A 58,385-nucleotide genomic window follows, 5' to 3' on the forward strand; every position below is an offset into this window, starting at 1 on the left:
CTAAAGAGCAATATTTGTGAGTTTTTTTTCTTCAAATCTGCGCTCCATTTTGCTATGTTCAATAATCCTTTCCCTTTGCCCTCCCCAGTGGTTCTGTAGTGCTGGGCCTCTGACCTGGTCAGGGCAGAGGTTTTGACTTAGCTGTGTGTTGATGTAACTGCCAGCTCTGTCATGAACTGGACAAATGAGTTAAAAAAGTTGTTTCCCCATGTCTACCAATCCCCTCATCTGTAAAAGTACACTGATGACAGCAACTTTCCAGCACTGTGCAGAGAATAAGTGAGAAACTGAAGGGGTTGCACACAATGGCAGGCAGTGTTTTAAATGTCACATACACGTCCATCACAGCTCTTTCCCCTGCAGACCATCCCCTTCCTTTCAGGTGGACTAGTCCACTTATCTCACTGCGCCAGTTCCCCCGCTGTAAATGGAAACAGCAGTAATGCGATGGTTATGTTGTCAATTAGATGAGTTTTTAAACACCTAGGAGACACATCTCTGGGCATGCATTTGAGGGCATTTCCAGACAATTTTTATTGGAGAAAACACTATAAGTGAATGGTTCAGTAGTCCCATGGGCTGGATCCGAAATGGAATAAAGCAGAGTCAAGCTGTTAGCAGTCTCTTGTGCTCCGGCCACCACATGTCCAGCAACTCTTGCTGCTGTGAGTCACGATGGACCCTTCACCCTGAAGTTACTTCCTGTCAGTTATGTCTCTCATAGCAATGAGACAGTAACTAACAGGATGCTATCGACCCGGAGCTGAGTATGTAGCACGTGGACATAGTAAGTGCTAAATACTGGAGAATGAATAGAAGTTACTTCTTAGGCCAGTGTAAGGGTTGGATGATAGACATCCTGTACTCTAAATTCATAGTTTATTTTTTTGGAAAAAAAATCTGACATGTTAGTTGCATTAGTCAAAAATATAGCTATCCAGGCTGGAGAGATTTCTCAGTGGTTAAGAGTATGTGTTGCTCTTGCAGAGGATCCAAGTTCAGTTCCCAGAACCCACATGGTTGTTTACAAACATCCATCAGTTGGGATCTGATGCTTTCTTCTGACCTACTTGGGCATCAGGAATGTGTATATATATATATATTTCAAGCAAAGCACTCATATATACATTTTTATAACAATAATATGAAGGGGAAAAATCTGGGCATAGTGGCTACCACCTTCAGTATGAGGGCCTTGGAAGCAGAAATGGGATGATAAAGCAGACTAGAACATTCAAGAACCATGGGAAAACATCAAAATATGCTACATAAAAGTTGTGGATTCCAAGAAAGAAGGGGAGGAGGAGAAGAGGAAATCCATTTCTGAAATCCCTGTTAAGATTAGATTGGTTTTAGAGGCAAGTTTTCTGTAGCCTGGCCTGGACTCAAGCCTGCAAACTTCTTGTCCTAGCCTGTGGATTGCTGCCCCCATGCCTGGCTTTCCAGTTGAGTTCTTGAGCCCCACTGAATGTGCCTCAAGGCACTGACATAATTCGGGGACAGCACCAGGATGACGAGCAGCATGAGTGCCCATTAAACATTAATATCATCCTCTGGACAGGACAGAAATTATGTGCATTGAAATTTCCCTTGTTGAACAACAATCAGGAGATGTTTCAGCTATTTTTCTTTCTACTTTATTTCCTCAGTTAGTTGATTACTAAATGTAACATCTTTTTAAAATCCTACTTGAAGTAAACACTGAATGATAGCTATTGTCCCATGAAGCTTGAATAAGGTTTGGCTGATTTATTTGCTTGTCATTTATGGTATATTTTATAAAATATAAATGGCATAAAACAGTTGGACTGGATGTGATAGGGTTATTTGTGAGTGTAAAATGTAGATGACATGGGTCAAAGTACACTAATATTTATGCCTGAACATGTGATAGTACAAGGTAACCTTGGGACAATTGATTTTGTTGTCCACTTTAGCCCCCTGAAAGAATGAAGTGAAAGTGTATATAAGCCAGAAAACTATTCTGCTCTTAGCAAGATCAAGTGTTTAATGTTATTTTCATCTAATAAAAAACAAGTCTTGTGATTTCATCATCAAAAGTGTGGAGAAAGGTTCTGTAGAGAGCTATCTAGAAGAATAATAAAGCCACTTCTCAGCCTCATAGATATGTACCCTGTTCTATGTGGGAAGCAGCTGTTTCAAGGATGGACTTCCCTTAAGAATACAGTGACATCAGCAGGCGTGGTGGTTTGAAAGAGTGTGGCCCCCATAGGCTCATATATTTGCATGCTTAGTCCTCAGGGAGTGGAACTGTTTGGGAAGAATTAGGAAGTGTGCACTTGTTGGAGTGGGTGTGGCCTTGTTGGAGGAGGTGTGTCACCAGGGGTGGGTGTTGAGGTTTCAAAAACCCACACCAGTCTTAGTGTCTCTGCCTGCTGCCTGTGGATCAGGGTGTAAAGCTCTCATCTACTGCCCCAGCACCATTCCAGTTGCTTCTCTTCCTGCCAGAATGATCATGGACCAACTCCCTGAAACTGTAAGAAGTCCCTAATTAAATGCCTTCTTTGATAAGGGTTGCCTTGGCCTTGGTCATTTCACAGCAATAGAATAGTGACTGAGATGCAGGCATAACCAAGTATTTCTCTTTGGTAGTTCTACATGAAGAACTTCACTGTTCTCTGGAGAAAATTTTCCTCACAAACCCACAAATACAAGCCAACTCTCATAAGTAATGCTCAGTGACTGGCAGTCCTTAATGTCCTGATAGGATCTCTTTAGGTTAAATCATCAGTTCCCCAAACAATAGCACCCCCCATTTTACAAAGGAAAAATCCAGCATAAGAGGTATTAGAAAATAAATCTCAAGTCCTAAAAGTGATGCATGATCCATACTCAATTCAAATAGTACTATTTTAGAAGTTGTCAGCACTTCGTGTCAGTTCAGTGGCAGATATCTGCATTTACAGACACTTCCATGGTACAGCGTGGATAAGGCTCTGCACAAAATTCAGATGGGAAGATCCTAGGTATTTTCATTTTAAGGCCTTTCTCCTTCAACACAGTGTTCTTTTTGCCATTTTGGCAGAAGTATGCCTTGAGGTATTATCTGTTGACTTTTTTGTGTGTGTATGCTCGGAGATAACACTTTTGGTGTTAGGAACCAACCTCAGACAAGACAAAAGCCTGTTCTGTCTGTCAACAATGTATCATGTAGGAATCTTGTCTAGAAATGGCACGCATGATGACCAGAAAGAACTGCTGGCTCATCTAAGCACACAGGGAGAAGGGTGGAGGACAGGCTCATCAAGAGCACAAAGCCCACCAGAGTTCTGGTTTGCATCACCACCCTCTGCGTCCCGGCTCCCACTTCCTGGTTCCTCCATATATAGTTCAAGACAGGCAGCCTGCAGCACCTAGTGGAGGAAGAAAGCACTCAGACTGGCTTGGCTTACCTGACAGGCTTGGGGTCTCTACGAGGTGTAGGGTTTGTGAGTGACAGGAAACACTTGGAAAGACCAGTTCCCAAGGTGTGTCATCATGGGGAAAAGCAGGGTACCAGGCAGTCAGAACAAATGTCAGAACTGGCACTTTAGTTTCGTGTTGAACAGGTGACTTAGATGGTTTGGGCTGTCCTAAGGTGAAGGATCAGTGAGCTGGAGACTTAGTTCAACTACGGTGCTGGCACTGAAAAGCAATGTGGTCATTATGAAAAAGGTTAATGATTGACAGCATACCAAAGAAATAAGAGTTTATACATTCAGCTGTTGGATGTTCAAGCTGGTGTGGCCGTAGCATTCTTAGTCCCTGGAAAGTTTTAGAGGCTGCTTGTTTCTCTTTGTCTCTTCTTACTAATCACCGTTTACCTTCCCGTACAGTGAAGATAGATCTGAAAACCGGAAAGGGTCAACAGCCCACAATGCAGTTGAGTCCCTATTTGTTATCTCTAGCAAGTTGATAGGTTTTAAAGTTATTTTACCCCAAGTTTCTTCCTACAGTTGAGGGAGCTGTGACTCAGGGAAGGCAATAAACTTCGTTCACAAGTCTTTTGATTAAATGGTTGATCTGTTCAAGGCAACTAAAGGAAATAAGAGTTTATTTATAATGTGGAAAAGCTCACAAACACACAAAGTCAGAAATCAAAGTTCAGCCTTCAGGGTGTGAAGGAAGCAAGGGCCTCTGTCTTAAGCCGTGAAGTGTTTGCATCATACATGTTTCCTGAAGATTCACATGCTAAAGGCTTGGTTGCGCTACTACTGGGAGGTATGGACACTTTGGAGCATGCAATTGTCACTTTTCACCTTTGAGGAGTCTTGGAAGGGGCACCCCACCCCCGACACACACCCAGCTTCCTGCTCAAATACACTTTTGTGCTATTACGGTCTGTTTCTCTTCTGAAACCATGAACCAAAACAAGTTTTTCCTTCATTTAAGTTGATTTCACAGATACATTGCTTATTCAGTTCCTATTACCCATAAATATGTCCAGATTTCAACCCGAACCATAAAAATCCTGAAAGGCAAGAGAAAACCAGTGTGAGTAGACATGGTTAGAGCAGACAGACACAATTCCGGCAGACACCATGCAGAACAGTTACGGTGTGTGCAGACAAAGTAACCATCAGAACTGGATTCAGACATGACATGGATCAGAATGATCAAAGGGGGGAATTTAAAAGAGTTGTGACTAATATGCTAAAGAATCTAGAGGAGAAAAATAAATCCGGCATAAGCAGAGGACTCCAGGAAGCCCTTAAGGGGATATGCTACAATAGAATAAACACTAGCGAAAGCTGACTGCCTTCAGTGTACCCACCCACAGACCAGCATGCTCAAGAACCGGGACCCAGGAGCTTGAAAAGCAGTCCCTTGGAAAATTTATAAATTAAAATGATACCCAAAAGGTTGATAAGACAGGATAGAATATTCAAGAACCATGGGAAAATAACAAAATATGCTACATACAAGTTGTGAATTCACAGAAGAAGAGAAAATAAAATAAAATATTAAAAATAAGATTGCTTTGGAATGAGCCAAGTTAATGATGCCAAACCACAAGATCCAGGAGCACCAGAGAACACTAAACAAGATAGAAATCCAATAAACAAAACCAAAGCCAACAAAGAAATCCCGACGTGTAGCCATACCACATACCACAACCACAGTCATGGTTTCTCTCTCTCCCTTTTTTTTCTGTACAATCTTAGACTTGGCTCAGTCATAATTGACTTTCACATGAACATCAAAGACCCAGCTAGCTGCAATTTAATACTTTAGATTTTTGGTTCCAGATTTTGAATTCTTCCTCCTTTGTTTTTGGAGGCAATAGAGGTCCCAGAGGAAGAGATTAAATAGAGATTGTTCAGAATCAAGAGCTCACCTCAGTCCAAGTCAGGTGTGGAGATGTGAATGAGGCATGAATGTGGGTCCAGCTTCATCAGCAGCAGTTTGCAAGGTCTGTGGGTGGACCAGGCAGTTCTTCTCCGCCTCCTCCTTCTTGCAACCTTTCCATTGGATGGTGGTATTTGAATATGAAAGTGGGTCTTATATGTTTGAACACTTGATCCCCAGCTGATGGCACTATCTAGGAAGGTTATGGAATGTTTAGGCAGGTAGAGTCTTGGTTAGGGCGGGACTTGAGGGTTATAACTGGTCCAACTTGCTGTGCTCTCTGCTTTCTGTGTGGGATGCACTGTGATGAGCTAGCTTCTTGCCCCCATGGTTTCCCTGGCTGTTTCCATGTCTGTGCCCCCCCCCCCGATGTGTTGAGGGATATTTGTACACTGTGTGAAAATGTATTGCTCTGATTGGTGTAATAAAAACCTCAACAGCCAATGGCTAAGCAGGAGGTTTAGGCAAGACTTCCAGGCAGAGAGAGAGAGAAAGAGAGAGAGAGAGAGAGAGAGAGAGAGAGAACTCTGCGGAGAAGGGGCGGAGTCACCAGCCAGACAGGGAGGGAACAGGAGGTGCAAGATGGGAAAGAGGTAACACCAGGTGATAGAGTACTATAAATGGGTTAATTTAAGTTGTAAGAGCTTGTTAGGAGCAAGTCTAAGCTATAGGCTGAACTTTCTTAATTAATAAGAAATCTCCATGTCATTATTTGGGAGCTGGCTGGCAGGACAGAGAACTTATCTTTCCACAAACTCAAAGAATTCTTGTAAGTTCCAGGAAGTTGACTTGGAGTCACCGTAAATAGCATCTTGTCAAGTCCAAGGGTCTCACAGTTCCACAGAGCCAGGACACAGCAGTGAAACAATCAGTTACCCCAGGACATGGCTAGTCCCCAGTTTTCTCAGATTGCGTAAGAGTCTGATGCTCTGGGTCAGCTGTAAGCAGTTTGAAGAACTCTGAGCTCTCATCCCTGTCCCACAAGTAGTTTTTCCAGTAGCCTGTACCCACCGCTAAGCCAGCCCCAATTAACACACACAGACTCTGTATTTGATATATTGCTGTTGGCCAGTTACTTGTTTCTTATTGACTAGCTCTGTCTTAATTATTAATCAATTTCTATTAATTTAAGTATTTCCACGTGGTCTTATCTTACCAGAGAGAGAGGCTGCCAGCGTTCTGCTCTCTCCGTCTCTCCATGTTGACTCCTTCCTACTACTTCTTTCCTCCCTGTCTCCTAGTCCCTCCTATCTTGCTTTCCTATTGGCCAACAGTGCTTTATTCATTAACCAATAAGAGAAACATATTTACAGAATGACATCTCCCATCATCTCTTTTCTGTCTAAATAAAAAGAAGGGTTTTAACCTTAACATAGCAAAATATATCACACAACAGTTATCAAATAAGAATCACAGTTAACAATATTTAGTCCATTAACATTTAGTAAGATTTAAGAAAATATTCCATCATCTATTCTATCTTTGTGAGTCTAAAGTCCCATATGTAACTATCTTTAATCCTAACTAAGGAAGACTATAACCATAACTATCTGTCTTCAACTCCTTCAAAGACCACAGAAAGATAATATATAAACTCTAGAAATGACAGAGACAACTCACTGCCTGGTTAGTCACCCGAAGTTCTTCTGCAATCTTCCATCTTCAGCCCATAGGCCATAGTGTGTCTGGCAGACTCTTCAGCAAAGCAGAAAAGTTTAAACTGTCCACCTGTATTGGCAGTTTGTCAGTCACTTTTCTCTGTGTCCTGCAGACTGTCTGGCAGACTCTTCAATGAAGCAGGAACCCTGTAGCAATGTCCACTTGTATCAGCAGTCACTTTCCTGCATGCCCAGTTTATACAGTATAAAGTCAAACAGTCCAGACAAGATCAGTATCTTGTCCAAATGGCTACTCTTGCCATATAGAAAGCAAACTACATAACCAGTTTCTTCGATGTCCATCTTCCTTTCTGATGCAGGTGGTATTGCCAGGAGCAGTTATGTCTCACTGTCAAGAAAAACCCTAAACCATTTAAAATGCCATATTCTGTAGGTCTTTGAAAGGTTTGAAGAATGCCTATCTATCTCAAATACATGTCTGTATATCTAGAAAACTTAACTAACTTAACTATAAGATCTGACTATCATAGGTACTATCTATAATCTGTATTGAATTATACATTACATTTCCAAATGAGCTATATAAACACAATACCTAAACAAAAGGAGAAATATACATATCACAAAATTGACCTTAAATTGTATCAATAAATGAAAATCCATTCCAAAACAAAGTACTCATATCTATACCATAAGCCTCTTTTTACCTTTAAAAAGAGATTGATTTTGATCATTAATTATTTATAACCAAGCCCATTTAAATGAAAACAAACATTTATAAACAATATTTGGGAATTTGGACGTCGTTCTTTCTAAACGCCTTTCTAAACCCCTGCTGGTAGGGGGCGCTGTCATGGGGGATCCTAAGAAGATGCAGAAATCCTGGCTGTAGTCTTCAAGGCTTCTATGCCCCAACTGTTTTGAATGTTGGATCACCTGCGACTCTGTTTCAGGGGGTCCGGCTTGATCAAACCACATTAGTCTGGAAGGAATCCATAGCTTTTCATTTTCTGTGGAAACAAAATTAGAAATCCTTTTCCCCAGTAACTTGTCCTTGAACTTAAATTTTGAAGTCAAAGCATTTTTAAAATATATAAATTGAATTAATCTAGCAGCATTTCTTTTATCAGTTGTTATTTCCTCAGCAGTCAAACAATTTAAAGACAACAGAATAGCATATAGTATCCACAGTTTCCCTGTGTTTTCCACCTTTACGTGGCTTTTTTATTACTCTGTTTTTTCTACTTCTATTTTTTCATTTTTTGAGACAGGGTTTCTCTGTATAAATTTTATCTGTCCTGGAATTAACCCTGTATAAGAGGTTTACTTTGCAATCACAGAGATCTGCTTGCCTCTGTCTCCCAAGTGCTGGGATTAAAGGCGTGTGCTACCACACCCAGCTCCTCGCTGTCTTTTTAAAACCATTTTATCTCTTTTCTCTCCCAAGCCTACATATATTTTAGAACACACTGTAAACCTTTAGTGCTTTTTCTTAATGTGAATCTGTCTTTACTGTAAATCTTTATCTTTTTTCTGGCCATGAGTTTTTCTTCTGGTAAACAACATTGCTAAAATGAAAGTCATAGTTGTTTCTGCCGCGGTTTATCAAAGATGGCGGTGGGTACCTTTACTGCCAGCACTGAGAGCTGTGCTCACCACCTTGGTCTACGCTGCACCCAGCAACATGTTGCCAGCTTGGAGATGTGGTCACTGCCATTGCCAGCTCTCATACACACCAATGAATTGTTAGCAGAGCTCTTTAAAAGCCTGAGTTTTTTTTTTTTTTTTTTTTTTTTTTTTGCAGCTTATGCTGAGTCAGGAAACTTCCCTTAAAGGAGCCGCACAAATCTCTGCTTGAATCTAGCAAAAGAGTCCAACTCAGAAAAATGCTGCTACCAAAAAGCCTTGCTTTTGACTTTTGTCTTTTTTTCTTTTTCCTTTTTTTTTGTTTCTAAAACCCCTTTTTTTAAGCTTTTGTTAAGTTTTAAATGGAAGTTCTTATTAGCCACGTTGCGGCGCCATATTGTTACGAGTAGTTTTTTTCCTCCCGCTGCTAGTCTTGTCCCGCTGCTGCGCCAGCCCTAATTAACACACTCAGAGATGCTGTATTAGATATAATGCTGTTGGCCAGTTACTTGTTTCTTATCGACTAGCTCTCTCTTAAATATTAACCCATTTCTATTAATCTAAGTTATTTCCACATGGTCTCATCTTACCAGGGAGTGGGACCGACATCTGGTCTCCCCAGTCTCTCCATGCTGACTCCTCTTCACTACTTCCTCAAATCCTCCTTGTCTTCTAGTCCCACCTATCTTGCTTTCCTATTGGCCAACAGTGCTCTATTCATTAACCATTATGAGAAACATATTTACAGACTGACATCTCCCATCACTGTCTCCTTTAACTCCTCACCTTTTTATAATAAGCAAAAAGGTAGGAATGTTGGAATTCTGGCATAATGCTGGCCCACCCCCTGTCTGCTGACAGAATGCATTCAGACAAATACTTAGTCAGCTCAGGGGCTCTATGGTGGTAAGTCACTGTGTCATGCACTGCGTGGCTGTATCTTGTGCTGCATGGCTGTGTATAAGACTCTGTATACATACACAAAGAGTCCTTTTAAGCAAGCTCTGCCTGCTCCTAGCTCTCTCTTCACCAATCCCCATTCTCTGGTCTACCATCATGGCCCCTCTTCTCACTTCCTATCAATACACTTCCATGTTTGTTGTATTCAATGATTTGTTCTCACTGCCACCTCTAAACTACAACAGGGTCCCCTAGAAATGGAGTTACAGATAGCTGTGATCTGCCACGTGGGTGCTGGGAATTGAACCTGGGTCCTCTGGAAAAGCAGTCAATGCTCTTAAATCCTTAGCCATCTCTCCAGCTCCAGGATTTATACTATTAACAGAGTCACCCAAACATCTACAATAGGCAAGGTACACAACCAGCACACAAGGGGTGCACACAAACACACAAATCTTCTTTCACTTGTGGGATTTAGGGGTGAAAAACAGATGAAGTAAAAGGGGGCCTATTAGGGAACAGGAAAGAGCTAGTAGGTAGGAGATAAGGTAGTGAGTGAGTGGATATGATTATGACCCAAGTACATTATATGTATGTATGAAATTGTTACAACAAGCCCATTAATATGTGGTAATAAAAATTTGAACTGATAGCAATGACACTGAATCCATATGTGTCAACTCTGGCTCGGGTGGAACTGTGGATTAGTGAGCCTGCTGCTAAATGTTGAAGGGCTCTGCTAAAGTGAACTCACCATCAACATAGTTCCTGTGAGATCACTCTCCACACACAAACAGCACTGAAGGGTTGATCCCAGCTCTGCAATGCTTAATAAAAGAATGAATGAATGAATGAATGAATGAATGAATGAATGGGTAGAATTGAATGTTTTAATCTGTGTGCTTAATCTTTAAGACTCCTAAGAAACCCCATGCTCATTCTTTGCTTATATTTTTATCCATAGTCTTGGACACTGGCATCTGGCATTGATTTGCATTATTGAATTCAAGAGTTTTCACCAGCACCTTGCTTTTAGGACTAGTGATGTGGCTTGGTGCCGGCCATGCAAGCCTGATGACCTGAGTTCCATTCCCTAAACGCATTTAATACAAAGCCCACTTTCTAACCAAGTATCTTAAAACCCGAGGGTCTGTTGAATGTTCAGTGGGAACTTCTCACTATGCTAATGTTTGAAACTTATGAGGCAAACTGTCCCGCATCATCGGCAAGGAGAAGTCAAGTGTTTTAAGTTGTCAGCCTGTGAGGGTTCTGGTTATTACACGAATAGTTTCCTTAGAAAAGGATCAGTTTGACTCTTACTAGTATTCTACCACCCTTTCCTCTGCCCTCTCTTGTTTATTCTCTGTCATGGAATGATGCACAAGAAATTCTTTTCCACATGACCTTTTCTCTTGTGACCTTTGACTCCCTGGCCTCCAAAATTCCAAACCAATACATTTATGCTCATTATAAATCACCCAGCTTAAGGTTTCCTGTTACAACAGCCAAAGCACTCTAAGTTACCCACTAACTCTCTTCTCCTCCTAGTCCCTGGCAACCACAACTCAACTGTCTGTCTCCCCTTGTGGAAGCGGAATGAAATGTACCGGTTTCCCTCTGTGTTAGCATGTTTCATTTAAGATACTGTCTCTGAGGTCCCACCATGCTGTGTACATGACAGTTCCCCTCTTTGTCAGATTGAGTAGTGTTTCCTTACATGTGTATCATTCATCTGTCAATACTTCTGTAAAATCTTATTTTCAGTTGTTTTGGCTATATTCCCAGAAGTAGGATTGGTGATTGTGTGACAGTTTAATTTTTTTTTTTTTGAGAAACCTCTATGCTGTATTGTAATGAGTCTTTTTTTCTGTCCAGCCAGCTCCTAAATAATGGCATGGAGACTTCTTATTAATTACGAAAGCGAAGCCTATTGCTTAGGTTTGCTTTTAACTAGCTCTTGTAACTTAAACTAACCCATTTCTGTTAATCTATGTGCTGCCATGTACCCTCCATTCTGCTTTCTCCATGTCTCCTCACACCTCCATTCCTCATCCTCTTCCTTTCTCTCCTCGGGAAATCCCGCCCACATCTCCTGCCTAGCTATTGGCTGTTCAGCCTTTTATTCCAGCAATCACAGCAAATACATCCTCACACCATGTACAAATATCCCATAACACTGTCTTATGTAGCAAGCACACAATTTCACTCTCACTAACAGAACCCTCAGCCTCCAACTTCCTTGTTGTAAACATCCCATTACATTGTTTTCAGGATGGCTATTCTATGAGGAATAAGGTGCTACCTCACTATAGGTTGTTTTTGTTTGCTTGCTTGCTTGTTTGTTTTTTCAGACATGGTCTCTCTATATAGCCCAGGCTGTCCTGGAATTCACTACAGAGACAAGGCTGGCCTTAAACTCATAAAGACTGCCTGCCTCTGCCTTCCAAATGCTGGGTTTAAAGACCAGAGCCACCATTTCCTGAAAATTAGTGATTAAGCATATTCTCACATGCTCATCACCATTCAAGTATCTTTAGAGATGCATTTATTCAAGTCCTAATCATAGGGTTATTTTCTTGTTGAAGAGTTAGTTGTACATGTTCTTTATATATCCCAGGTACTAACTCTTATTGACAGACAGGTAGCACAGGAATTTGCAGACTGTTGATAGTCTTTTTCGTAAAGTTATTAGTCTATCATTCTAGAAATGGTATTGTTGGCAGAAAACATATGACATCTTTATTTTACATCAAGGACCTGAAAAATCACACTATCTTTTAAAAAAACATTTATTAGGGCTGGAGAGATGTGGTTAAAAATATCTGCTGCTCTTGCAGAAGGCCTGGATTTGGTACCATGCCCTCATTTCAAGAGGCTTCCAACCACCTATTACTCCAGCTTCAGGGGGATCCAACACCTTTCCTGACCTCCACAGGCACCCACATACCTGTACACAGCACATGCAAGCACACACACACACGTACACATGTACACACACACACACACACACACACACACAGTTACACCCACCTGGAGGCCAGAGATGGATGTCAGATATCTTCCTCAGGCATTGTCCACCTTCTGAAACAGTCTGACTGACCTGGGCTGCTCAGTTTAGCTGGGCCGGCTGGCCAGCACACGCCAGGATCCTCCTGTCTCTGCCTCCTAGTGCTGGGACCACGGTATGTGCTGGGACCACGGTATGTGCTGGCACAAGTAGCTGTTTATGTGGGAGCTGGCAATCTGAACTCAGGCCTTCATGCTTGCATGGCAAGCATTCTGTCAAAGAAACCAGCTCTTCAGCTCTTAATCCTTGAAGAAAAGAATGTAAATATAAAAATCATGTGTCTCCCATACAAAACAAGTAGTAACCTTATATCTAGCCTTCTGCCTTTCCCCCTAAACATAAATATACACACACATATATTTTTACTTACACAATGTAATCATACTTTACATAGCATGTGTAATCCATTTTGGTTTTCAAGCAGTAAACATAACTAAAAATAAGGTTCAGTAAAGCAAAGCAAAAAAGAAAGAAAAACGTCTCCCTTCCCTGTTTCTCATCAACTTTTTCGATTTGCTGTTTTTTCTTTTCCTGTTCTTTTGCCGTCCACCCTCCTTTATTTCCATCATACTCCTGGGCACACAGCTTTGTGTTTCCCACAACTAGCTACCTCACAAGCATCAAAAGCCACTGAAAAGAAAATGTCCAAGGCACACAGTTTGTAGGCATGAAGACATTAGTCCAAAAATCAAGAGCTTTGTTATTATGACTGAAATACAGTTACTGTGACAATATGTGTGCTGGTTTATATATGAGCCACACTAAGGCAGATGTAAGGTTCGGGCTCTTCCTGGGCAAGAGAGAGATCAGGCATAAGATGGAAGTCGTACCTTCATGTAGGATCCACCATCCCAGAAAATTTAGTCATCCTGGTCTTCTTTACATGAGCTTTCCCTGGTCTCATCTTCCAACAACATCAGTGAGTTTCTGCCTTCAGAGAACACAGCTTGACACATCCCGTCTGTGGTGACAGATGCAAATGGTGACTAACAGGTAACATGGGGAGCAGGGCATACACTGTTTTTGGGGGAAGGGCCTGCAGAATACTGGGTTTGGGCACAGATCCATGGGTGCTGTACTGCTTACTGTTATGGCTCTTTTTTTTTTTTTTTTTTTTTTTTTATGGCTCCTTGGTCCACCAGGCTTAGGCTAGTTGTTCTACTCGAGCATCTGAGGTTAGTAATCATCTCAATTATAGACTCCTTCAGTCTCTTCAATTCCTGACCATTTTGGTCCAGCCGGTCCAGGGGATGTCTTGTCATGAAAGGAAGCTTGCAGTCAAGCCAGCTAATGTAAGACTACATAATCTTGTAGTATGATTGAGCATCCTTTGGGTATATGCCCAAGAGTGATATTGCTGGGTCTTGGGGTAGATTGATTCCCAGTTTTCTGATAAACCGCCATACTGATTTCCAGAAGGACTGTACAAGTTTGTACACCCATCGGCAGTAGAGGAATGTTCCCCTGACTTCACACCATCTCCAGCATCAGTTGTCAGTATTTTTTATCTTAGCCACTCTGAAAGATGTAAGATGGTGTCTCAGAGTCATTTTGATTTGCACTTCCCTAATGATTAAGAATGTTAATCAATTCTTTAAATGTCTTTTGGCCATTTAAGATTCTTCTGGTGAGAATTCTGTTTAACTCTGTACCCTATTTTTTATTAATTTATTTTTTACATTCCAATCCCAGGTCCTCCTTCTTCATCTCCTCCTGCTCCCCCTAATTCCCCTCACCCCACCTCCCATCTGCTCCTGGGAGAGGGTAAGGCCTCCCCTAGAAAGTCTACTAAGTCTGTTCCATCATCTCATTGACGTAGGACCAAGTCACCTCCCCACCCCCACACCCCTGTGTCTGGGCTGGGCAAGGTATCTCTCCATATAGAATGGGCCCCACTAAGTCAGTTTGTGCATTAGTGTTAGATCTTGGACCCACTGCCAGTGGCCTCACATATTGTCCCAGTCACACCATTGTCACCTATATTAAGGGAGTCTAGTTTGGTCTTATGTAGGTTCCCCATTTGTCAAACTTGAGTCAGTGATCTCTCATTAGCTCTGGTCAGTTGATTCTGTGGATTTCCCCATCATGATCTTTACCCCTTTTTCCATATTATTGCTCCTCCATCACTTTGATTGTACTCCAGGAGCTTGGCCCAATGATTAGTTGTGGATTTCTGCATCTGCTTCCATCTTTTTCTAGAAGAGGGTTCTAGCTTCTCATGGGTTATGGATTTTAGACTGGGTGCCTTTTGCTTTATGACTCATATCCACCTTATAAGTGAGTACATACTATATTTGTCTTCTTGGTCTGGGTTACCTACTCAGGATGGTTTTTACTAGTTCTGCCCATTTGTCTGTGAATTTTAGGATGTCATTGTTTCTTACTTCCAAGTAGTACACCATTGTGTAAATGTACTGCATTTTCTTTATCCATTCTTTGGTTGAGGGGCATCTAGGTTGTTTCCTAGATCTGGCTATTAAGAATAATGTTGCTGTGAATAAAGTTGAGCAAATGTGCTTATGGTGTAAATGTGCCTCCTTTGGGTACATACCCAAAAGTGGTAATGCACAGTCTTGAGGTGGGTTGATTCCTAGTTTTCTGAGAAATCATCATACTGATTTCCACAGCAGCTGAACAAGTTTGCACTCCCACCAGCAATGGAGATATATTCCTCTTTCTCCACATCCTCTCCAGCATAAGCTGTCATTGGTGTTTTTTTATCTTAGCCATTCTGATTGGTCTAAGATGGGATCTCAGAGTGGTTTTGATTTGCCTTTCCTGATGACTAAGGATGCTGAGCATTTCTTTGTCTTTCTGCCATTTGAGATTGTTTTGTTGAGAATTCCCTGCTTAGATATGTACCCCACTTTTATTTGGTGTCTTGGTGACTAGCTTCTTGAATTCTTTGTGTATTTTAGAAATCAGCCCTGTCAGATGTGGGGTTGGTGAAGATATTTTCCCATTCTAAGGAAGTTGTTTTTTCTTGTTGACCATGTTCTTTGCTTTACAGAAGCTTCTCAGTTTCAGGTGGTCCCATTTATTGATTGATGCTCTCGGTGTCTGCGCTACTGGTGTTTTATTTAGGAAGTGGTTTCCTGTACCTACGCATTCAAGGGTATTTCACACTTTCTCTTCTATGAAGTTCAGTGTGGATGAATTTATATTGAGGTTCTCGATCCATTTCTATTTGAGTTTTGTACATGGCAATAGATATGAATCTATTTGCATTCTACATGTCGACAGCCATTTGTTGAATATGCTTTCTTTTTTCCATTTTATATTTTTAGGTTTTTTGTCAAACATTAGGTGTTCATAGGTATGTGGATTGATATCAGGGTCTTTAATTCAATTGCATTGGTCCACCTGTATGTTTTTATGCCAATACCAAGCTGTTTTCATTACTATAGCTCTATAGTAGAGCTTGAAGTCAGGGATGGTGATACCCCCAGATGATCTTTTATTGTACAGGGTTGTTTTGGCTATCTTGGGTTTTTTATTTTTCCACATGAAGTTGAGTACTGTTCTTTTAAGTTCTGTAAAGAAGTGTGCTGGGATTTTAATGGGGATTGCATTGAATCTGTAGATTACTTTTGGTAAGATTGCCATTTTTACTATGTTGATCCTACCTATCCAACAGCATGGTAGATCTTTCCATTTTTTTGGCATCTTCTTTAATTTCTATCTTTAAAGACTTGACGTTCTTGTCATACACATCTTTCACTTGTTGGGTTGAGTTAACCCAAGATATTTTGTTACTTGTGCCTATTGTATAGGTGTTTCTCAGCCCATTTATCATCTGTATATAGGAGGGCTAGTGATTTTTAATGAGTTAATCTTCCATCCTGATACATTATTGAAGGTGTTTGTCAGTTGTAGGAGTTCTCTGGCAGAATTTTTGGGGTGTCTTACGTAAACTATCATATCATCAGCAAATAGTGAGAGTTTGACTTCTTCTTTTCCAATTTGTATTTCCTTTATCTCCTTTTGTTGTCTTATTGCTATAGCTAGAACTTCAAGTACTATGTTGAAGAGATATGAACAGAGTGGACAGCCTTGTCTTGTTCCTAATTTCAGTGGGATTACTTTGAGTTTCTCTCCATTTAGTTTGATGTTGGCTGTTGGATTACTGTATATTACCTTTATTATGTTTAGGTATGTTCTTGTATCCCTATTCTCTCTAACACCTTTATCATAAAAGGTGTTGAATTTTGTCAAAGGCTTTTTCAGCACCTAATGAGATGATCATGTGTTTTTTCTTTCAGTTTGTTTATATAGTGGATTACATTGATGGATTTTCATATGTTGAACCATCCCTGAATCTCTGGGCCTACTTGGTCATGGTATATTATTTTTTTCTGATGTGATCTTGGATTCAATTTGCCAGTATTTTACTGAGTATTTTTGCCTCTGTTAGTGAGGAAAATTGGTCTATAATTATCTTTCTTAATTGTGTCTTTGGGTGGTTTGGATATCAGGATAACTGTAGCCTTGTAAAAGGAGTTTGGCAGTGTTCCTTCTGTTTCTATTATGTGGGATATTTTGAGGAGTGTTGATATTAGTTCTTCTTTGAACATCTGGTAGAATTCTGCACTGAAACCATCTTGTCCTGGGGTTTTTTGGTGGTGGTGGGGGAGACAATTGATAACTGTTTCTGTTTCATTAGGGGTTATAGGTACACTTAAGTTTTTTTTAATCTGTTCTTGATTCAATTTTGGTATGTGGTACTTATCTAGAAAATTGTCTATCTCCTTAAAGTTTTTCAGTTTTGTGGAGTACAGGGTTTTGACCTGATGATTCTCTGGATTTCCTTTGTGTCTGTTGTTATGTCCCCCTTTTCATTTCTGATTTTGGCCATTTGGATATTCTCTTTCTGTATTTTGATTCATTTGGATAAAGGTTTGTCTATTTTGTTGAAGTTCTCAAAGAACCAACTCTCTGTCTTATTGATTCTTTGTATTGTTTTCTTTGTTTCTATTTTATTGAGTTCAGCCTACAACTTGACTATTTCTTGCAATCTACTCCTTCTGGATGAGTTTGCTTCCTTTTGTTCTAGCACTTACAGTTGTTCTGATAATCCACTAGTGTGTGATTTTTCTAGTTTCTCAATGTAGGCATTTAGTGCTATGAATTTCCCTCTTAGCACTACTTTCATTGTGTCCCGTAAGTTTGGGTATGTTGTGAGGTCATTTTCATTAAATTTTAGGAAGTCTTTAATTTTTTTCTTATTTTTCCTTGACCTAGTGGTGGTTCAGTTGATCATTGTTCAATTTCCATGCGTTTGTGGGTTTTCTGAAGTTAATGTTGCTGTTGAATTCTGACTTTAAGCTGTGGTGATCTGATAGCAAACAGGGGTCTATTCCAATTCCTTTATATCTGTTGAGGTTTGCTTTGTTACGGAATATGTGGTCTATTTTTGAGAAGGTTCCGTGAGGTGCTGAAAAGAAAGTATATTGTTTTGTGTTTAGGTGGAATGTTCTATAGGTGTCAGTTAAGTCCATTTGAATCATAATATCTGTTAGTTCTCTTATTTCTCTGTTAAGCTTCTGTCTAGCAGATCTGTCAAGTGGTGAGAGTGGGCTGTTGAAGTCTTCCACTATTAGTGTGTGGAGCTTGATTTATGATTTAGGCTTTAGTAATGTTTCTTTTACAAATTCAGGAGCCCTTGTGTTTGGAGCATAGATGTCCAGAATTGAGATTTCCTCTTGAAGGATTTTTCCTGTAATGAGTATGAAATGCCCTTCTTTATCTTTTTTTCATTGGTTTTAGTTTGAAGTCTATTTTTTTTAGATATTAGGATAGTTACACCAGCTTGTTTCTTAGGTCCATTTGATTGTAAAAAAAAAATTCCAACCCTTTGCTCTGAGATAGTGTCTGTCTGTGAGGTTGAGGTGTCTCTTTTATGAAGCAGGAGGATGGATTTTGTTTTCATATCCAATCCATTAGTCTATGTTGTCTTTTTTTATGTAGGTGAATTGAGACCATTTATATTAATGACTTTAATGACCAGTGATTGTTAGTACCTGTTATTTTTAGTTTTATTATTGGTGATGGCATTGTGTGTTCAGTTCCCTTCTTTGGGATTTAGTGCTGTAAGCTCTTCTATTGCCTGTGTTCTTGTGGATGTAATTGACTTCCTTGGGTTGACATTTTCTTTCTAGTAGTTTCTGTAGGGCTGGGTTTGAGGACAAGTATTGTTTAAATTTGGTTTTATCATAGAATATCTTGTTTCCTCCATCTATGGCTATAGAAAGCTTTGCTGGGTTTAGTAGTCTGGGCTGGCATCTGTGGTCTCTTAGTGTCTGCATAATATCTGAAAGCCAGGACCATCTGGTTTTCATTGTTTCCATTGAGAAGTCAGGTGTAATTCTAATAGGCCTGCCTTTATATGTTACCTGGCCTTTCTCCTTTGTAGCTCTTAATATTATTTCTTTATTCTGTATGTTCATTGTTTTGATTATTATGTGATGAGGGGATTTTTTTTGGTTCAGTCTATTTGGTGTTCTGTGCATTTCTTGTATTTTCATAGGCATGCCCTTCTTTAGGTTGGGAAAGTTTTCTTCTATGATTTTATTGAATATATTTTCTGTGCCTTTTAATAAGGCTTCTTTTTCTATCCATGTTATTATTAGTCTTTTCATCGTGCCCCAGATATCCTGCATGTTTTGTGTTAAGGATTTGTTGAATTTAAAATTTTCTTTGACTGATGAATTTATTTCCTGTAGTGTATTTTCAATGTCTAAAATTCTCTCTTCCATCTTTTGTGTTCTGTTGGTCATTCTTGCATTTGTGATTCCTGCTTATTTACCCAGATTTTCCATTTCCAGAATTCCCTTGCTTTGTATTTTCTTTTTTGCCTGTATTTTAGATTTCAAGTCTTAAATCATTTCCTTCACTTGTTTGATTGCTTTTTCTTGGTTTTCTTTAAGGTATTTGTCTATGTCTTCCAATTTTTTGTTTGTTTTTCCCCCATTTCTTTAAGGTAATTTTTCATTTCCTCTTTAAGGGCCTCAACCATCCTCATAAAGTTATTTTTTTAAGTCATTTTCTTCTGCTTCATCTGTGTTGGGATGTTCAGGTCTTGCTGTTGTAGCACCATTAGTTTCTAGTGGTGCTGTGCTGCTCTTTATGTTGTTGAGTGTGTTCTTCATTGTTGTCTACACATCTCTTCCTCTTATCAGTACAGATGGAGCTTGTGCTTCAGGGGATTTCTCTTTCTCCAGCTGGTATAGTTGAGGGCTGTTGACATCTCCTTCAGGTGCTAGCAGAGCGGAGCCCCTCTTGGTGGAAGTGGGCCCAAGGCTCCTTTGGTACAGGTGGGACCACAGCTCCAGTGATTGCTCCTGTAGGTGTGGGTAGGGCTGAGTTTCCAGTTGTCACTGTAGCCAACAGAGAAATGGTAATGGACACTGGCTGGAACACAGGCACTTTTAACCCAAGGGAATTCTTGCAATAGTTTCTGGAAGTTACTGCTGGAAATTGCTGCTGTTGTCTCAGCCACAGGTTGTTCCCCTCTCCTGGGCCTATAGCTCCTGGCTCCCCCGATGCTGCTCTCGGGCCTATTTTGATGGGGGATGTCCTTCTGCATATGTGTGTTCTCTTATTGGTTGGTGAATAGAACACTGATTGGCCAACTGACAGACAGGAAGTATAGGTGAGGCTATGGGACAAGGAGAATTCTGTGTAGAGGAGGCAGAAAGAGGCCACCAGGAAGAAATGCCATGTAGAGACTGGGAAGAGAGGACACACCAGGCGTTCTCTGGTAAGATATGACCATGTAGAAGCCCTAGTCATTGGCCAACAGTTTTATAATTAATATAGCATCTGTGTGTTTACTTGGGGCTAATCAGCTGTGGGACCAGGCTGGGAAGAAACTCCAGCAACAAAATGGTGCCACCAACTTGGAGCACATGTTTCCACATAAAACATAACTGCAATGGGCTTCCTAGTCTCATAGTCTCATGCAGGCCATGGTGTAGAGACACTGTGGCAACTGGACTTGAATATAGCATGCTGGGTTCCCACCATGGTACACAGAGATCACATCTCCAAGCTACATAGCATGCTGCATGGCAGATTTAGCTTTTACTCATAGAGACCAAAAGAAAAAAAATAAAGCCACTTGATAGTGGCATGGGCAAGAGTCCAGGTGGTGGCCCCTCCTCCTCCCAGTGCTGGTGGTAAACGTACCCCCACCATGTTGAAAAGCCAGTAGCTAAAACGTCTGCTTTAATTTTAGCAATGCTGTTTAGCAGATAACAGACTGGTGGCCAGAAACGGATAAGAGTTATACAGTAAAGACAGATTCAGAGAGAAAAAGAAAAACCTCTAAATGGTTTATAGTGTTTTTAAAATATACATAGTCTTGGGGGAGAAAAGAAAAAGGATAAAGTCCTTTAAAAGGAAATAGAGTAACTGGATGTGGTGGTACACACCTTTAATTCTAGCACTTGAGAGGCAGAGGCAAGCAGATCTCTGTGATTTCAAGGCCAGCCTGGTACACAGAGGCAAAAGTACACAGAGAAACCCTGTTTCAAAAAACAAAAAAATAAAAGTAAAAGAAATAGAATAATTAAAGAAAAAACATGTAAAGATGAAAAGTACACAGAGAGTCTGGATACTGTATGTTATTGTGTTGTCTTTGAATTATTTGATGGCTGAGGATGTAGCAAAAGCTGCTAACAGACATTTGATTATAAATGCTGCTAGATTAGTCCAACTTACAGATTTTGAAAATTGTTTGAAATATAAGTTTAAGTCTAAGAACAGGTTTCTTTGGAAAAGAGGTTCTGTTTTTATTTCCACAGAAAATGAAAAGCTGTGGATTCTTTCCAGACTAATTTGGTTTGATCAAGCAAGACCTTCTGAAACAGTGGTCCAGGAGATCCAACATCCAAAAATCAGGTGTTCATAGGTGTGTGGATTAATGTCAGGGTCTTCAATTTTATTTCATTGGTGCATGTGCCTATTTTTATGTCAATACCAAGCTGTTTTTATTACTATAGCTCTATAGTAGAGCTTGAAGTCAAGGATGGTGATGCCTCCATAAGTTCCTTTATTGGGCAGTATTATTTTATTGATTCTGGGTTTTTTATTTTTCCATATGAAGTTGAGTATTGTTCTTTCAAGGTCTGTGAAGAATTGTGTTGGGATTTTGATGGGGATTGCATTGAATTTATAGATTGCTTGGTTACTATTTTTATTATGCTGATCTTACATATCCAAGAGCATGGGAGGTCTTTCCATTTTCTTCTTCAATTTCTTTCACTACAGACTTAAATTATTGTCATACAGGTCTTTCAACATTGTTCATAGAAGCATTACTTGTAATAGCCAAAATCTGAAAACAACCTAAATGCCCCTTAACAGAAGAATGGGTAAGGAAAATGTGGTACATTTCCACAATGGAGTATTACTAAGCTGTATAATACAATGACACCATGAAATTTGCAGACAAATGGTAACCCAGATTCAGAAAGACAAACATGGTATGTACTCATTCATAAGTGGATATTAAATGTAAAACAAAGGATAACCAGACTACAATCCACAGCTCCAGAGGAGCTAGCTAACAAGGAGGACCCTAAAAGGGACACATGGGTCACCCAATGAAGGGATATTAGATGAGATGTCCTGGGTAAACTGGGGGTGAGGAGGCAGTAAAGGGGAGGGGATAGGGGATGAAAAAATGACGGAATGGGATGGTCGAGGTGGGGGAGGGATGCAGTGGAAGACCAATGAAAGAGATATCTTAGTAGAGAGAACCACTATGGACTTAGGGAAAAACCTGGTGGTAGGGAAATTCCCAAGAATACATAAGGATGACTCCAGCTAAGACTCCTAGCAATAGTGGAGAGGGTTCCTGAACTGGCCTTCCCCTGTAATCAGATTGGTAAATACCCCAACTGTTACAGAGCCTTCGTCCAGTAATTGATGGAACCAGATGCAGAGGTTCACAATCAAACACCAGGGTAAGCTCCGGGAATCCAGTCGAAGAGAACGTGGAGGGAATATACAAGCAAGTGAGGTCAAGATCATGATGGAGAAATGTACACAGACAGCTGAACCAAGTTCATGGAAACTCATGAACTCTAGACCGACAGCTGAATAGCCTCCAGGGGACTGAACTATCCCTGGTGCATGAGCTAGCTTGTTTGAGCCCATTCCCTATGAGGAGATGGTATGCTTAAACTTAATGCAGGGGGGAAGGGCTTGGCCCTGCCCTAACTTAATGTATCAGACTTTGTTGACTTCCCATGGGAAGACTGGATGGGGGTTGGGCTGGGGGAGTAACAAGAAAGGGGGAAAAGGGGTGGGAAGGAGAACTGTGGTTGGAATGTAAAATGAAATTAAAAAATAAATACATTTTAAAACAAAAGGAAGCCTACATAATCTAGTTCCATTTCAAAGATGCACAATGCACATTGAGCTATCAAAAGTTCTGGGAAGTTCTACAGCCCAATTTGTTCTCAGCTTTACTCACCATGGAACCTTTTTGGTTAATGCCTAAACCACATCTTCAAACTGACCGGTTAGTTCCATTCAGAGGAGCCTGGTCAAAGTTTGCCCTCCAAAGGCTTCCTCACTTCAGATAGTTAGCATGCCCCCTGCTGGCTCATGTGGCAAGGGAATTAAACAAGCTATTTCCATCCTCTAACAAAAACTCCTGTTCATGTCCCTGCAGTTTTGACTAGATTTTCGGTTCCGTTTAATTTGCTGTCGTAGAAAAATCACAGCTCACTGCAGTCTGATTACAAAACCAAAGAGTTTTTCAATTTTCAAAACTTTGTTTAGTGTGTGTGTGTGTGTGTGTGTGTGTGTGTGTGTGTGTGTGTGTTTATGTAGGTACTCACTCCACAGAGTGTGTATAGAAGTTAAAAGACAACTTTGGGGAGTCAGCTCTCATCTTTCACCTTCATGTGGGTTTTGGGAATGGCTAGCTCACAGAGGATGAGTAGTACCTAGCTAAACAAAAAGGCTCCACTCCAAATCCTCCCTCCTTCCAGTGTGAATCTCTATGTCTTCCCGATGCCCTCTGGTGCTCCAGGATTACTTTCTGTTAACTAGTTGCTAACTCAGCGTCTTGACCCAAGGTTAATTTTATTAATGATCAAATATCCTCTCGAAGTTTTACTTCACCTTTTTTTCCACCCCTAAATCCCACAAGTGAGAGAAGATGTGTGTGTTTTTGTTTGTGAGCCTGGCTCCACATGAAGATAAACAGTCCGTCCATTTTCCCCAAAAAAGGATGCTTTTATTTAAGGTTTAGTAAACTTTTCAGCTCATTCTGCCTGTTGTGTACCTTGGCTATTGTAAGCAGTGTATGGATGGCAGGTAATTTAATTCCTTTGGGTAAAGAGTTGGATCAATCATAGGTCTGATCTAGTTTTTTGAGGACCCTCTGTACTGATTTCCATATAGCGCATGCAAATTTACACTCCCACCAACAATGCATTGGGGTTCTTCATTCCTCAACCTCACTAACATGTTTGTTTGCTTATTTTCTTGTTAGTAGCCAAATCAAGTAAGATAGAATTCCAATTTTGCTTAACCTGCATTTCACTAATGTCTAAAAATGCTGAACATTTTTTTATGCTATTTGTATTTCTACATTTGAAAGGAGTTTGTTCAGTTCATTTGTATGTTTATTGTATGTTTGCTCCTCTAGTGTTTTAATTTTGTGAGTTCGCTCTTTGTGTGCTCTGGGTAGCAATTGCCTGTTGGATGAGTAGCTGGCACAGACCCCCCCTGCTTCTGTGGCTGCACTAGGTCTTTAAGTCTTAGTACTATTTCCTCAGCTACCATAACCCTTCTCAAAGTGGCTTCGACCCTGCCTGCATCTTGTAGTGTTTCCAGCATGTTTTCTCAGTTTCAGATTTTGGGTCCTACATTAAAGTCCTTGATCCATTTTGATTAATTTATGTACATGGTGAGATTTTTACACAGAGACCCAGTCTCACTCATGTGCACGCAGACATCTAGTCTCCTAGCATCACTTTGAAGAGGTGGTCCCTTTTCCACTGTGTGTTTCCTCTTCTTTTGTCAAAAGCCAGATGGCTGGAGCTTTAAGAATTTATTTCTGAGCCTCTTGAGCCACATCTCCAGCCCAAGTGTCACCACTTTGGGTGGTTATAATTGTTAAAATGATATCATGATCATTTCTAGGAGGAAAAAAATAGAAACAAAAGGATTATGGAGAACAAGATGGGGAAAATAAAGTACCTTATAGAGTGTTTTATTTGGAAAGACCTTAGTTCATTCCATAGTTTTTATAGACTGCTGTGTAATTTGAGAGGAAAATCTGAAAGTATTTTCTACAAATAGTCTTTCACAATTTGTCTTGTTTACTATCCATTTTAGAACAATGCATATTGCTGGCAGAATTTTCCAACAAAATGGCCATTTTGTTTGAATAAACAAAGGCTCAGTGGCACACACAGCTGCTCCCTGATCCCACATGGGTTGACAAGAGCTGGGCAACCTGCTTCTCTTTTCTGTCTTTCCCTTCTTTTCTCCATTTCATTGTCTCATGAGGATTTCTCCAAGAGGCCTTTACTCCAGAGAAGCAGCAGCCCTGGCTGCAGTCGATGACTCTCCTGGAACAAAGGTCCTGATGTTCCAGATTTCAACATCTTAAGAAAATCCTTGAGATCACATGTTATGAAGCATTTGCCAAGACTCTTGGAGAAACACAGTCAGTGTGGCAGCCTCAGTTCAAACTTTCTAGAATCCAGTCCCCAAAGCCCCATCTCAGTATTCAAAGATGGATCCCTGCCATAATCAATGACAACACTAAAATGCGCAGGCTCTGGAGATGGCTCATTGGTTGAGTACAAACCGCTTAGGAGAGGACCCGTGTTTCCTTCTCAGCATCCTTGTCAGGTCTCACAATTGCTTATCAGGGCCTCCAACACCCTCTTCTGGCCTCCACAGGCAACTGCACAATGCAGCTTACATATATGTGCATACACACAAATAAAAATTAAAAATACATTTTTAATGCAGATTCCTGGGCCTGCCTGGGACTCTGTTTCTGAAGTGAGGAGCTGCAGCTTTTCTTCTGACTTGTGGCTTCTCAGTACCCATGCAGTCACCTGAGGCAGCATCAGCCCTATGAAGCGCTGCGTGCGTGACTTGGTCAAACACTAAGAGCTGAGCGGTGCTACCTCAGGAGTGGCCAAAATAAAGGACAAACAAAAATTCAATTTTGTTTTGATTTGCCAAAGAAGTGTTGGTGGGTCTGAGGAAGTGTGGCAAGGCAAACAGTAACGGTGTTTGCATGCAGGAAGGAATTCTGAGTCAAGGGCTAAACTCTGGGATTTCTCAGCTCCAGAGTTCACCATGACATAGCCATTTCTTTGATTCTTAACCCTGGCAATTCTTTGCAATGCTCAGGACTTGGCTTTTTAACAATATCTCTCTGAGCTGACTATATCAGAACCTGAGGTTGTATCTGGGGCTCCTTGTTATTTTAATAGCCCAGAATGACTGTCCTGTGACCCAACCAGCAGACATACCACTGCTCTGTGACACACAGAAACAGCTGGGCTCTATGAGGCTAGGTCCTTGGGGACCATTCTTTCACCTCTGGTTCTCACCTCCTAAGCAACCATACTTAAGATTTTTATTCATTCATTCATTCATTTATTTCCATACCAACAGGCAAATAATTTTGCCTAGTATTTTCATGCCATAATTATGAAGCAGTTTTTATCTTAGATCAATGGCTAGCAGTTTTATAACTTACAAATTAGTAACAATGCCTGTGTTTGAAATGGAGGTACTATTTGTAGAATTTTGTGACCTGTTGCCTAGTAACTGTACCTAAGATCACTAAGCTGCTCTGTGAGCAGTCAGATTTCAGAATCTCAGTCAGCTCAGGAGATAGCTCCTGCTACTAGAAGGGAATGAGCGTTTTGCTATGCCCAGGGCTTGAAAAGCTGTAACTTAGCAGCCCACCCATAGTCATGTCGCACTTCTTCTACTTGGCTCCAGAAATTCTGCTTCCCTTTAGCCCTCTCACTTCAAAAGAGTTCGAACTGATCAGAAGCAAGGCCCGAGAACTATGGCTGGACGAGACTCGGTGGTCTGCTTCCTCGGTGACAACATACTCTGGCAGTTACCGGAAAAAGCAACTGGATGAGGACGCGTGCAACCGGCTGGCCCAAAGAGCAGGCCAGAGGCAGTTTGAGTACAAACAGTAAGATTCCTTTGTAATGTGTGCCAAGATTTGTTGCTATCAAGAGACAGGTGCTGTTAGGAAGGGGTATCTGAGAGCTGGAGACACTTTAAAGATGTTCACCTGTCTGCTTCCTGTATACATATCACTTACTAGCATGGCTCCAACCCCAAGATGGTATATAACAACTTATTACTGGATGATATGAATTAGAGGGCTTAAGTAACAGATAATTTTATTTTGCAAACTTGTCTATTATTACCTTTTTTTATTGTGTGCGTATATGTGTGGTCTGTGGGAAGGTCAGAGGCAACTAACAGGTTGAGTTTTCTCCTTCGATCCGCTGAGTTCCTGGAATCAAACTCTGGTCACTGGGCGTGTTATCCTCGGAGTCATCTTGCTGTCCCCATCCCCTCCCCCCTTTACAGATAGGATCTCCTGTGTCCTAGACTGGCCCAGGACAGCCGTAAACTCAGGATCATTCCCCTCCTGAGTAAGAAAGCAGTCATGAGCCACCATGTTCAGTTTATGTGTGTGGTACTGGGTATCAAACCCAGGGCTTCACTGAGGATGGCAAGCCCCTACCAACCGAGCCACAGCCTTGGGCCTAAAGTGGAGCGTCAGAGAATTTCCTTTGTCTCTGTAGTCTTTCCCTTTGTGAAAAGTGATCAAACCCACCAGTGCTGCACCCTAGGGCTTATGGGTGCCTGCAAGAGCTGAGGCCCAAAGACATTTCCAAGAGTGTATTGGGAAGCCAGGCCCTACAGTAGGCCACAGTCAAAAATTAATTCCAGTTCCATTCCACAACTATATTATAATACTCAGCTCATGGAAGGAGGTTTGGTTCATCAGCAGGTCCTGGAGAAGAGAGTTTAATCTAGTGAGAGTTTGATAAAGCAACCTTCCCCATGGTAGGGAATGATAAAACCACACCCTTCGAGGAAGGTGTGAACACCTGGGCAAAGGGCCCTGGAACCACCCCCACACACACCAGAGGTTACAGGTAGCTCAGTGCGCATGACCAGAAAGTGTAAGTCAGGACTCCAGAAAACTCCAGGGCTAATAATAAAATCTGTCCCTTTGGGTGTTATTTAATAAATATCAAAATTCTGGAAATGTCTTTGAAAACACACTGGATTTTTGGCTCCAATTCCTAATGTAGGAATAATCTACATATGGCTCTAATAAATAGTTATGGGGCTGGAGAGATGGTTTGGCTGTTCTTATGTAGAACCAGAATTTGACACCTAGAATGCATGTTGGGTTAGTACCTGTAACTCCAGCTTTAGGAGAAAGGATGTCTTCTGGCCTTTGTAGGCACCCATCTGCATGTGGGCATCTCTAAATACAACAGACCCTTGCAGCAAACTTCTTGTTTAATATATTTAATAGACATGTGGTGAACATGTCCATAACTTTGAATGTGTTTCTCATTGTGTGATTCATCCCAGTCAGGGAGCCCAAGACATTGAAAAACCACAAAAGGGCACATGCTTGTGAAGTTTATCTGTTGTTTTGGGAGTCTCACAACTACTGATCTGTCAGAGGCTAAGAAGCAGCAATGATTGTGAAAGGCAGACTGAGCTTAATTGCAAAGCACTGATTGCATACTGTATTGTTTTGTTTTAAATCTCTTTCCTTACTAACTTTTGTCCTGAGGAGAGATGTCTTCTAAAGTTTTAAGCAAAAGCCATTTGATTAAAAATTCTGCGAAACTGTAGAGAGACATCGTTTATGGCTCTATAAGGTCTTCCATGTAAATACTCTGCTGGTGAAAGGGTGCAGGGCATTGTTTCAGAAACTGGCTTCTGGGGCAGCGAGGGTATCAGAATACAAATGGAAATGATCATTTAAAATGTATCAAGCCAGGCTGGGCAGTTGTGGTACATGCTTTTAATCCCAGCAAAGACAAGCTGATCTCTCTCTGTGAGTTCAAGGGCAGCTTAGTCTACAGAGCAACTTCTAGGACAGGCTTCAAAGCTACAGAGAAACCCTGTCTCAAAACAAACAACAAAAACCCCCAAACAAAACAAAAAACCTTTGAAAATTATTAAATGGACAGAACTAGAAAAAGACCATCCTGAGGCAGGTAACCCAGACCAGAAAGACAAATATAGTATGTACTAACTCATAAATGGATACCAGACATAAAGTAAAAGATACCCAGGCTACAACCCACAACCCTAGAGAAGATAGAACCCTCTTCCAGAAACAGATGGAAGCAGATGCACAAATCCACAACTAACCATTGGGCTGAGCTCCTGGAGTACAATCAAAGTGAGGGAGGAACAATAATATGAACAAAGGAGTCAAGACCATGATGGGGAAACCCACAGAATCAGCTGACCCAAGCTAGTGAGAGATCACTGACTCAGGTCTGACAAATGGGGGATCTGCGTCAGACTGAACTAGAATTCCTGAATACAGGTGACAATGGTGTGATTGGGACAATATATGAGGCCACTGGCAGTGAGTCCAAGATCTAACTCTAATGCACAAACTGACTTAGTGGAGCCCATTCTGTATGGAGAGATACCTTGCATAGACACAGGAGGGTGGGGGGTAAAGAGGTGCCTTTGTCCTGCCTCAATGAGATGATGGGACAGACTTAGTAGACTTCCTAGGGGAGGCCTCACCCTCTCCCAGGAGCAGATGGGAGGTGAGGGGGAGGAACAGAAGGAGAGAAGGGAAGGAGAATTGGAATATAAAAAATAAATTAATAAAAAATGCTAAAATGTATCAAGTCAGGAAAATGCTGTTCATAGAACACAATACTTTTCATTCATATTTATCCTGTGTTGCAATGACATCTTAAACCACACTGTTTGTTCTTAATTATCCTTAATTGTCAACTTGCCACTTTACTGTCACCTGGCAGGAAAGTCTCCACTGAGGAAATAGGTAGGTCAGATGTGGGCATGCGTGTGAGGAATTGTCTTGATTATCTATTGATCGGAAAGGCTCAACCCACTGTGAACAATACCTTCCCTAGGTGGTAGACCTGGCTGTGTAGGAAAGCTAGCTAAGCATGAGCCTGTGAGTGAGTCACATGGGACGTGCGAGTAGGTTACCCTACTTTGACTTCCAGCTCCAACTTCCCTTATCGATGGATAGAGTGTGATTTCGAAGCAAGTGTAAAATGGAACAAACCCTTTCCTTCTAGAAGCTGCTTTTGTGGCAGTGTTTTATGGCAGCAACTAAATGAAATTAACATACTGCACGGGAAAAAGAAACTGGGGGGGGGGCTCAATCATTTCATTATAAAACAGCTTTAATTCATAAATTTCACAGTGCACACAAAAGCACCACATGTGCTGTGGGCATCAGAGATGCACTGTAAGGAACTCACACTAGTATGAAGGTTAGGGTCAATCCTCGTTGTCTGCCAACATTAAAACGAGAGAAGCATTGTATTTTAGAGCTGCTAAGCCAGGCATAGAGTGCCACTGTAATTTGTTGTGCAGCCAAAGGGTCAAAACCAGGCCTTGCCCCATTAGACAGATGCTCCATTGCTGAGCCACACCCAGCCCCTTGAAGCTGGACTCGTTCACTAATTAAACATTTACTTAGGTCCTATTATACTTAAGGTCTTAACTTAGATATGCCAGTTCTAAAAGTCATGGCCCTCCAAGTGCTTATCACAAGGAGAAAGAAAGGCCACCAAGGGAACCTGGGGGACTTGCCATTTAAGCAAAGAGGGTGACAAAACAAAACACAGTCTTACTATATCACACCTGAAATGTTTAGGTATTTTCTTAGGCCATGAAAACTTAGTGTCCACCCCACAAACCCAACACAGAATATTTATAATACTTTCCTTCATAATTGACATAAACTGGAAGGAGACAATAGGTAAACAGAGAAATGATGCTACATCTATACAATGGAATATTATCCAGTGATTTTAAAAAAGATATGAGTTATCAGGCTATGGAAAGCTATGGATGAGTCTTAGATCAATATTTCAAAGTTAAGACGTATGAAGTTACACATTACATATTGCAAACATGCACTCCCAAAAAGGAAATGCATACAGTATACAGAGCACTGTTTCCAGAGGATGGGCAAGAGTTAAACAGATGAAGTGCTCTGATGTTTCTGGGCTGTGAACTTGTTATGTGTGGTGCCATACTGGCTAACACAGACATTAAATATTTGTCAAAATGTATAGCACTTCATAGCATGAAGAGTAAACTTTATGCAAATTAATACAACATTTAGGAGTTTGAGAAAGCTAAAAATAGAAAAAAGAAGTTGAAAAATATGAATATATTATGGATATGTGAGATGAGCTCACTGGGCATGCCATTAAAGGCTGACGTCAGTAAATTTGGAAGTTGGTCGGGGTTTAAAGATTAGGGAACTGTGAACAAGCACGGTTTTATGACTGGCAAAGTTGTTTCCCATTGGGTTTGAGCAATAATTCCCAAATTATTATCTGTATAAGCTAGAATTGAGCAATTCAGTATGGGTGGTAGGTGATGGAAGCCAAGATTTTTATGGGAGCAGGAAGTAAATGATAAAAAGTAGATTCTAGAAATGACCCCTGTCATAATAATCAAAATTAGATACTTCCTTAGTGTAGTATATTTAGAGATAATAATATGTAGAAATAATTATACTTATGTGTCTATATACAGGTTATTGTATATTTCCTCATTCCCTGCTCAATCCATGTTAGTGTAGACCTTTACACAAAAGGGCCTTGAAGCAATATTTTGCAAGAGCAGGAATATCAAGTGCCCTGATTTTGGTTCCTGCTAAGTTTTCTCCAGTACAAAGGAATCACAAACATATATGTTTTCAGGGCTGACCATCTGGTGTTGGATAGTAAATTGATGTACTCTTTCTTGGGCAAGACAATTTCTCCCACTCCCAGAACTCCGTAGCTGCCTGTAGTTACATAGTGTTGAGGCCTCCTGGTCTTTTCCCTGTCCCCTGACCTCCCTCTTCTGGTTCAGATTATCATGTCTACTGCTGTCCTGTTCAGCTCATGTTCAGGCATCATGCTGGTGACTTTATGGGTGTGGCTTCTGACATTTCTAGGAGACACAGTCTCTCAGCAAACTCTCTGTTCCTCTGGCTCTTACAATCTTCCTGCTTCTTTTTCTTGTGTAGGAGTTGCATTGTAGATATAGCTATTAGTACTGGGCTCTGCATTTTGATTGGTTGTAGTTTTCTGTAATACCTGCTGGCTAGTGAAGTGGTGATTGTAGGTTCTCCTCCAGGATCACAAGCCCTAGCTTTCCAGTATCAGGCATGAAACCTCTAGTTCAGTGTGTATTAAGTCCAAGGAGAGAGTTGTTGGTTACCGCCAAGGTATGCACACCACTACTGCACACAAGGTTATTGTACCATGGTAGTTCTTGTTCACTAAAAATATTACAGTCTTTAACAATACAATGCCAAGAAAATGAAAAACAAGTCACAACAGGAAGAAAATACTTGAAAAAAAACTATTCATGTAGGTATTCTGATTGATATATCCAAGATTTAGAAAGAACTCTTTAAATGTAATGACAAGAGTAAACTAACTTTAAAATGGGCCAAAGAAGATGCACACATGGTAAAAAAAAAAGATGTGAATACATGCTTCACTTCTATGTTATCAAGTAAATATAATTAAAATTACAATAAAATTCCACTGTACACCTTTAGTATGACCAAAAGCTGGACTGAATAAATGATTCCAGTTAATAGGACTTGTTGTACAACCATGAGAACCAGAGTTCCAATCCCAGCACCCATGTAACTATGTATGCATGAATACATACATACATGCAGGTGTATGAGGCAGCTGAAGAGAGGAGAATCTCTGAGTCTCATTGACGTCTATCCTAGTTGAGAAAGTACAGACCTTAGGTTCCGGGAGAGAGCCTGCCTCAAAGAAATAAGTGGAAAGTGATAGAAAAGGAAACATGATGCCCTCTCTGGCCTTAGTGTGCACAAACAGACATGAGCATTTACACTCCCGTGTGCTCATACAATCACACTTACAAACAAAACTTTTTTTTAAAAAAGAGAATGATAAAAATCCAATAATTTTGGTGAAAGTGTGCATGGCCCCTGTGACTTTCATTCTTGAAAATAAAAAACGGCACAGCTACCTGCAAGATGATTTGGCAATTTCTTGGAAAACCAAACTATATTATTTTTTGTACCATTTGGCAGCTTTACTCTTTGGTATTCATCCAAAGGATTGAAATGTATGTCCACACAAAAATCTACATAAATTCTTTATGGTGGCTTTATTCATAACCACCAAAACTTGGCATGACCTAAGCTGGCTTTTCACAGGTCAGTGGCACACACATAGAACAGAATATTATTCAGTGGTAAAAAGCAATGAACTATCAAGCCACGAGAAGACACAAAATTTATGCATATTATTAACTGAAAACAATCTGAAAAAGGTATGTACTCTGTATGGCCAACTAAATGACATTTGGAAAAAAAGGAAGAAACAAACAAAAACACTATAAGGGCAGTGAATATATCAGTGAATTCCATGGGTTGGTTAAAAGGGGAGAGGCAAAGAGTTGGAGCACAGAGGCTATTTTAGAACAGTGAAAATACTACATATGATGCTATCATGAAGGGTGCAAACATTATATAGTTGGCTGAACCCATAGGCTGCTCACACCAGCTATGGACCTTGGTATCACTTCTAACAATGTGCTGCTCTGGTGAGGAGCGTGGGGCATTGGGGAGATTGTGAATGCTCTAGAGAGTACTGCCTCCTCTTCTTTTCCTATGCTATGATTGAATGCTCTCACTAAGGCAACTCGAGAGAGAGGGGGTTGGTTTACTCTGGTTCACAGTTATGGTGGGGGAGTCAGGAGGCAACTGGTTGCACAGTATTTGCAATCAGTGAGTAGAGAGGGATAAATGCATGCTGGTTCTCAGTTCCCTTTCCCCATTTATCCAGTTAGGATCCCAGCCAGGGAATGGTACTACCCACAATAGACAGGTCTTCCCACCTTCATCCCACTCCTGTCACTCCTGAACCACGCATGTGCACTCACCCTCCTCCGTCTCACGCCCATCACCCCGTCACTCCTGTCTACTGCTATTCAGGAAACTATAACTATTGAGGGAAAATAGACACCATCTGAGTATATGGAGAAATAAACCATGTTCATGGATAAGGAGACTGCAAAGTGGTGTTATTTCCCCCTAATTTATAGACCCAGTACAGTTCTGATGGTTTCTTTTGTTTATAACTTGACAAGGCAATTCTAAAGCTTAATATGAAAACAAAAAGTGTTGCGATCCAAGATATTCTTAGTAAAAAATCTGATATGAGAGTTTACAGATAGCAAATGTCCCTGTATCTTAGGAGGATAAAAGCCAATAAATGAGGCAGGACAGCACAAAACAGCAACAGATTAATGGAGGGGAAGCAAGCAGGACTGAAGAGATGGCTCATCAGTTAAGAGCATGCACTGCTCTTGCAGAGGACCTGAGTTCAGTTCCTAATAGTCAATGTGAAACTGCCTCATATCCTCCACAGGCACAGCACATACACACACACACACACACACACACTAACACACACAAACACACATACACTCACACACATACAAACACATACACACATACTCACACACATACATACACACACACAAACACATACACACTAACATACACACACTCACACACAAACACATACATATACACATTCACACACAAACACATACATACATACACACTAACATACACACACATACACACACACTCACACACTAACACATGCACACATATACACATATACACATAAACACACACACAAACACACACACACTCACATGCACATGCACACACACATACACAATATACTCACACACAGACACACATTACACATACATACACACACATACATACATACACACATACACAATACACTCACACACAGACACACACTACACATACATACACACATACACAATACATTCACATACACACAGACACACACTACACACATACATACACACATACATACACAATACACAATATACTCACACACACACACATACACACTACACACACATGCATACACAAACCCACACTCACACACACACATATGTACACACACTCACACACACACACACACACACACTCAGTCACTCACACACATAGTTTAAAATAGACGTGAACCCTAACAAAGGTACAGAATAAAGACCAGAAACAAGCCTCTGCCTGTAACAGGTGCTTGAGTTATAGAAGTGCGGCCACCGAAAGGCTGGGCTCCCAGTTCTAGCTAGTGAGTCAGGTACCTGGTAACAGGGAAACATTTGGTGTCAACATGGCGGCTACCTTGATGGCTTGGGGGATTGCAAAGATATCTCTTTCTCTTTAGAGAGGGATCTTTATTTTTGCTATTGTGTGCATGATGGCACATGACATGGGGCATGCTTGTGAAGGCCAGAGAACAACTTTGTGGAGTCGGTTTTTCCTTTCCATATTTATATGGATTCCAGGAACCTCACTTGGGTTGTCAGACTTATCAGCACCATCTGCTGAGCCACTAGTCCTAGAAAAAAATCTTAGACAGACTCATAGAGCACTGGCTTAGGGAAAAAGCTAGATAAATTAGATGCCTTAAAATTAAATAGTTCTATCCAATTAATATACAATCTAGTACATACAAGGCAGGTTAGCAAAAGCGAGACATTTTCAACTCAGAGTCTCCACAATGGGCTGATAGCTATTTTGTATAAAATATGGAGATTAAAATCATAATTCACTTCATCTCCAAACCTAGGACTGATAACTTAAGAACATAATTCCTAAGTGTTGGTAAGGATGTGGCACAGGGGGATCTCCACAAATGGCTGGTAGGGGAACATATTGTTGTGGTCTCATCTAGCAGCAATGATGTTTAGCAAGCCAACAATTCCACTCCTAAATAATTGCCATCCCAAATGCATTTTTCATTCCACTCTTACACCTAGACATGTATAAACATAGTCCCAGCAGCATTGTTCAGAATAGGCAAATAAATAAATAAATAAATACATAATAAATAATAAATTTAAAGGGCCTGAATACAAGACAAATATAGAATACATTCCATAACTGCCTCTTAGTCTCCTCAGGTGCCAAAATCTGAGGATAACTGAACCCCACCCCCCACCCCCTGCCAATCTTACCCAGTGTTCTGTTGCCATGAAGAGACACCATGACCACAGCAACTCTTATAAGGAAAGCATTTAATTGGGGTTTGCTTACAGTTTCAGAGGCTTAGTCTATTATCAGCATGGTGGGAAGCATGATGATGTTAAAGCAGGCAAGATATTGGAGAAGCTGAGAGTTCTACATTTAGATCTACAGGCAGCAGGAGAAAGAGAGACCACTGGGTCTGGCTTGCACATTTGAAACCTCAAAGCCTGCCCTCAGTGACACACTTCCTCCAACAAGGCTACACCTCCTAATAGTGCCACTCCTTGATGATGAAGCTTTCAAATCTATGAGCCTATCAGGTCCATTCCTATTCAAACCACCACATTCCCTGGCCCCCATAGGCTTGTAGCCATATCAGAATGCAAAAATGTGTTCAGTCCAACTTCAAAAGCCCCCATACTTTCTAACAGCCTCAACACTGTTTAAAAGTCCAAAGTCCATCAGCCAGTGGTGGCACATGCCATTAATCCCAGGACCCAGGAGGCACAGGCAGGCAGATCTTTGTGATTTTGAGGACAGCCCGGTGCAGAGCTTGTTTCAGGAACAAAGCAAGACTGAAAACCAGCTGGGCAAACTCCAAACTCTATCTCCATGTCTGATGTCCAACACTCTTCAGATCTCCAGCTCTGCTCAGCTTTGTTGACTGCAGCACACTTCTCTATCTTGGGCTGGTTCACTCCCTGTTAGCAGCAACCCTCAACAGTCTCATGACTCTGGTATCTCCAACATCTTGGAGTCTCCAAGGCAAACTAGGCTTCACCTTCATAGCTTCAAGCAATGCAGGGACACTCCTGACCCATGCCTGCCCTCGGCAGCTTTCCTCAGCCACATAGGGAGATCCCACAATCCCTTTCTTGAATCCTTGTCTCTAAAGCCAGAACCACGTGGCCAAAGCTGCCAAGTACTTCTGCTTGCTGAGGATGAAACATTCAATTAATTTGCATCAGCTTTTTGTTTTTAATGGCTTCCTTCACCACTTAAGCTTTTCTTTAATTCCTTTTCACAAGTGGAAAGGTTAGCTGGGTGGGGTCTTGTCCTGAGGCCACTCCCTTTATTCCATTTCATATCTTTGATCTGTTTATCTCCTTGAACACATTTCCTTGTGCCCCTTTTCTTCTCAAACTGTACATTTTTGTATTTTTCTCTGCTCAGCGTGGTTCTTTTCATTATAGAAATATATATCCTATAATTCTAATGACGGAATTTAAAGTTTTTATGTGTATGGATGTTTTGTCTACACATATAACTATATTACCTGTGTGTCCAGATTATATAGAGGCCAGAAGAGGACACTGAATCACCTGAGATGGGAATTTTAGATGGTTTCGAACTGCCATATGGATACTAGGAATTGCACCTTAGTACTCTGGAAGGACAGCCAGTGCTCTCAACTGCTAAGCCATCTCCAACCCTGCCTCCATATAAAACTAACCAAACCACAATATTTGGTCATGCATGCATGCATGCATACATACATGCATGCATGCATACATACATACATATGTAAAGGTGTGATTCCTACAGAGATCAGGACACTGGTGCTCTCTTTGTCTGAGCTGTCTACCCCAATCCTACTGAGAGAAACTCAGTAGAATTAATAGCCTATGATGATTCTGTTGCTGTCGATTCAATTCCATTCTACCCCTCCCTTGCCTCACAGTTCCAGGCGCATAAGCATTTAGAGACCATCCTTCCTTAACCAAAGGACCTACAAATAGTTACCATGTAGTTGTGCAGGCTGGCAATCAGTTTGTTCTTTCCAGGCAGAATGCCCCATATCTCCCAATAAGCCATAGCTTGCTGGTAAGGAATGTCATATCTGAGTTCAGGGAAACTGAGATACAGATGTGCTTCAAAGGGTACACACAGCATCTGTGAGTCCCCACGTTACCCCACTGCCATTACATTTTATTTGGAAACCAATGTAATTACTGTAATCTTTCTTATTCCATGCATAGCACTTATCTTATTTTGAAAGCAACTCCCTGGAGAAACACTCATAAATCCTGCTGAAGTAATTATGAACTTAATGTTTGAGCTTTGCATGCAGAGATGAAAATGTTACCCTTTTATGACAAATCAGAGCACAAACAAATCCCTAAAGACTGTGCAAAAATTCAGCTTGGGTTGGTTTAATGGGAATATGGGGAGAGGGTGGGGTGTGGGAAGAGAAGAAAAGTAACAGAATCTTAAGAAACCAAATGAAAATTAAATCTGTAGGCTCTGTGAATGCTGAGCCTACCTGCCTGTAACTTGTTTCTCCCATGGGCTTTCTTTAGGACACCATTGCTGGGCAGTTCTGCCTACAGCACTCTACCGGGCCAGGCTGGTTCCCAAGATGGCAAAGGTTAGTTCACGCTCATTTCCCCCAAGCACAGCACTTTCAGCCCTTTTTCTCCTACATAACTGAGGTAGACTGGTAAATGCAAAGTGAATGTACTAGGTTATTCAACATGATGCTTTGATACGTGTTTGTACTATGACATGATTACCATGACAGTGTTAATCAGGTGTTTCACATAGCTCTCTCTGTGTGTGTGTGTGTGTGTGTGTGAGAGAGAGAGAGAGAGAGAGAGAGAGAGAGAGAGAGAGAGAGAGAGAGAGGGAGGGAGGGAGGACGGAAGAAGGAGGGAGAGGGAAACAGTGTATGTGTTGGGTGTGTGTTTGTTAGGTGTGGGTGCACTGAGAATGTGTACATATGTATGTGTGTGTGGTATGTATGTGTATATGTGTGCTATGTGTGTGCATGTGTGAATTTGTGTATGGTGTGCCCATATGAGTGGGTGTGTGAGTATATATGTGTGTATATGTGTAGTGTGTGCGTGTGTGTTTGTGTGGGCACAATGAGCATGTATGTAGAATCCTGGCATCTCTTCCCTCTGTGATTTGCATCTGTGGGGCAGACAGGTGCTGGCTATGGGGGATGGTGAGCATGAGGAATAGTAAGGTACATGTGAGTCCGGTGAGGTACCTTGCAAATGACAAATCCTCAGCAGCTCCTGAGTAGCCTGGAGTGGGAAGCAGGACCATGATTCTTACTTGCCTGTGCTCGTTGGCCTGATCTCCCTCAACACCCAGCACTCTGACCACCCCAAGATTCTGGGTAGAATCAGGAAGCAGAGAGCCTCTTGGGTGTTACCTGGCATGGTAGGAGGAGCCAGGAGCTCACTCACTGGCCTCTGCTTGCCCATGAGGAAGTACCAAGCTGAGATCTGTCTTGGCTCTGGGCTCTGCTGTCTTGGCTGTGACATGGGGCAAGTGAAATGGGGTTTTCTGGCATTTTTCATTGCAATTTTGAAAAAGTATTTCTTTTTATTTTATCTGTATTGGTGCTTTTCCATGGGTGTCAGGTCTCCTGGAACTGGAATTACAGACAGTTGTGAGCTGCCATGTGGGTCCTCTGGACGAGCAGCCAGTGCTCTTAACCACTAAGCCATCTCTCCAGCCTTTCAATGCATCTGCTATTGAGTCTTTCTCTTCAGTGAAGAGGTGGAAATTCCCTCTGGGCATCTGAATTCCCACAAAGGTGTTCCCATCTGTGACTGGAATCCATGCCTTTATGTCAAGATTTACTAGAATATAATGGCAGAGAAACCCCATTCTACCATCTTCTTGCATTTTTCTCTTTTACTGTCAGGTTTTTGATTGTGGCCCATATGGCTTCCACTTGTCTAAAACAGTAAGCTCCCTCTCTCAAGGAGGTAACCATGCTCTACCCAAGATATAGTGCTTGTAAAAGTGACAGTTAATAGCTAGGCATTGGTGGTGTATGCCTTTAGTCTCAGCACTCGGGGGGCAGAGGCACTCTGTGAGTTCGAGGCTAGCCTGGTTTACAGAGTGAGTTCCAGGACACCCTCCGAAGCTACACAGAGAAACCCTGTCTCAAAACAACAACAACAACAAATGACAGTTACTCTAAGATATCTCCTCCTCCATGTTAGCCCTGGAATGTTCCTTCAAGCAGAGCCTGACCTTCATTAATAAAATGTCAATACTCTGTGCTGTGCTGGATATGCCGACCTCAGATGACATCAAGGCTGGGGTCATCTGCTGCTCAGCACTGTTTGTTATGCCCTCCCAACTCAGTCTTAGCCAATTGACATTAACTCTAGATGTTATAATCAGACATTAAATCCCCAAGTCCAGCTTTTTTCTTCTTTCTTTACACAACCAAAGAATGCCTTTCTTTATATAAAGGGCTGCTCTGTGGGCTAGCTGCCCATGTGGTGTTTCAAGGATGCACACTTTCTTCCTCTTGGATGCCATCATTCCTTGGCACCCAAGAGTCCTTTGTCACTACCTTCAGGCAAGGGGTGAGAGATAAGGAAGGCACACCAGTCTTTTCCCTTCAGCCTGAGAACAGCTTCCCTTCCTCATATACAATGTGAGATCAGTGATCTCAGACATGGATTCTTGGGGGTTAGCTACATCCTACCAACAGCTGATCCTGGAAAAGGGGACCATTGCCCATCCTGCTACCAAGTCTGACTTTGCAGAGGAAACAGGGATTGCCCAGAATAATGGCCATCTCGCAGAGTCTCCGGAGCATTAGTAAGACTGATAATACAATCACAAGTGATGTCTGAAGCACACCATACCATATTCTGGTATTCTGCCCATTTGGTGAGCTAATTAAAGTTGTAAGGCACTAATGGGACGAGCTGGGTGGTGGAGAGAGTTACTCAACAGTCTTGAGGGTATTTGCCAACTGATGGAGATAAAGGTTTCCAATGTTTTCATTGGGTGGTTCCACTGTTATACTATTTTCCTAATAAAACATGACTTTATGAGAAGAGTTTGAGATGCTTGCTGATGCATGATGATAGGAAACCATTTCCATTGTGGTTAATCAGGAAAGACTTTATTCTCTTTGCTTTGAAGACAAAAACAGTTGAAGAACACTACTTAAAGACAGGTCCAAACTCACACGGTGAGGTTAAGCAATCTGCTCACATCATCTACAACAATGGCTCTCAACCTGTGGGTCATGACCCCCTTTGGGGGTGGAATGACCCTTTCACAGGGGTTCAATATCAGATATCCTGCATATCAGATATTTACATTATGATTCATAACAGTACAAAACTACAGTTATAAAGTAGCAACAAAAATAATTTTATTGTTGGGGTTATCACCATATGAAGAACTGTACTCAAAGACTTAGGATGGTTGAAAAACACTGGTTTATAGGAAGGCAAGTTGGCAGTGCCTCCAACTTGGGTAGCATAGCACAATTCCATTCCACTCACGTGGCTTTTTGTGTCCTTTAGAACAATGGTTAAACCAGTGACAACCTGTGGTCTGAAGGCCATTTGTGCAGGTCCACAGGTGGGTGGGTGGATGTCTAAGAGGAGATAACATGAGCAGCAATAATTGACCAATACACAACATGCCACTTTCATTTCCCATCTCCCTTTCAAGGTATTAAGTAGGCCAAGTTGACCTGAAACTATGTAACTAAAATCCTTCTGTTTCTACCTCATGAGTGTAGGCAGTAATGTGTGTGTCCAGATCATGACACAGACTTATTATTAGTTATGAATGCTTAGCCTTATCTTATGCTTGTTCCTCTAGCTCTTATAATTCAATGTTTCTCTTCATCTACATTTTTGTCTCCAGCCTTTTTACCTTTCTTTCATTCTGTATGTCCTACTCCATGTCTGTCTAGCTGGCCCCAGCTGTCTCCCTCTTTTTCTTCCTTGTTCTCTCCTCCCTTACTACTTACTCCAAGACCAGATTTCTCCTTGTACTTATCTGTCCATCAGACCCACCTATCCCTCTACTGCCTAGTTATTGGCCATTCAGCTTTTTTTTTTTTTAGACCAATTAGGTACCACATTCTCATTAAACAAATGCAGCATAAACAAATGTAACATACCTTCATATAGATTAAGTAATATTCTGCAACATAAATAAATGTAACACACCTTTATAGTTAACGTAATAGTCCATAAGAGATCTCTAAGTTCAAGGCCAGACTGGTCAACAGGTTGAATTTCAGGACAGCCAGGGCTCTACAGAGAAATTCTGTCTCACAAAAACAAAAAACCAAAGTCTTGACAAACTCACCCCATGTCGTATTTGATGTCTCTGTTTCCTATGTACGTGTGAAAGATGTATCCAGCCAACTTCCTGCCTGCATGCCATACTTCCCTGGCCACTATGGACTCTCCGTGTGGAACTCCAAGCCAAACTAAATTTTCTTCCTTAAGTTGCTTTTGGATATAGTATTTTTATTTCAGCAACCGAAAAATATCTAATTCACCAGCAAACCCTAAATATGAAACATTAATATGCATAGTTTGAGTAAGCTCTGGTCAGTGTGGTGTGGGTGAGAAGAAGGGGGAGCTGGTAGACTACTGGTTCTGTGAGGGCAGCTGGGGCCCCAGAGGCAGGACAGACCTTTCTTTGAGTTCTTCTTAAGGCAGATATCCCAAACTCTGTTGCTTTTATTTGTGTTAAGCCTTGGGGATCTGTTTCCTTGTGTTATTACTGGGCCATTTCCAAAAGCTTTCTCTCCTAAGGTGGGGCACCAAGCTGAAGGTTGTAGCAGATGAGTTTCTCCTGAAGAGAGAGGGACTTTGGGAGCAATGGCCTCTCTCACACAGAGGTTTACTCTTCCTCTCTAAGACCTCCTTCTGCTGTGACATCGTCTAGAAATGGGACAAAAGGAAGGCTCTTACAACACCCAGCTCTACAGAGACAACACAGGATGAAATCTGCCCGCCAAACCTACAAGATGCCCATTCCTTCTTCTCCATGATCACACACGATATCCCATCCACCAACTTTCAACCTGTTGTTTCTGCTCATCAGCCACTCTTCACATCTCCTGGAGTGGGCCTGCTGCTCCTCCAACCATCTTCCCTGCACCATTGTCTGGCAGGATCAGAGTTTACATTTCCCTTCTGAGACAAGCCTTGAAGCCTATCCTGGTGACAGGAGAAGAGGGTGCCACAAAGCTGTTAGGAGCAGTTTTCCCATCAGCCTGGTCCTACAGCTTTGTCAGTCCCAAATAACACATAGAGATGCTGTATTTGATACAAAGCTGTTGTCCAGTTACTAGTGTTTCTTATTAGCTAGCTCTGTCTTAAATATTAACCCATTTCTATCAATCTAAGTGTTTCCACATGGTCTTATCTTACTGGAGAGAGGGTCTGGACTTCTTCCTCTGAAGTTCCTATATCTTGAATTTCTCTACTACATCTCTCAGAATCCTCCTTGTCTCTTTGTCCTGCCTATCTTGCTTTCTTAATGGCCACGAGTGTATTATTCATTAGCCAATAAGAGAAACAAATTTACAGAATGACATCTCCCATCACCTCCTCTTTTCTGTCTAAAATAAAAAGAAGGGCTTTAACTTTAACATAGTAAAATATATAACAAAACAGTTATCAAATAAGAACTATAGTTAACAATATTTAATTCATTAACAATTAGCAAGATTTAAAGAAAATATTCCATCATCTATCCTATCTTTGTGAGTCTAAAGTCTTATATGTAACTTATCTTTACTCCTAACTAAGGAAAACTATAATCATAACTGTCAGTTTTCAACTCCATCAAAGACCACAGAAGGATAATATATAAACTCTAGAACTGACAGAGACAACTCACTGCCTGGTCAATCATCCGAAGTTCTTCTGTATTGTTCCATCTTCAGCATATAGGCCATAGTGTGTCTGGCAGAGTCCTCAGCAGAGAAGGACACTTTAAACTGTCCACCAGTATTGGCAGTTTGTCAGTCATTTTTCTCTGTGCCCTGCAGACTGTCTGACAGACTCTTCCACAAAACAGGAATCCTACAGCAATGTCCATCTTGTTTCAGCAGTCACTTTCCTATGGGTCCTGCATGTCCAGTTTATATAGCATAAAGCCAAACAGCCCAGACAAGAGCAGTATCTTGCCCAAATGTCTAGTCTTGCCACATTGGAAGCAAACTCCATAATGAGTTTCTTCTATGTCTATCTTCCCTTCTGATGCAGTTGGTGTTGCCAGGAGTAGTTGTGCCTCACTGTTAAGAAAAGCCCTAAATCATTTTCAATGCCATATTCTGTAAGTCTTTGAAAAGTTTGAAGAATATTTATCCATCTCAAATATATATCTGTATATCTAGAAATCCTAACTAACTTAACTCTAAGTTTTGACTATCATAGGTAACTAACTATAATCTGTACTAAATTATACATTACATTTCTAAATGAGCTATATAAACACAATACCTAAACAAGCGGAGAAATATACTTATCACAAAATCGACCTTAAATTTGTACCAATAAATGAAAACTCACACCAATGCAAAGTATTCATTACTATGTCATTTTCCCATTTTTTTTCCTTTAAAAAGAGAGTATGCAAGACACAACTATGCAGCTTGAACTCACCTCAGGGCTTCTGTGTGGACTTGGGGTGTGAGCTGGTATGAGCTGTTAGATCGGGAGGGAGTAAGTCTAACACTAGGAATTCATTGTTTTCTGGCTAATTTGCATGCTTTGTTGTGAAAAAAAAAACCCTGTATCTTTTTTAAACAACAGAAAAAGAGACAAAACGATAATATTGGCCACCAATAAATCTGGGCAGAGTGATATGCTCTTGGTCCAGAATTGAGGTCCCACCATGAAGATGATGACAGCTCTGGCAGGCCTTTTCCAGCAGGCCCCAAATAATCCCAGCATGAGCAAACTGACTGAGGAGCAACAGGGTCCCTTCCAGGTGCTGGAAATTTTGTTTAGCAGATTCCATCTCCCTGGTTTAAATTAGGAAACTGACTAATAAATAGTTAAATGTGTTTGCCATAAAATATTCAAGTATAAGGCTATAGTTTGCAAATTCCCTGCAGAGCCTGGACTCAGGGAACCTTGGCAGCCAAGCCTGTTGTTAAGAAGGTCAGGGATGCCATCTGTGAATGCATGCACTTCCCTGTTGAAGCATGACTTGCTTGGGCTGGGGTTGCTGTAGTTGATTTTGCCTGTGAATGTAAAGCTGGCACTCTCTTGAAGACACAGCAGTGACTTGGGTAGACCAGGGGTCTTCCCTCCCACAGGGACTGGAGCTATGTGGTTGAAGACAGGAAAAGATGAAGCATCATCCTTGGGTCTGTCTTTAATTACAGCTCAAACATATTTAGGGAATGTTCATGCATGGCTTTCCTAAATTTTCCTGATGTGAGCTTTCTTTAAAATATGGCAATAGCTCTCTTGTAATTGTTAAGGCAGATAAATGAATATTTACTCACAACTCAAAAGTTAAAAGAATATGACAACCAATCCCAGAATTCTTTCATGGACTTTATAACTGTTTACTCCTTCCTTTATCAGAATTTCTAAAATATATTTTATTTTTATTACCTTTTACTTATTGGGAGAAGCATGCACCATGGTGTATATGCTGCTGTCAGAAGAGACCTTGCAGGGGTTCATTCTCTCATTCTGCTATATCGGTCTTGGTATCCAACTTGGGTTTCAGGCTAATCAGAAAGTGCCTTGGCCAGCTGAACCATCTCATCTGCCTGAATGTCTATTTGCTGGTCCATGCATGTGGTTCTTTGCTGGACTATTATGGGTGAATTAAAGTATATTTTTATATGCATGCATACATGTATGAGTCTTCCAGAGGTCAGAATGCTTTCCTGCATGACTTTGAAACTACTACTATGCCCCCAAACTTTACCAATCACTGAATAACATGTATCTCATACACAGACTACTGAATGGTCAATCCTTAGTAATCTACCATCTCTCCCAATGCCTAACAGCTATCTAAAACAGTAAATCATGGTGCCTTTGAGACACTTTGAAAATCCCAATGAAAGCCCTGGTCTTCAGAAAAAAATCTTCAGACAGTGACAGCCATCTTGGATTCTTACAGGGTGTTCATGAAATTCCCCTCCTCTGAGTGCATACACTATACACAGTACTCCAAAATGACAGCACTTTGTCATAGTCTCCCATCATCAGTTTGTGTTCCTGGGCCTTCATTTGAAGAAACTTAAAGTTTCAAGGAAGTATAAGATGGATGGCCAGCCTACTGAGTGAAAACTGAATCATAAAAATCACAGGCAGTTTTGTCATGACAGTTACTAGTAGATGGTCTAAATGATTAGGATAGATGAGTCAGAAGAACCCTTCCACACTACAGTGTCTCTAATACGGCCACAGCAGGGGCTAACCAGCCTACACTTGCTGTCTTGACAGTCTGTAGTTAAAACCAAGAGTCTGGGGGTGCTTGGCATTGGCACAGTAGTTAAGGGCCCAGTTATTGTAGGTGCGATTAGTTAGCAGTTACAGAGATAGTCTCATTAACTAAACATTCCCACTTAGTTTTAGTTCTATACCTAGGAAGTGGGGAGGCTGATAGAGGCTAATAAATTAGGGTAATAGAACATCCTTAATTAAAAAGCAGAGGTCAAGTTGCACTATTTTGTCAAGTGTGAACTTGCAAGGAAAAATGACTAGCCAAGTGTATTTCCGAAGACAAGCTCTCACTGTTCTCCACAGAGTCTGACAAAAAAGACACATGGATTATGGTGGTGATTGTGTAATTCAGTAAGCTTGATGCAGCCCCCCTCAAATGATGGTGAAAAGTGAGTTAGAGCATGGAAGTTACACGATGCACCCAAACATCTCAGGTTCAGAGAAAGTGAAGCCTTGAGATTTCTCGCAGCGTCAGTTTCCTCAGATTCTAAGAGCACAGTGATCACAGAAGAATGTTCCAGATGTGGAAATGCATGTTCCTCCCCAAAGCTCCTGAGGTTTACTACGAATTTAAATGCCAGCCACACTTTTCCCTTTATTCTGTGGATCAGGGGCTAACAGGAAACAAAGGTTGCTTGTGTAGTGTGAGGGCAGTTGTCTAATTTATGAGTCTAAACAATTTCATCTTGACATCCCCCTCCATCTGCACACAGGAGGACTCCCTGATATAGCAAGACCCTCTCCAGGCACTCAGTTCAACGTCAAGCACAAAGTGGTACGTTCTGACTCTTCCTGAAGACTTTTAATAGTGTTTGGGAGGGATTGAATACTGTATATTAGTCATAAAAAAGCAAGTTTGAAGGGGAGGAGTTTTAAAAACAAATATTCATTCATCAAACAGTTATTCCTGGGTATTATGTGTGTGGCTTCCTAGTAGGAGATACATAGGTAACCAAGGTTACCAAACAACTGACTGGGCTGAGGCTGTTACCACATTCTCTCACATTGTCTCTTTTCCATGTGTGGCAAAAATCACAGTAAGTTTGTAAGTCTCCAACTGTAGACTCCCAAACAATGAAGAGACTAGAAATAGAAACAGTGAAAAACAAGATTTGGGTGTAGCTCAATGGCAAAGCAATTTGCTTGGCCCTCAAGAAGGCCTTGGGTTCAAGTTACAACATTTCAAAAGAAAGAAAACATGGGATGTTCTTGCTCTTCCTCCAAGATAATAATACATTTTAGTCACACTTCTTACAAAAATCAATATGCTTGTTTATACATCATATGTCTGCACATACACATGGATCCAGTAAATTGACCAGGTCCTGCTGGACCTTGTCTTTTGTAATCTGCTCTTATATATCAATACTTTTATGAACAACTTCCCTTGTTAACAAGAATAACCATTTGTTACCACTATGAGCCATATCCCCTGTGAGGGGGTACTTCACAATTTAACAATGACCATATCTGCAAGCATTTAACATTTTCCCTTTTTCTATATCTTTCTTTTTTCCTTGTTATTTTTATTTGCTAGACATTTAGGGTTTTATTGTATTTATAATTATTATAAACATTGTTATGGTAACTAAAAGTTATCACAAGCACATTTATGCGATGGTAAATTCATCTTAGTGCATTCCCAGAAGTAAAATCCTTAGGTTGGGAAGCTGGTTTTCTTCACAGCTAAATTGTCTCCCTGTATTAGCCTCATTGCCTTCCTATATCCTCATACCTGCTTTAATCCAGGCCTATGAGCACATGTGTGATCCCAGCATTCAAGAGAGCCCACATGAGGAGGGTCACAAGTTCAAGTTCAACCTGGGATACACATTGAGAGTGGATTTTTCCCTCAAAAGGTTAAGGAAAATAATTATAACCTTAATGTTTCCCAATGTGATAGATAAGGATAGTCGAATTTTCCCTTATGTTTATGAGTTTCATGAGTCTTTTTATTAGCAATAGTTGGTTCTCATTATCTGCAGAAGTAGCATTTTCTAAGGCTGAACTGAACACTATATTAATGAAGAGTGAACAGTTGCTCCCATGGGAGATGTAAAGTTTGGGTTCTGTAAACTGCTAGTCACAACGCTTAGTTTTGTTTTTGTCAACTTATCAACATATAAGCTTTTGTTTTGTGTATTTTTAAATATTATCTTTATTATAAAAGACTTGAAAATAAACAAGTCATCACTAATTTTTATATGTTTGTTTCTGTTCAAAGACTCCTTGAGGTAAGTCAATTTGTTAGCATTGAACTTGAGCCAGCGCCTCTACTGTGGAGCTCAATTACTGGAGTTCTTTTCCCTGAGAGGCACACCACAGCCTTCTTTTGCTTTGGATCCTACACCATACTTTAGCATGATGGTCAGGAACATTTTAAACAGCAAATCTCTAACAAAGAAACACAAAAAAGCAGAAAATGGAGCTCTGAAGAGAAAAGGACACTTAATTACCTAAGTGAGCATGGCCAAGGCTTCCGGGCAGTGCTTGACCTCAGCATGAACACACATGGCAGGGGTTTCCAATTTTCCACTCTGGGCGTGCTCCTCAATGACCTCAAAAGGGCTGCACTGACCTCATGATTACACACAGACTTTAGCAAGCAGGTGAATTCACAAGTACGGAATCCACGAATAATGAAACATGACTGTTTATTTCCTTCGCCCATGTTTTGTTGGGATAGTTGCTTTTGTTTGTCTTAGTGATTTTTATAAACTTTTTACATACTAGGACTGGACTTTTTTGCTCAGCCTCATTTGTAAGTCCTTCAGCCAGTTTGTCTTTTCATTTTAGTGGTTATAGTGGATTTTGTTAGATGTTTATTATTGTGAAAATGGGATTGTTGTCTGTGTGTGTGTATGGTATGTGTGTATGTACAGCTACACATGTGTATATGTAGAGGGTGGAGACTGACACTGGGCATCTTTCTCTACCGTTCTCCACCTTATTATTGCTCACCAGACTCAAAGTGCACTGGCTACACTGGTTGGGTAGTGAGCCGTAGGGTGGCCTGTCTGTTCACTGCCCCAACCCTCCCTTTGCCCCATCCCCGTGCTACGGTTAGCCAGTGCCTTCCTGGTTTTTTGTTTTTGCAGTTTTACGGTGGATACCATGGGCCGAGCTCAGAGCCCTTCACCCACAAGGCCATCTTCTCAGTCATTCTGGGCTCAGTTTGTTTGGTTTGGAGACATAGTCTTGCTCTGTAGCCCAGCCTGGCTTCAGTCTCAGTATGTCTCTGTCTCAGCCTTCCCAGTTCTGGAATCTCAGGCATGTACCCTCACATCCACCTTAGTTGGTATTAATTCCCAACTCTTTGTTCTCCAGGCACATCAGATTTGGGGTTCTGAAGCTCCTTGCCCAACATTTCCAGATTACAGAACTTTTTGTAAGTGCCTCCCCACGATCCCTACCCTGTGCCCAATAAGCTGCCAGTCTTACCTACTTGTAGTCTTTGTCTTGACTGTTATCTTTGTCTGCAGTTTTCATGACTTCCAGGGTCAGAAGGCATTTAATAAAGCCCTTCACGCTTCTAACCCCCCCCACACACACACACCTTGCTACTTCACTTTATGAGACCTAACATCAAGGAGAATGGGGTTAGATATGACCTCTGTCTGCTCTGAGAATAAGCATTTTGGGGAGACTGTGAGTAAGGGCCTGGGGCTTCTGATTTAAAAAGGGCTTCAGGATGTCACAAATCACAAGCCACACCTTGTAGCATAGCAGTAATCCTAGCTTCTCAGGAGGCCCAGGCAGGAGAACTCTAATTGGAGGCGTGGCTGGGAGCTTAGTGAGATGTTGTCTCAAAGTGAAAAGTAAAAAGCCTGAGTGTAGTGCTCACCTTTAATCTCAGCACTCAGGAGGCAGAAGCAGGCCCATCTCTGTGGGCTTAAGACTAGCCAGGTCTCGTGTAGTAAGTCTAGGCCAGCCCCATGCTGTAGCTATCTCAGGTTGGAGTGGGGGAGGAAGATGGGGAAGAGAGAAGGGAGGGAGGGAGGAGAATTGGGCATGGTATGCTGGCTAAGACCTGTAACCCCAGAACTTAGGAGGCTGAGGTAGGAGGATCAAGACAGGAGCTCGAGGCCAATTAAAGCTGTGTGAAACTCTGCCTCAAAAGAATAAAAAAACAAAACACCACCAAAACTAGGAAGAAAGCAGCAAAACCAATGCAGAGTGGGTAGTTCAGTGATTTACCTGGCTTGTGCAAGACCTTGAAACAAAAGTCCAGTCAGTTTCCTTCCTTGTTCATAGTAGACTTTGCTCTTCCTGAAGCGCTTAGGCACTGAACATGTCTTCACTCTAGGTGTGAAACCCCCAAAGCCAGGCCTTCAGCTCCTCATGAATTACAAGACTAGAGGGGAAAACCTCCTGAAACAAGTAAGGGCTTTACCTTGTCATTAACGCTGGGCCAGCCCCTGGGTGTGTCTCAGAGCATGAGTGCAGCGTGGGGGTGCTTAGGTCCGTATCAAATAGCCTTCCTTTACACTCTCCTGAAAGATTGGCTGTTCTGATAAGAGAGGCCCCCAAACACTGCCTGTGCATACCTGTAACAGTCTTCAGAGAGGCTTTGGGGCGGGGATTCCCATCACAGGGGATGAGGGCTGGAGGGCTCTGCCTCTTGGGATAGGGTTCTCGGGTTGTCCTGCCTCACTGGGACCCACTCTGGGTGTTCAGTGTCCCAGACCTGCCACGTTTGCCTGCCTGCCCTGTGTCCTACCCAGTGTATGTTGTCCCTGCTCTCCTAGGCATGGCCTGCCCTGACCAGGACTCTGACTGGACTGATCAGACCTCCTTAAATCCCAGTGCTTTGAAACCAGTTGTTAAAATGAGGTCCTTTTATGCCTTAGAATTCTGGCAGAAGGGGCTGGCCAGGGTGATGACAGCTCAGCCTTTAAGTGTCTGCCTTGGAAACACAACCTTGCTTTAATCCCCAGAACTCACATAAAAGCTGCGTATAGTGCCATATGCTTCACATTCCTTGTGCTAAGGAAGCAGAGGCAGGTAGATGGAGCCCTGAGGCTCATTGGCTGGCCAGCCTAGCCTAGTGGGCAGACAGCAGGCCAATGAGAGAACTTGTCTCAAGAACAAGACAGATGGTACCTGAGGATCAAGAATTGAAGTTATTTTCTGATGTTCACAAGCACATGAATGCATATTCACACACATTGCCCACATACAGGCAAACACACACACGAACAACACACAAAGATATGTGTACACACATGAACTCATACATACACATACCACACACATATACACGAACATACATAGGCATGCTTACACACACATACACACACAAACATACATGCCACATACACACATGTACACACAGACACACACATACCAAACATGAACACACATGCAGATGTACAGGGGCATACACACTGGCATCCATACATACATCAACACACAAACATACATGCACACACACAAAACACAAACACATACTCACAGATGTACACAGACTCTTACACACAATTCTCTGGCAGGGACTCCTGAGGTTAAAGCAAAAAAAGAAAAAAAAATGTTTTCTCTGTGTGCCCTACTGACTTCATTTATTATAAAATAAAACAATAATTTTAGCTAGCTGTCCCACAATTTTTAATATAACCTTTCTTTAAGCTGAATTTAAACAACTCAGTTTTATACTAAGTAATTATATTTGTGAAGTCATGGGTTTGGTATGCTAGCTATGTGTGTTAGGGAGAAAGAATAACTTGACCACTTAAAATTTTAAAACATTATTCAAATAGCATCTAAGATTGTCACAAGAATACAAATTATACACGCATGTCACTTTGAAAAGGCTGATCTGGAGGCACCAAGGGAACCTGGCAAATTTAGCTAACAGGACAAGGCTGGGCAGTTCACCTTGTTTAGCTAAGTTAGGCTTGTTTTTGTGGTAGCCTTTGAGAGTTAAGCTTCCCCTGGAGATCTAGGGAATGAGTAAGTTCTGGAAGGCATTGCTGTGGGTCTGTGGAGGGAGACACGTGGGGGCCCCAGAAGCTGTGTCGGGGTCCATTGAAAGTTCATTGTGCACTTAGTCAAGGACCTGCTCTGGAGGGCTGGGATCTCTTCTGGGAAAGGAGGGTGATTTCTTGAAAGTGTATTGCTCTCAGCCTCCTCCTGGGAGTTGTCTGAGGGAATGATTAACTACTATTAAATAATTCCCTCTTGATGCATGGAGTTGCTCTGAGGCCAGGCAATTCCATTGCCAATCGGTGTCACAGCTGTGCTGAGGGACACATGTCCTCCTCTGTCAGATATTTTCCTGACCCCTCTCCTTTTCTCTCCCTCCCTTCTCCCCTCCCTCCCTCTCTTCCTCTCACCCTCTTTCTCTCCACTACCTTCCTCTCTTCCCCCTGTCACATGCAATAAATATGGGAGGCTTATCTGAGAAACATAGAGCCTAGAATCCTGACCAAAAATAAGTAAAGCAAAATATTTTAATTTTAAAATAAAATTGTAATTATTTTGCTATTTGTTATGTGTATGGGTGTTTTGCTTGCATGTATGTCTGTATACTATGTGCTTGATTGCCTCAAAGTCTAGAAGGTACCACCAATCTCCTGGAAATGAACAATCATATGGATGGTGGGGATAGAAGGGGGGGGGCTCTGGAAGAGCAGCCAGTGCTATTAACTGCTGAGCCATCCCTCCAGCCCCCGATTTAAAATGTTTTGAGGGAAGAAGCCCGAGCTGCCAGGTCACCAATAATCTTCCCTTTAAAAACATTTGCTTGGTGACTAGAGCCTTCGGCCCTCGAATAATTTATAACCTTGGTCCCTGACTTCAAGAAGTTCATGACAGAGGACTGAGAAGCAATGAATTACAGTTCCTTAGTCAGAACTGTCTGACTAAGGAAGTGGCTGGAGGTGGAAAGGGTGGGTAGGAGAGAGACTGCGATCAGTAGGTTCTTAGGGATCCTAAGAGTTCCTGCCTTTCTAAATTCATCTTGTTTACTCATCTGCCCTCCGTGACTTAGGCACAATATACAAACAGAAAGGGTGTTTTTAAAAAGAAAATGCAGAAGCGATGCCAACCCCTGCTTGTGAGTGATGTCTGGTTTGAGACAATTTAATTCCCAATTTTGTGGGAACGGTGACCTTTGCGGATGAACGAGTGTTGACAATCAGACCATTTTCCCCCTTCCAGTTTCGGCGACAATGGGATTATGAAAGCAAGTTTGGCTCCTCGGAGGACTCAGAGACGGATCGATACTCCGATTATGGCAAAGGTTTACTGCCTGTATTCAACTGATTTGAACGAAGCCACAGACCTGGGGCTCTAGTTCCTGGTTTAACCCATTAAGACCGGAGGTCGGAGGAGGCCTTGGTTGGGTGTGCTAGAAACTTCCCTGGGTTTCATCCCTCGTTCTTTTTCGTGTGTGTGTGTGTGTGTGTGTGTGTGTGTGTGTGTGTGTGTGTGTGTACTGACGGGGAAGGGGGTTTTCATAGTCATGATTAAATGTTCCTTCCCTGGGTCTCATCCTTCGTTCTTTTTCGTGTGTGTGTGTGTGTGTGTGTGTGTGTGTGTGTGTGTGTGTGTGTGTGTGTGTGTGTGTGTGTGTACGGATGGGGAAGGGGGTTTTCATAGTCATGATTAAATGTTCCTTCAAAGTAAATGCCACGGCTCCTATTCTACTGCAAGAGCTTCACAAATGGCGGTGTGACCGCCACCATGGCGGCCCCCGAGCCAACCAGCCTGGCCTTTTCCGTCTGAGAAAGACGACGTCTCTGTTTCCGGAGCCACCACTCAGAAGAGAAAGGCCCTCCTGGGCCAGGTTTCCCTCCCGGCAAGAAAATCTGGCTCGCCCGGCCGCTCAGCCTTCGGCTCCGCCCACGGGTCTGCGCCTGCCTCTGCCCGCAGCCGCTGCCCTGGCGAGGTCCCCACGCAGCCCTGCGGTCGCCCAGCAGCACCGCGCATGGAGAGACCTGGCGCGGAAGGGGCAAGGCCACCCCCACCCCGCCACCCTGCGCTCCTGATCCAGCCTGTCCCCCCAACCGATGGCTCCTGTTGCACAGAAAACACAGTCTCAGCCTAACCCCTACCGGCGCCCCACTCGACCCAGCCATCATCGTCATTATTTTTTTTTTCCTTTAGCCCCAGGTTGGGCTAAATACATTCGCTGGGAGCCATCTGGTCTGCTTCCCGGGAACCCTTCATGTGGTTTCCATTAAGCTCGCCAGAACCGTGCATTGAAAATGCTGCCGGAGCCGCTCAGCAGCCTCCCCCAGTCTGCCCTGCACATGTAGAACGAGGGGACCTCTGGGTAGGCGCCCAGGCTGGCACCCAAGGACCATGCTCTAGTGACGCGTCGCCACTCCTAGGAATACACTTACCCATGGCAAGGCCTTTTCAGTGTCCCAGTGTTCGGTTTTTGCCGCATGCCAGCCAGGGTTTGTTAGAATTCTGTTTCGATTCTAAAAATCAATGTCAACAGCTTTACATATGAATTTACAGAAATAACCTGGCCGCAGAAACTCAGTGTGACCAGCAACATTGAGTATCTGCCTTCTACGTCTGTCTCTGATTGCCCCTGCCCCCACAGGGAAAACAGAACAGGGGGGGGGAAAAAAACCTGCCTCACACAATGAGGATTTATAGTACAAGATAAAGGAGACAGGCCGATTAAAGGAATCATAGTGCTCTGTATCTGGAAAGTTCCTTAGGGTTTATTAAAGATTAGTCAGTTTACTGAGTGGAAAACGGAGGGGTTTGGGAAGGGTCACATGACTTGTGAGGAAAGTACTAACAGCCCTGTGGCCTAACGTCAGGAAGGAGTGGGAGGAGACCTGGCAGCCAGGTACTTTTAGACAGCTAAAAGGAATTAATTTGTGGCATCCTGTTCTTCCACTGGACTTCCCAGTAAGCAGAACTTTATTCCTTTCCTCCGTCCCGACCGCCAGCCTAGGTTTCCCTCCCTCCCTTTTCTTTCTTTCTTTCTTTCTTCCTTCCTTCCTTCCTTCCTTTCTTCCTTCCTTTCTTTCTTTCTTTCTTTCTTTCTTTCTTTCTTTCTTTTTTCTTTGCTTTCCTCCTGTTCTGTTCCCACCCTCACCCTGGCAGGGTAATTTTATTTAGGATTTTAAAATGAAACCAGGTGCTGTGTAAAACAAAGGCAAAGTAATAACAAGGAAAGCCGATCCAAGGCCTAAGGAATGTGCTGAGTTTTATGACTCAGGCTGTCCTGGCAAAGAACTAGGAGTGACAAGGAGAGGTGGGTGGCAGGGAGCAAAGACCATACATGGCAGCCTTGGCCTCCCCATGTAGGGTGGTCAAGGCAGCCTCTGACTCACTTTGTAAAACGAGACAAGGCTTCCCAGGCTAGAGCCAAAGGATCGTCAATTTTTCCCTGAGGAGCCAGATCCACGTGAGGGGGCCAGAGCTACCCTGAGGTTTGAAGAACTCATCCTAGGCAAAATGCCACCCTTTGCCTCGGAAGAGGCAGGCTTATCGGACTGAACCATGGGCACTGTTGCCTTTAGGAGATGGATCACCTGTAGGCTTTAAAGTGATAAGGAAATTAGCATGCCTTGTGGTGGGGACAATGGCTTGGGAGTACAAGGTCTCAGAATTGCTGGAGTGCCTTGGGTGGGGGAGGGGAGCTTGTGGATGATGAAGGGGGCTCTGGGTGCCATTCCTAACTATCTCATGGGGTGGGCTGTGCATAGGACTCAGACACCCAGGCAGACATCCACACATTCTGAGGATTCCTTTCAAATGAGCATAGTAATGGGGTGAGGTGTACATTTTTTTCTGTTACTAAGAGACAGGCTAAGTAAGAGTACAAGGAGAAAGTGTCTCCAGCAGGGCAGTGGGAGGGGCCTGAAATTGGGTGACAAGGGTCTGCCAGGCTCTCTTCATCACCTTTTCCTGGGCAGAACCAACTGGACTGTCATGTTTTGAATGAGAGCTCTGACTGACATAAATGAGATTCCCACACGTAGACACCTTGTGGATGGAGGCTCGTTTCCCCTTTCCCCCTCCCATTTTATGAAATACCCACTACTAAGCAATGCTGATTATTCCATAATTTCAGGGAAATCTCTGCTTAACGTTGTCATCAAAGGCTACTTACCTGGAAAAATAGAGTCTAAGAACTATGACTTCATAAATATTTATAGTGTGAATAGGCGCCACGCCAATTCTGTTGGAGAATGGGCCCATTCAGTTTTATTTATGATGTGACACTCTGGTGAGTGACATCCGTGGATTGGCCCTGTACTCTGTCCTTCTGAAGCATGTTTATGGAATGATTATGCCTGTGAATGTTTGCTAAATTTAGGTCTTCTCCTCTCTGAGTAGCCCTCCCAAGCCCCTAAACAAGCAAAAAGCCAGTGACTGGTGTAGAGAAGACTTGAAACCTAATGACAAGGCACGGACACTTAACATGCACTACAGGAACATTTGAAAAATTGAGAGAAACAATTAAAATGGGAAAGTTAGTTGCTAGTATAGTATTCTGGGTTAAGGTGGTATGTTGGGCCTGCATCTCACAGACAAGGGCTCTCAGCTGGGCCTTGGAGGCATTGACAGGTGAGTGGCAAAGGCAGGAAGATGCTTATAGAATTCTCTCTTTCCGGGAGCTTCCTTTGCCCCACAATAACCAGGCAGGCCTGTATTCCCAATCCCCTGGCTTTGAGGGCAGGATTTGGTGGAGCTCTGTGACCTCCTTTGAGGCAAAGTCTCTAGTGGCCTTCCCTCTTGGCCACTGAGTTAGCCCTGAGTTGGGCTAGCAGCTGTTCACCATCCTGTGGAGCACTGGGTCCCCTAGTCTCCAGCTCCAAAGGCTCTGGCCTGAGCACTTCCTGCCAGAGACAGGCCTACTTTAGACCAGTCTTTGCCTTCCCTCGGCTTGGTCATCTATTGTTTATCCTGGGTAGGGCCGGGTCTTGGCACAGGGGGCATGAAGCCTTGCCAGTGTTTTATTTTTAGAGACAGGAACATGTCTGCCTTCTGGCAGCTGTTCTTTTTCTGGCACGCATGAGGGGTGGTGTAAAAAAGTTCAAGTGAGAGATTCCAAGCCTTAAATTCATGGCATATGACACAGGCAATCACACTGTGAGATTCTCTAGAGACATCGACTCCTGGCAGAGTGGAGGCCCTGATGCCGCACCTGGGGTGCGGGTCCTCCAGGCCACACCAGTTGACACCCCGCTGTCTCTTTGGAGCATATGGCCCAGAATATTATTTTTTGATTCTCATTCTCACCCTTGCCAATCAATCCGGAACCTAGTCCAAGTTGCTAGGAGAGAAAAGGAGGTGTCTCCAGCCAGCTTTTCCTAGACCACTGACATCGTCATGACGGCTGTTAGAAGGCAGCCAGTTCCACCAAGCAGCATGTGGTCAGAATCAGGATTGCGTTTCTAAGTTTCTAAGTCTTTTTCCAAATATGGTTCCCCCTTAAAACATACTTTTTTTTTGTGGGTTCTGTCTTTTCAGCTACTGATTATCTATCTGAAAGCACTTCATAAGTGTACATATTGTACAAAGCAAAAATGGAAAGAAATAAAAGTAGAAAATTAAATTGTGGGTTTTTTCCTTCTTTCCTCCCCAGTCTTTGGGAAATGATTGTTTTCTAATTATAAAAATATCTGATTGTTTCCTGCTCTTATAGTCCACAACTACTTTAAGGTTCATTTTTCTTCTTTTGAGTCAATTCTCTTATTCTCACTCCCTTCTCCACAGGAGAGTGGATAGATGATAATCAATATCCCTGGGGCCTGTGTGTGTGTGTGTGTGTGTGTGCGTGTGTGTGTGTGTGTGTAAGCACTCCAGTGTGTAAGGTGGGGGAGTTGAGCTCCTTATACAGCTGGAAGTTGGAATTTATTTTTCCAGAGTATTTCTACACCATGTCTGGTTGTTTTCTGGAAACTTCTGTGGTTTCCAGATTCTCTTGAGAATCATAACCTCACCCCTTTGTAAGGGTTCTCTGAATCCTTCTGCCCCTGCCTGTCCCTTGGTGTTCTGGAGTTTCATGAGAATTCTGTGGACGTGTGTGTTGGCAGTTCATTTTCCTTGGGCCCAGCTGAGGGCTTGGGCTTGTCTTTAGTGTGGATGTGACATGAGGCAGGGAAGAGCAGAAAGTTATGCTGACCTGTATGTGAAGTACTGAGGAGAGGGGAGGAGCTGTGGACCTGGGTATGTGGAAGAATTTTCAGTAGTTGTAGAGAAAAGGAGAGAAATAAGTCTAGGGAAGAATTTTTGTTAGTTTAATAAAGAAATGGCTAAAGAAGATTTTTAATTTTTATGTGTGTATGTGAATGTCT

General features: G+C 42.0%; 1 protein-coding gene across 1 annotated transcript; it reads left to right on the plus strand.

Moving 5' to 3' along the window:
- Positions 1 to 26,463: 26,463 nt before the first annotated feature.
- On the plus strand, positions 26,464 to 53,376 carry CUNH4orf51 (chromosome unknown C4orf51 homolog). Its single transcript, XM_051205865.1, has 6 exons — positions 26,464 to 26,758; positions 38,200 to 38,267; positions 46,827 to 46,888; positions 49,441 to 49,501; positions 50,420 to 50,493; positions 53,272 to 53,376. The coding sequence occupies exons 1-6, from the start codon at positions 26,526 to 26,528 to the stop codon at positions 53,374 to 53,376; spliced, it is 603 nt and encodes a 200-aa protein (XP_051061822.1). The 5' UTR covers positions 26,464 to 26,525.
- The last annotated feature ends 5,009 nt before the right edge of the window (positions 53,377 to 58,385 follow it).

The sequence above is a fragment of the Phodopus roborovskii genome, unplaced genomic scaffold, assembly GCF_943737965.1.
Source record: "Phodopus roborovskii unplaced genomic scaffold, PHOROB, whole genome shotgun sequence".
NCBI lineage: Eukaryota > Metazoa > Chordata > Mammalia > Rodentia > Cricetidae > Phodopus > Phodopus roborovskii.

What these genes read in the sequence shown, in the direction of transcription:
- CUNH4orf51 (XM_051205865.1), top strand. Translation starts at nt 26,526, where the DNA reads ATGTCGCACTTCTTCTACTTGGCTCCAGAAATTCTGCTTCCCTTTAGC. An exon ending in AGGCAGTTTGAGTACAAACA is followed by an intron (nt 26,759 to 38,199) that starts GTAAGATTCCTT and finishes GGCTTTCTTTAG; the next exon opens with GACACCATTGCTGGGCAGTT. An exon ending in GGGAAAACCTCCTGAAACAA is followed by an intron (nt 50,494 to 53,271) that starts GTAAGGGCTTTA and finishes TCCCCCTTCCAG; the next exon opens with TTTCGGCGACAATGGGATTA.